At 45.8% G+C, this 72089-nt stretch overlaps 1 protein-coding gene across 2 annotated transcripts; it reads right to left on the bottom strand.

The window, feature by feature from the left end:
- Nucleotides 1-32742: 32742 nt before the first annotated feature.
- LOC142574037 (uncharacterized) lies at nucleotides 32743-67433 on the bottom strand. Of its 2 annotated transcripts, none has more exons than XM_075683215.1 (3): nucleotides 49850-50044; nucleotides 41475-41511; nucleotides 32743-33008 (listed from the first exon to the last, which is right to left on the bottom strand). In XM_075683215.1, the coding sequence occupies exons 1-3, from the start codon at nucleotides 49909-49911 to the stop codon at nucleotides 32886-32888; spliced, it is 222 nt and encodes a 73-aa protein (XP_075539330.1). In that variant the 5' UTR covers nucleotides 49912-50044; the 3' UTR covers nucleotides 32743-32885. The 2 variants fall into 2 exon arrangements, with proteins under 2 accessions (XP_075539330.1, XP_075539329.1); XM_075683214.1 differs by lacking the exon at nucleotides 49850-50044 and adding an exon at nucleotides 66908-67433 and having other exon boundaries at nucleotides 32745-33008.
- Nucleotides 67434-72089: the final 4656 nt, after the last annotated feature.

Genomic DNA, 72089 nt, shown 5'->3' with positions numbered 1-72089 from the left:
TCTTGGCATAAATATATCTCACGTTTTGTTTATTAAATTAGGGCCCATTATTTACTTTCGCATGAAGGACAAAACCAATTGTACTTGTGACCGACTTTAGATTTATTTTAAATAAATGTACTGCATGCTCGTCATTCTGCCTGCCTTGCAAATTAGGTGAGATAAGGCACACTTTAACTAAAAAATTGAGATAGGGTACACTACTGTTTAGGAGTTGCCCTATCTACTAATCCGTTAAGTTACCCCAACGACCGCGCACAAATCCTCAGGGCGCAAGTATGCACTTCGTATTAGCGCTGCTGGAAGAGTTGCTGGATCGGGAGCTGCGGGAATGTTGCTGGCCTTGTCGATGTAGGGGTATTGGTTTTTTAGGTGGGTGTTGCGTCACGCCATGCATGGGCTCCAGCAAGCTTCAATCCCACTTTGATGTAACTTGCCATAATGTTTGCGCCAAAACGTCTTGGCATCATATCATTATAACTTAGATACTTCGACTGCGAAGTATTCTTACAGAAGATTTATTTGCATCTTCCCTCTACTTAGTGCCTGTTGGCTGCTGCTGTGTGGCTCCTAGAATGCTGGGCAAGTATAAGTGGGAATGTGCCCGAATGTATAACTTGAGCCACTGGCTACCTTAAACTGGATATGTACCTCTTACTATGAGCCGGTTCTTCGCCTAAGCAACTGAATGAGTATTTGTAATTGAATACATGCCCTAATAAAGGGTAGGAAAAGAGGAAAGAATTTAAAGAAGTCGACGACGGTTGCATCGCAATGTGGAGCAAGAAGGGAAGCGTAAACGTTGCTTTGGTTCGTTCCACGTCTTTAAGAGGCACATGGGTATTCATATGCGGAACATATCGCCTTCGTCGCATCAAACATTGAAATTGACTCCCGGTACATCACTTTGAAAACAGCCTCTGCGATGAATAAATCTGTTCAGTTTCGTCTTATTGTACAATATTTGTATTTCTGCTCAATGATCGTTTTACCACATACGTCTGCTGCCATCTCGAGACAACACATCAAATGATGTTAGTGAAGTATTTGGGTGTTGTCTGCGACGGCTCTCTCACCTGGCTCGGACACATTAAACAGATGGCTAAAAAAATCCGAGGACACCGAAGCACTTTTTGAGTTGTGAGTGCGAAAGCATTTATGTCCAACCGAACGCCGCTGAGCGGACCTTTGAGTTTTTCGCTGCGAGTAATGTACCATAGCGGTACGCGCTGCCCGAGCCCGCCAGCAGCATCAGCCTGTGGTGCCAACGCGGCATGCCACCGACCCAACGTCCTGCACGACGAAAGACAGAGGAAACGCGCCACGTGACTGCCTCGCCCAAGATAAACCGCCTCGCCCTACGGTGTCGCGTCGCCATACCTGCTCCGTCGACGTGCGCTGGTGACATGGCGTCGCGGCGATGCCCTCTCCCCTCGCGCAACAACTGTCGCGCTGTCGAGACAGAGAGTGTTCCGATTCGCCCGCTCTGATCTTTCGAGGCGCGCTCGTGACATGGTGCCGCAACCGATGGTAACTTCGGTGCCGTTTCATCTGCTACATATGCCACCGGCTGCGTCGCTCAATGGGTAATTTGGTGCTTTTGCATCAGCATTAATAATGGCAGTGGGCATACGACGCAAGCTAAGCAACAGCTGCAAACAAGAACAGTTATTCGAAAAAGTATATATTGCAAACAGGAGAGACCCTCGTTTATGATCGACAAAATGTATGTGAATCCTTATTTAGAAGTCGAATGCATTAGTTTCTGCCTCGTGCCAGATGATAAATTACGCCCTATGCTTCAGCTACCGAAGCAGGCCTTGCTAATGTGGTGGGGATCACAAGAATTTGCGGCCACTAATGTAAGTAAGCAAGTAGGCCATCAATATTGTGCAGATATATTTAATTGAAGGTTGAAACATCATTGAATATTTATCATGCTACTATAAAGACATTGCAAACCAGTACCATTTCCCAGCCTGTGTTATATTTTGGTGTACACTGGCCTCGGTCTTGTACAGTCAGGCGGCATTTGTACAAATTATGCTTATTCAAGTAAGTGTACGCATCTTGGAGGTACCTTCCACTTGCGATACGCGAGAACGCCTAAATGTCATCCATGATGACATTTGTAATGCAAAACACGTCTCTTCCAATATACCAAGTGACATATTGCAATATGCATAATGAGTGTACCAGTAAACACGGCGCTTGTGTCAGACGCTTCACAGAGTTATACAGTTCTTATTTGCTGAATTTAGAGTAAACAAAAATTGCTGGTGGTAATTTGAACAACATATATTATTTTCACTCAGCAGAACTGATAGTTGGGCGAGTTGGTACGAATTTATAGTGAAATTCGAAGCGCTCGTGTGCCCCGCATCACTGTGTCCTTGTCGATTGTGCGCGCTAAATATTTCACTATGAATCATTTTCACTCGTTCAAAAACTATCTATCTTCCTCTAAAGTTTGAGGCATGTTAGCTGGGACGTCCTGTACAGAGAGACTGAGTCGAGCGGTAAGGATTATACAATGCTCATGATCACTATGAAGCATGCTCAATACATACTAAGAATTTACAGCTAAAGGAGAAGAATACAAAATTTTAACGAAAGCACTTGCGCACGATGGCTTCTGGAATAACTGAATTTTATGAATATATTGATTGCAACTGCGGCCTTATGTCTTACCAATTGTCTGTTGCAAAACACCGGCACACTCCATTGATGGGGGTATGCATTGGCCATATCGGATCTGGAAGAGAGAAACAAAAATATTGTCTGTGTTGCTCAAAGGGCGAAGCATTGACAGCGGTCGCAAGTTTACCCGTTGAACTGGAAATAATCGGAGGGTGTTGTAACCATACGGTGTGCCACATGTTAGCGTGACACAGCGCGCAAGGCAACCGCTGCCGGGAAAAGGTAACATCGCCCTGGCAGCTACCAGGCGCCTCAAAAAGCGGCAGTCATGAGGAGCAGTGCCAGGGGCGTGGCAGACGTCGAACCTCCGCTCCCTAAGTGAAATTAATGCACAGCTTGACGTTTACCGTGCGTTCGGTTCAGAGCAGCGCATGCACACGCCAGCTCAGGAGGACTGGTAGTGAGCTTGCATTGTATGTGCGCATAATGCTTACGCAAATTGCAGCATGCGGAACACTGGCCGGGTTGCACGACCGAGCCGATTGAGCGCAGCGTTCACGGTACGTTTCCTTCACCTTGTCGTTTTTGCACACAAACGTACTCCGGGTTTCTGACGACTCTCTAACCTTCAGCAGCAACGGCGAATGCACCACCGATTGCGGGGCAGCAAAAAGGCGGCTAAGGAAATGCACCTCGCGTAACCGTCTAATTGCTATCGCAATGAAAAATTGACCACATTAGCAAGGACGAAGCATAGCGAGCGCTGCAAGAGGGTCCTGGCTTTTAGCCGTGTTACGAGTGCTTGGACGCTTCGTATCATTCTACCGCCGTACTGTACCTTATCGAGGGCAGTGCAGGAGGCAGCTTAACGCCACCTGTGTAGCATCTTGGCAAGTGGGAGAGCGACGGCATCGAGCATGTTGTATGTTGTGCAGTCCTTCGGGTCGTTGCTGTGAATTATATGCCACTCCGTGCACCAATGGGCCACTCTGAAATTTATCAGTGTAAGGTTTGGAGCAGGCTACTGCTTATGTGTGGTAAAATCGTAATTCAACATCGGAGCAAGTTAGTGGGCCAGCTCACTGACCAGGACAAGGCGAATCGACACAAGAATACACGACACTCGCTGTTGTTGCACGAGTGTCGCGCAGAGTTGCGGGGAGTTTTTACTGTCAGGGTATGCGGTAGGTCCACGCATGAATCTGAGGATCGCGCAGTGACCTCTTGAAGGTAGCCGTGCAGGTTAATGACCGCGTGCTTGCTGATTCGTCCCTCCTGAATGGGAGGTGGGTGGGGTGGAGTGGTCATGAATGTGTATGAGGTAGTATTCCAAGCCCCATCAGTTACACTCCCTTCTCCATCCGGCGTCGATGCCTCGTAAAAGAGAGCGCCAGGACGATGGCGGTGGTGGCAGGGCCACGACGACTGTAGCTTTGCCCACTGGTGCTCATGATGAACAGACCAAGTGTTATTTATATGCGTAGAGCGCAGCGGTAGCTGGTGCAACAAAGTCCCAGGACTAACATTTTATATATATTTATAAAGTTTGTGAATACGTGTGGCGATGAAATGCTATATCTTGTATCTTGGTCCTAGCTTAACCACAGCGAAATTGGACATTCTGGTCTCTCATAAAGAGAGGAGTAATACATTTCTAATACCTAAATAGTAATTTGGGCAGATAGACGGGCATTTGTGTACGCATAAACGTAATAAAAGCCTATTTCTACACCCACCGAAATAATAAGCGTAGAATTATGGTGAACAGGAACTAGGTTACTGTGAACCAGAACACGTCTTAGGGTGCACTTTGGGGCCACAATAAATAAGAGGTGGTGTGCCGAATTGGGAAAAGAGTAATGCTGCCAGCACTGACGTTTACCAACGTTATTCTTTCCTTAAAATGATAAACATTATCGAACTCCAATTTAAGTAAACGGTGTGAGCTGATTTGTTTTGGACATTTATGTAGAGTCATAAATTACGCAGCACAAGGCCGGCGTTCTGGCTCAGAAGTCTATAGAAGTCAAAGAGGTAGAGAGCAAAATAATCAGGTTTGAGAAAAACTGAAGAACATGGGCTATTACAAATGAGTGCCTACGCAGTACTAACATCTCTAAATCAAAAGCGTCGAGAAAGAATAGAGAAAGCTATCTGTGGACTTCAATATACATGAATTAGAGAGCTAAAAAGGAACATACAATAGCGTTGTGCATGTGTTTGCTGTCGACGAAATTCAGCGACCGCTCTTTAACACACTTTTAACACAACACACTTTAACGTAATGTCAAGATATCCATCAAACCTACACCGTAAAGAAGACCTACCTTCCACCACCGTGGTTGCTCAGTGGCTATGGTGTTGGGCTACTGAGCACGAGGTCGCGGGATCGAATCCCGGCCATGGCGGCCGCATTTCGGTGGAGGCGAAATGCGAAAACCCCCGTTTGCTTAGATTTAGGTGCACGTTAAAGAACCCCAGGTGGTCGAAATTTCCGAGTCCTCCACTACGGCGTGCCTCATAATGAGAAAGTGGCTTTGGTCCATGAAACCCCATAATTTAATTTCTTTAATCTACCTTCCAGAAGCGCTGAGGTTTACGTCTCAATGTAGAAGAGGTAGTGATGTTTAGAGTAATTGTGGAAACAATATGGAAGTATATGATGGCGGGATCGTTACAGGAGTGGGTAAGCTTACAATATAAGTAGAGTGGGGCAAAATACTATTCTGCAATAGACATATTAAACTTGATTAGCTCACATGTGCTAGGTGACGTTTCTTGCATACCACCTAAAAGGGGCTGCCATTGCATTTCATCATCTTGATCTAGCACATTTTGTTGATCGAACCTTTTTGTTAAGGTTCCGGTTAACTTAACCTTTTGCCTATGGGTGTCTTCTCTATCGATGGAGCTCTATTTTATTTCCTTCACACTTTTTTTCATTTCAGCCCGCCTTATAAGGGCTTAAAAGTGAAGTAATTGCTTGGACGCCACTGAACTGCTTGTAGCATAAATTTATGTGTTGAGAAGTCATCACAACAGGCGAAGAGGCCTGATGTCCGACGCCACGCTGGGCTGCAACACATTCATAAAATACATTCGTAGAGTTTGGCGAACTTGTGAGATGGCGGCTTTTAAGCTGCTTGTGGACGTCATGGACGTTTTCGGAGAAACGTGCACGAGTGCTGAACCGGAGGCGATGAAGCCAGAGCTGATTTGTTAAAACCAAAGCCTCAATAAGGTGTTTTCGATATTTGCTGTTGACGGATTCCTTTTAACAGCTCTATATTAGATTAGATTATGGGGTTTTACGTGCCAAAACCACTTTCTGATTATGAGGCACGCCGTAGGGGAGGACTCCGGAAATTTCGACCACCTGGGGTTCTTTAACGTGTACCTAAATCTAAGTACACGGGTGTTTTCGCATTTCGCCCTTATCGAAATGTGGCCGCCGTGGCCGGGATTCGGTCCCGCGACCTGGTGCTCAGCAGCCGAACACCATAGCCACTAAGCAACCACGGTGGGCAGATCTATATTACCAAGGCATCAACCGAGATAAACAAAAATAATTTATGGTTGTAAGATACTAGGTAAATGTCAATCACAGTCAGTCATTTCAGGCAGACATGAGCGGATACCCCCATAGCGCTGACTTTGCTGCTCTGCGCGTCTGCCACCGTTCATCTCGAGTTCTCGTGGTGTATGTATCATTATTTGAGCCGCTAATAATGAAAACTTTGCACCCTGATATGAATGGAGTACCGACAATTTTACTGAGATTCAATATTCTCCGATTTAAACACATTATTCGCTATAAATACAGTAAAGAATACTTCTTAATACATGCTCACGGTTCTTCATGCGAAAGCAGTGACTAAACTGATGTATGGGCGCTCGTAAGTCAACCTAGTAGATAGATCGTCGGCGGAAGCTTAGCTTTGTTTGTAGATCAGAGCTTCGTCATTGACAAATTTTCGAACGTTTCGCGAGATCGTAAAAATTATTTCGAAATGCACCGTAATGTCCCTGTGATTATTGGGGGTGAGCTTTTGCAAGCAAACACAGTGCACCAACTCCCCGAGCAGAGAAAGAGAGCGGATTTATTTGAAGGAAGGCAGAGAGATCTGCCTGAGCTAGCGTTCTAGCGTGCTGCTTGACTCTTCGGTTGTACTGCCAACTGAATATATTCAGGGTGCTTTTCTTTGTGTCATGCAGATTTCCTTTAATAAAAAGAAATAAGAGCAGCGAACTTGACGCTCTTGGAACGAGTTCCTAGGCGTAGCGTACATACTTTGCCGCTAATAACATGAGATTGGTTGCTTTTTCCGCGCTCCGACGACACAGGGTTTCGATATTGCCTGAATTTACCGTTGAAATTCGATTATAATTATCTCGAATTAAGTGTGGCTTCAAATTTCCTTTTTGAGATGTACAGTGCATTAAGGTATGACTCCTGGAATTCGCCATTTAAACTGCCCCCAACGCACTAATAAAGAAAAGTAACATTTATTTTTGTTAATTAATCTACGGAAGCTCACGTTATTATCGGCAAAGTATGTCTGCATCGACTGGGAACTTGCCTGCAAGAACGTCATGTTGGCTGCGCTGATAGACTTTCTATATAAAAAAAACATGGATTGTATAAAAAAAAACCTGTATACAGTCTAGAACCACTGTGTCTAGACACAAAAGTGAGTAGTACTCACTACCATTATTTTTCTACAAGCTTACTTGCTAGACTGTAAACGGAAATAACTCCGAGGTGGGAGTATACTGCTTGTCCTATAGCGACCCCCCGGTTCGGAGTTTTTTTCGTTCCGTATGATCGGAGTAGAATTTTTACTCCGTACGAGCGGAATTTTCGCGTGGAATTATGGGAGTTCTTTTTGTATTTTCTTTATTTTTTGCTTTGCTGTTGACGGAGTTTTTTCGAGGTGCAACGGGAGTATAAAAAGAGCCATCGCGTGAGTTTGCGCGAACATGTTTACATGCAGAGGCTGCTGGTCAAATTTCGAAATATGCACACGAGACCGCGTCGAATTCGACGGAACAAGTCAATGAAAGCACATATATCATGACATACATAAACATTTCAGAAACGCCCAATGCAGAAATTTGAAAGACATCACACGTACACGCGATACTCAAGAAGCAACGGTGCCAGTATATATAGCCACGATATTGTGTGCCTCGAAACCGCCTAGGGAGCAGCTGTGCTGTTTTCAGAATTACGACTCACATGCTCGTTCATACGAGATCTCTCTCTCTGAAATTAACAGAATACCTTAAGCAACACAAAACTGTTAATTCAAGATAGTGAGAGAAAAAAAGTTAATGGCGTAATTTTTCAAAATTATCATGCCATTCTGTGAGTGCTGAAGCGACTTCGCACACTGCCGGCATTCGCGGCCAAAAAGTAGTGCGTTAGTTACAGTAAGCAAGAAAAATGTAAGTGCATGTGTTGCATAGCAAAATTAAATTTTTGCGATATAGTGGTAGCGTAGCAAGAAATTATTACGTTTGAGCATGACCCGCAGCAGCCGACATAACACCGAGAAATGCACAGTCATACATTTTATACACCGCACTACTTGCTCTGCGTCCGAGCAATCTGACTCGGTTGCGAAAAGGAGCTACATCGCTGATCTGTCGAGTGAATCCCTAAACTCGGAGCCAGCAGGCATGCGTCTAAATCAGTGTCTCGGATAGAGCGTAATGTTAATGCAATATAGGAAGCAATGACGTGACCAAAACATATATACGCGATAAAAATTCGATTCACATCGCTCAATAAGAAGCTTTATTTTCAGTACGCATACTTATGTCCTAACGTTTTTCTTCGGGCGAGGATATCCGTTCACAGATACATAAAAACAGTTGCTTGCACTCCGGTCTTTCTCACTGGCAACACAGCACCGCAACGAACTTGGGTTACGCCATTCAGGCGCGACTAGCACGGATGTCGTCGCTCGAACAGTATCTACTGTTGCCATTGCTACGCGGTCCTTTCAAACACTACACTGGACGTTGTCAGCATGTACTCAAAAGGACATAGAAGTCGCATTTCACGTACTGAAGAACACAAGACAGGGCGACGCAGCACGAAAACACAGCCAGAACGTGAGCCGACATCACGAGCCAGTGAGCAGCTTCGAGGTATACCTAAGCCTTTTTCCGCACTTGAAAACGTGGTTCTTGCAATCATCGTTGTCAGCAAAGCGATCACAGCTAATGTACTTGATGCTAAGATACAGTGAGCTTCAGGCATGCTTATAACACTTTCTCGAAGGAAATACGGGAAACAAATTGACGAAACGCTGTCACGGAACGACACTTCACAGACGTAAACAAACCGTCAGCCATGGGCACTGCCCGCTCCGCCGAACGCGCCCGGTCGCTGGCGAGGCGCACAGCCTCATGGGAAGCGCCACGTGACCAACCTGTATCGGCGGAGGGGAGTTTTTTAAAACTCCCTGTCGGAGTTTCACGGGAGAACAAGATTTTTAAGCGGAATAAAATCGCGTCATGTCGCCTTAATACTCCCGCAGCTAGCCAGCGGAGTGAAACGAGGGGATGGCGCTGTTTTGCTCCCATACATCGGAGTAAATATTTGAGAGGGGAGGTTTTAGGGCACATCACCTCTTAAAAACTCCCAGGTGGGTTTATTTTCGTTTACAGTGTATATAACGAGGAATATGCAGTGGCTCACACCCTGTTGCGCATTAGTAGGGTAACCCGAATATAAGAAATTAATTGATGTGAAAGAACCAGTAAAACAAAAACCATTATTCTGCGGTGCTATGGGCCAAAATTACGATATTATTAAGAGGCACGTCGCAGTGGCAGACTCAGAACTGTGCATCTCAGTCTAACTACACAAGCGTTCTTGCGTTTTGGCCTACTGAAATCAGACCGCCGCAGTCGGGATTGAACCCTCAACCTCGACCCCAGGACAGCAATGCCTTGGCCACTAAGTTACCGTAACCAGTTACCGTGGAATATTATCCTCTATTTTATTATTCCTGCTTTACTTTAAATTTACATATACGAGAACGCTAGAGGTTCTTCTTTCATGTCACGATTATTGTTTGACTACGCAGAATAGAGGTGCGCTCATTGGTACTGCTTGTAAGGTGAACGTGGTGTGCTATATAAGTTGTTTGTTTGGCAAAAATTATAAAACTTCCACGCTTAATTACTCCAGCGACACCCAGACGGTGGAGGTAGGCAAAGAAAGCTTAAAAAGCTGAACCGAGCATGCTTATATTTAGTATCTAGAATGAAAGCGACACTTAGGTGGTAATGGTAGCGGCGAAAACAGTGGCTGATTGTCAAATCGAAACCGAAATATAGCTGATTCCCACCGGCCGCTCTAAACAAATGACGCAGAAAGTCAGAGATAGAGCTCGTAACGATAGCTGAAGCTTCGGCAAGGAGCTGCAAGCGTCACTTTGAATGCAAACTCAGGTGGAGTGACAGGCTCAAGCAATGCCATAACACGAACTTGAAAACTTAAAGAATGACCGCACGTTAACGGAAATAAAAATGAGGAAACATATCAGTGGCGATGTAGCGGTAAATGCGAGATAAATGCGTTAACATTACGTCGCACCTGTTTGAGATCCTAGATCAAAATTTAAACAACGTTCACCTCATTACAAAGTACTGTTATGGAACTCATACCTGTCTCTTATCTATAATACTCATCTGTCTGACTTTTGTTATCGCGTCTGCGTCTGTGAGCTAAAAGTCGTGGCATGCTTCAGCCTGTGTTGTGGCGTGATTTAGCCGGCACTTCAATGCATGTAGAAATAGATTAACTATGCACTAGTAGCGGCTGAGGATGCCGCTCATGTAGCTTTCAAGATGCTTCAAGTAAATTTTATTTTTAGATGAAGCTATCTCTATGATCAATGCCATTCTGCATGGCTCTTTAAGCAGACATCCGCTTGAAGGTTGGTGCCCTGAGAAGGGAAAATTTCTGATCGCTTCTGTAGCAGCCAGATGACTCCCACACACAAGGCATTTTGTTTTGCTTTCTAATTATATCGGTTTGCTCCCCACAAGCACCACACCAAGGCAAATATGCCGCTACGGCTCCGCTCAGAGGGCACGCCGTTATGGCCTTTATCTCCGCTAGCAGAACTATGATGAGCTATTTCACCGACCAAATCCTTTTTCACTTCAAAAGTAGGCTGATCACTCTAAAAAGCGGCAGGAGTGGCAGTGAATAATGTCCCGCAATGCAAAGTTGCTTTAACCGGCGACGACTACAAAGAATAGCCCTTCCTCTGAGCATTAAATATTTTACTAGCTGAACACTTCTCGCAAACTTCGTTTCTTGGCATGACCGCACCGTGGTGCGCACATTTGGTGCATGGAACTAGGGAAAGAAGAAAGGGACCAGAGTGTCCTCTAAAGCGATGAAGAATAAAGGAAGTTAGTGGAGAGAGAGACCACCGTGGAAAGCTTGGTGCGTTCTAGTATCGCGACATTAGCTGCAAGATTGGAGTCCGTGCTTCTATCTTACTGCAAGACAACGCCATAACGTCCCGAAAACTCCCTTCGCGAAGGCTCTTGCTCGCCTGTGACATCGGCAGTATTCTCATTGTAGAAATATCATAGTTACGCTTCATAAATATTTCTTGACTAGAATGCAGGCAAGCAGAGGGCTGGCCGTAATCAAGCTTGCTGCATCAATGGTAAAATGTACTCAGGTAGCCTCAGCGCATGACGGCACAAGAATTGAAAATGGTAAGCTCAGCAAAATGCGGCGTAGTATCCTCCCCCTCCCCCCTCTCTCTCTCTCTCTCTCACACACACACACACACACACACACACACACACACACACACACACACACACACACACACACACACACACACACACACGCACGCACACGCACACACACGCACACACACACGCACACACACACACACACACACACACACACACACACACACACACACACACACACACACACACACACACACACACACACACACACACACACACACACACGCACGCACGCACGCACGCACGCACGCACACACACACACACACATGAATACATTAGTTCATTGCTGGTTATATAACTACAGGTATTATTTTTATCAATACTTACTTGTACATCAGCATGAAAATGATGCCAAGAAAGCAGGTCAGAATTTTGTACGAAGACATGGCAAGGTAGGATTGGCTTAGCTACTATTCAGGACAAGAAAAGGAGTCTGTAAAAGTCTAACGCTTTTATATTTTTGTAGGTGAATGCTTGGAGGCGCGTTTAAAGCTACGTCAGAACAACAGAATTTTCAAGCTATTGTTCTGCCTCGAAGCAAGGTCAGCAATACCTTTTTACGCAAGCTTCTCAGACAGAAAGTACGCCAGCATTTCACATGTGAACACTTGTAGTGCGCTCAAAAAACCGCATTGTGGGTGTAGAAACCAATATAGGACTACATATGCTCAGCACTCATATATCTAAAAGACACCTGCTATGCTTTCCAAATACAGCTGGAAGAGACGCATCAGGTCTTTTATATTCTAGGTGTTTAAGATTATTAGCTTATAGATTACATCGTCAATTGGGCTCTGGTAATTTTCCTTTAAATGGAATGTCATATATAGTTGCAGTCAAATGTAAAATGGACGCTGACCATAAACATAAAAAATAACAACAGGTTCTGGCACCCGTATGGGAGCTTACATTCGTTCAATTGGTTGTGAGCAAGCATACCGCATGCGTGCCGAAACTTCTTGTTACTATGCTCTTGGCTGCAGTCCATCTCACATTTTACTTTGAATAGCTCTTACCAGGCTAGTTTTCATCAAACACTTGTCTCCATTTGTTTTGTTGACATCGTTATGAACGTGGTGCTTAAATTGTACTATAATTTCAGTGTATTGGGAACGAATAGTTGCAGAACTTGTTAACTTTGCTTTTTATATATCACTACGTTCAAACGTCTCGCCGGTCACCTAACATTTGTTTTAATCTACCACGTTTCCATTTAATACGTATTTTGTAATTTCAATAGACCATTGACTGTCGGGCCTTTGCAATACATGACCTACTCAACTCTACTGCCTTTTATTCTCAACTGAAATATGAGCTACACTTGTTTTCTCTTCATCCAAATTCTTTGTCCCTTATTTTCCTTGGCATTGCAGCTAATATCTTGGTTCCATCGGTTATTTCCTTGCTCCTCAGCTTGTCGCCAGCCACGGGAGCATTCTCTCAGCCCTACGCAGATTCAATAATGCCCGTTCCTGCGACGAGCGTAGGCGTTGTCCTAAGGCGTAACCGATCGAACGAGTCCAGCGGAAGGTGAGAGGAAGCGCTGAGTGCAGCGAGCGAGGAGGAAATCGGCGAGAGCGAAGAGGCGCGAGGAGGAAAGTGGAGAGGACGGTGCTGCGGTACCAGGAAGCGGAAAGCGGAGCAGGGTATGGCGAAAGCGTGAGAAAACACGCGTAATGCCACGCAAGGCATGCTGCGAACGGTACGAGATGGTACTAGAGCAACGGGCTGTCGTATAGAGGAAGGAAACTCAGGAGAGGCTCTGACGTCACTCTTTGTGCAGCTAAAGTGAAGCCGGAAGTTGGCGTTGCTCATGGCGTTGCTCCGCCTTTCTGGCCAGCTCTCCTCTCTTGTTTACGTTTCTCGTGAAACCACGCAGCACGGCGCGTAACCGGGCTGCTCGGACGCGCGCGCTCCGCGGCAATGGTAAACAATCGCGATGACTCATTGCATAACTGTTGCTGAAGTCAGGTTAAAAGAAGTTCATAATGAACTTCGCAAATTGGGCCGTGAGGTCGAATCGGCAGCATTTACCGTCTTTTATTAAAATAAACATGCCTTTTAAGGCCAGCCCACTGAACTGTTCTCATCAACCGCCGGTACCAGCCGCTGCCCAGTTTTCGCCTCTTTTAAAAAAGATGTGACCTTAATCGCTGCCTTCTCTTCGCTTTTCCCTGCTTGGGCTATAGGTCTTGCGAGCTGGACGTCTGGTGATGCGACAAAAAAATGTGCGCATTCTCACTCCACTGCAAGAACGCAATGGAGACACGTACGACACACCGATCCATTTGGAGTTTGTGAGCACAAACATATTGTCGCTTGAGGAATCGTCGTGCTTTATTGAACAAGCTTGGGGTTGCCGCGCATCGCCCGCGACAGCGCGCCGACGAGGAGGCAGATTGTAATTTCTGACTCTGCGTTTAGATTCATTGACAGTGGCCTGATGTGCCTTCTTACCACGGTAAGTGAAGCTTCACGGAACTAAAGTTTTGGGATAGCCGGCGCACGGTGCAGAACAGTAGAACCGGCCTACATGCGACCACGGAACAGCCGTTTGATGTGTTCGCAGGCGTACGTTCTGTGGAGCCTTACCTACTCTTGCAGCGCATCCGCTTATAACCTTCAGTTCCCTGCGCTTCTGGCGCGTACAGATAAGGTACGCCTGCAGTAAGGAGGATTCGTTCCTTTAGTCAAAGCAGCCACTTCTTTCCCATCTTCCAGGATGAAGCGTCGCCTGGCAAGCGCACGGGACCGAGGGCCGCAAAATGCACATATTCGGCGTAACGTACCTTCTATCAGCACTTGTATAGAGGTACACCTGTGCAGGTGTGCATGAACCTCGAACGCGCTTTGCTTAAAAGACTTCGTGCTGTCGCGAGAACTGCGAGGAACAAGCAACAGTTAAGCACCATGTGTTTTAATATGCGCAAAAGCAAGTTTTTACTGAACACGAACTATGCATTCATAACGTACGTTCTACGGGCCGCACCAGATGCACCATGCGTCATGCATCATGCACCATGCGCCACCAATGCACCATATGCGCTGTCAAACGCAGGAATCACTAACCTGCAAGGCGTTCATTGTACAGATTCTGAAACGCATCAGTTTCGTTGCGACGGCACGTTAGCATGATTCCGCCAAAAGAGCAAAATTTCCCGCGGATATTCCTTCGTCCGTTGCCAGTGCCGTGGCGCGATACATTTCGTACGGCGTTGCATGCGCGTTCATTTCACGAAATTTAGTTCCTCCTGTCCCACCTGGCCACAGCAACATCCGGGAGAGCACGGTCCAGATAACGCAGCGCAACAAAACACGGAGACCAACGCAAACCTGCCCGCACGGCGTCTTTGCCATAATACCAAACCTGCGGAGCAACACGTGTGAGCGCAGACAACCATAACAAAGCCGCCATTGTGGCCCGAAACGCGTGGCCACTACAGCAAATAAATAGAAAAAAGAACAGCAAGAAAAAGGAGAACCTATTACGTCATTTTGTCCACACTTTTCTCTTAGCGCGCGGAGGGGGTAGGGCCTCTCCCCAGTTTCCTTCTTCCATGGGCTGTCGTCTTTTCTCCGATAGGATGCGGCGAGCGCGTCGCACGATCTTTCGCTCATGCATCACGCTGCATGAGCGAAGATCTCTCGGCGGCTGCTGCTGTGCTGGGAATAACGCCCACGCGTCATTCGCGCGCTTCCTGTCGTTATTTCCTGATTAGCGTGGCAGTGGCGTCGCACTTGGCTCTGTTTGCAGCGTGCCGCACAAGACAGATTGTTCGTACCCGCCAGTATATTGCGAAATAAAACACGCATGGAGCTGCGGCAAATTTCGCATAAAGGCGTATCGCAATCATCAATGAGTTTTTTTATTTCTATGTCTGTAATTATTCGACTTGTTAATTATTGCGCAATAAGCTTATATGCAATTTTCTGAGCTGGTTACTATCATAGTTATTTTCCTCATGTGAAAGCCAACGCAAAAATGGCCCGATGCGCAAATTTGTTTGTACCGATTAGTTAAAAATGGTAACGCATGACTAGGCCAACCCCGCAAACTTCATTAGAGCTTAGGCACAAAGCCGGAAGACAGCGACGCTACACTCAATTGACGTTGAAAAATGAGGCTTCGCGAGGAATACCAGCGAGTAACTCGTGCGTTATCTAATCGTCGGCACTTCCTCAAAAATATATCTCCACCAATCCGGCAAATCTCCAATATGTCAAAGGCCGACGGTGATAAAGAAAGCCAAAGTACAAACGGCGTACTAAAGACAAAATACTCGTAATTATTCTTGAAGAAAGATTAGTTTTCTTGAGTGAGGCCTCCCACTTTCGAAATGTCTGTCGTTTTTCATTATTTGAAACATCATTTACTGCGCGTACATAGACAGGGAACAAAAGAATGACGAATACAAGCGCTGTTAGCGATAGCCGACGAACTAGAAAGATACTGAAGCAGGGTTTGGGTGCGCAATGGTTGGTATTCCATTGTGTCGAACATCACTTACAGCGCGCACATAGACAGGTACCAAAAGAACGACGAAGCGCTTGTCTCCGTCGATTTTCATTATACTGTTGATCAATAGAAAATGGTATTTAGATATCGACAGCAATTCTTGAATGAGTTTGACCTGCCTAATCTTTATTAAATGTCATCAGCGGGATCATTACCCCATGTAGGGTCGGATATCCCTAGATATTAGGTAGATAAGATAATTAAAAAACTAAGCATGAAAATGCAACACGCAGTTAGAATACTAAGACAAATTCTAAAACGCTAACTGAAAACGCCCGTGTATTACGAAGAAGTAACGCAAGAAAAAATTTTATTATACTTTAAGAATGCCACAAGGATGTACGGGCAATATGAACATGGAGAAAATTAAACCGCATATGTTATTCCGTGTACGTAGAATTGAACGATTTTCTGTGTAATAAAAATCGCGTACAGCCTCAAAGCCAATTTTTGTTTGGTGGGGCACGACGAGGGTCTAAGCACTTTGTGTGCACAAAGTGAGTCGCTGTCTCAGTTGTTCAGACGTCTCCAAATGAGCTCTCGCTGCTTGTCAGATAGCCTTATAGGTCTAGTGTTATGTGCCATCTGACTCAAATTGCAAACACTGGCCTATTGGCTGCAAAAAAAGGAGGTAGAGCTAATTCTGCTTGTGATTTCACTGCAGATCAGAGTGGTATAGGTGCATTCGAAATAAGCAAACGGTTTCGTTAAGAATGGCAAAAAGTAAAAACGCAATTTCACGAAGAGCGATGTTCACACATTTCTATATGCATATTGGAATACAAATTTATTAACAAGCGCATAGTTAAGAAACTGCGACCTAAAGGCGGACTGGAAGGAAATTTTTGACCACCTAGAAAGCGAAGGTTTACGGTAGGGTAGATATAAAGGAGCTTCCGTGCAATATTGAACACTTGAAATACGTGAGAAACCATTACCACTCGCCGGAACTGACACATCAACTAGATTTCGTGATTTCCCACATGAGCTCCGGGACAAGCCGGCGCCCGCATCTGCCCACGGAAGGCTGAAATATCCCGGAAATGACAATCTAGGAGTTACGTCATAGCGACAGCCACCAGGTGTGCGCGTTGTCTCCTTTGGTGCTGTCTCATCATCGTCGTCGTCGTCGTCGTCATCGTCGTCGTCGTCATCAGCCTCATCATCATCATCAGTCTGGTTACGCCCACTGCAGGGCAAAGGCCTCTCCCATACTTCTCCAACTACCCCATCATGTGGGGTAGTTGGACAGTTGGGTAGTTGGGCCATTGGATAGTTGGATAGTGGCGCTAACAGCGGTTAAAATTATGAACGCTATAGACAATCTCCTGGCTACATTGCAGTAACTTCTATCTCTGCTCGCTAAGATGACTGTGCTGAGGTGTGAAGTGTACACGTACACAATGCACAGACACAGTATGATGTGCAGCCCTCATCGCATTTGCAGTAACACCACCCTATTTCCTCTTGTCATCCCACCTCTGTTATTCCCCAAACCCCTACCCCAGCGTGGAGTAGTAGGCTAGAGGCACTCCACTGAGGCCGACCTATCCCCTTTTCTGTCATTAAACATTATCTCTCTCTCTCCCCCGGTCATGTAATAATTGTGGCCATGTCGTCCCTGCAAACTTCTTAATCTCATCCGCCCACCTAACTTTCTGCCGTCGCCTGCTACGCTTCCCTTCCCTTGGAATCCCGTCCGTAACCCTTAATAACCATCGGTTATCTTCCCTCCTCATTACATGTCCTTCCCATGCCCCCCCCCCCCCCCCATTTCTTTTTCTTGATTTCAACTAAGATGTCATTAACTCGCGTTTGTTCCCTCACACAATCTGCTCTTTCCTTATCCCTTAACGTTGCACCCATCATTCTTCTTTCCATAGCTCGATGCGTCGTCGTCAATTTAAGTAGAACCCCTGTCGTAAGCCTCCAGGTTTCTGCCCCGTACGTGAGTACTGGTAAGACACAGCTGTTATACACTTTTCTCTTGAGCGATAATGGCAACCTGCTGTTCATGGTCTGAGAATGCCTTCCAAACGCACCCCAGCCCATTCTTATTCTTCTGAATATTTCAGTCTCATGATTTGGATCCACGGTCACTAACTGCCCTAAGTAGATGTATTCCTTTACCACTTCCAGTGACTCGCTACCTATCGTAAACTGCTGTTCTCTTTCGAGACTGTTAAACAGTACTTTAGTTTTCTGCAGATTAATTTTTTAGAACCACCCTTCTGCTTTGCCTCTCCAAGTCAGTGAGCATGCATTCCAATTGGTCTCCTGAGTTACTAAGCATGGCAATATCATCAGCGAATCGCAAGTTACTAAGGTATTCTCCATTAACTCCTATCCCCAATTCTTCCCAATCCAGGTCTCTGAATACCTCTTGTAAACATGCTGTGAATAGCATTGGAGAGATTGCATCTCCTTGCCTGACGCCTTTCATTATTGGGATTTTGTTGCTTTCTTTATGGAGGACTACGGTGGCTGTGGAGCCACTATAGATATCTTTCAGTATGTTTACATACGGCTCGTCTACACTCGGATTCCGTAATGGCTCCATGACTGTTGAGGTTTCGACTGAATCAAACGCTTTCTCGTAATCAACGAAAGCTATGTATAAGGGCTGGTTATATTCCGCACATTTCTCTATCACCTGATTGATAATGTGAATATGGTCTATTGTTGAGTAGCCCTTACGGAATCTTGCCTGGTCCTTTGTTTGACAGAAGACTACGGTTTTCCGAATTCTATTTGTGATTATTTGTGCTATTTGTGCTGTCTAAGAGGTCTTAACACGAAATCTCTACTAATACAAACCATGTTGCTTTGACAATATGGCTCCAAGGGGGTACACAACTAATTCAAACAAATTTAGACAAAGTTAACTTGCGTTGCAGTTGGTCTTTAACGACTGAAAAAGCAAACCTTAATCTCAGGAGTATGGTGAGCCCGCAATCACTCAACAAAGAACACGTCCTACACTATACACAAAACCGGTATATTGCAGTAATTGAATAATATGTCAAGGAAGGAGAATGCTATCGCGCTCTCAGACCGGCAACTGTTCTAGGTATCCACAAGCCAGCTAAACGTTTCGGGCGATGCGAGCAAAGAACGACAGTTTAAGCACGTGTGGCGCAATTGCAAGTCCACATCGCTCAAGAACAAACGGTCATTAGTTGTCAGAAGTTTGCAAAGAACCAGGTAGCGGACGTCCGTCTGTACGTTGTGCCCGCTCCGCGGAAGGCTAGTTTGCCTCGTATGCCGTGCCTTGAACACGTGGGGGTCATTGGCCCCTACTCACCTGACGGGGGCGCCACTAAAGCCACTCGGGAAACCAGCGTTTACTTTTGAATAATCGCAGTCGAATCTCCGTTCTCAACCTCTCAAAACGTGTATTACTTGTCTCCGCTAAACCGACCTCCCTAAAAATGGGGACCCAGGAAATATTTTTTTACGAACACTAGCCATGGAGGGCGCTGCTCCTATTTCTGCTGACAGAGACGTTGACATGGTTACGTTACCTGTCACCGCTGCAGAGCTTCAGCTCCCCAGCTTTCGGCCCAAGAATCATCGAGTTTGGTTTGCGCAAGTCGAGCCCCGTTTTCAACTCCGGCGCATCCCACCGCAGACAGGAACGTACCACCTGCACGTGGCCACCGCGCTACTCTCCGACATCGCTGATGCCATAGACGACTTGCTAGCGGGTACGGTATTACTTGCTAGGTGACTTGCAGCGCCTCGAATTCTTGGAAAAATGTAGGCATCAACAGCTGCTCTCCAAGGAACTCTGTGATCAACGACCACCACATTTCCTGCACTGGTTGTGTCCGTTGCTGGGTGGCTACTCAGCAAACGAAAGCCACATTCCAATTTAGCGTGAGAAGTTCTTGCGGGGCCTCCCACATTCCGCACGGGTGCTCGTTGTTTCCAACAAGGCGAGTCTCCATCGGCTAGCTGCACTCACTGACCGCATATGCGACTACTCTTCTTCGGCATAGCTACCTATCGTGGCTGCGAGATTCTCAGAGCCAGGAGACCGACTCTCACTCCTGGAGGAAACAGTCGACCGGCTTACCTGTGCAGTCGAGGAGCTGACGACGGCTTGAAACATTGGTGACCAACTTCGGCGCAACCAATCTCCTTAAAGTCTCACAGCGCACCTACGAACCCTCTGCGCCAATTATGTTGGTACTCCCGTCATTTTCGCGAACAAGGAAGTCGCTGCACCCAGCCCTGTTCGTGGACGGGAAACACAGCGGCCTGTCGATAATGGCGGCGTGCAACATCAGCCCTGCTCAAGCGGCCTATTCTTCGTGGTCGACTGCACCACCGGCGCCCACTTCCTTGTCGACATTGAAGCCGAGCTGGCTATCGTTCCCGCCACGGCCGCAGATCGCCGACGCGGCAAGTTCACACCCATGATTCACGCAGTGAGAAATTCTGCCATCGCGTCATTATGCGCTCCGGCCAATAACGCTAGATATCGGACTCCGGCGCTTGCAGAGATCTTTATGATCTGTTTGTTATTTTGGATCTTTGTGATCTCCGATGTCAGCTTTGCCACAGTGGGAGCGAACTTCCTCAGCCATTTCAACCTAAATGTGAGTGTTCACGGTCGGTGCCTAAAGGATATGGTCATATCCATCAATGTACGCGTTCTGCAGCCCAACCTTACCTCATCTGGCATCCAGACGTTTCGGCTGGCCTCAATTTACCACAAGATACTTGCTGTGTACCCGCCACTCACGAAACCCCGAAACGATGCGCTGCCTGTGAAACACAAGGTGACGCATCATACCACCATTACCGGCCCACCTCTAGCCGCCCAGACACGGAGGATCGCTGGGCGGAGGTTGGAATTACTGGAATTAAGCTAACTGGCCTATCATTTTTCAATTCTCTAACGCCTCCCTTTTTGTGGGATAGTATAACGGTGGATTCTTTCTGTTCTGTGGATCCCTTGAAGTAATAAGGCATTTCGTATAAAGGGCCACAAGCTTTTCAAATATATCTCCTCCATCTTTGACTAAATCGGCTTTAATTACATCTTCTCCTGCCATTTTTCTCCGGTTCATGTCTTGTAAGGCCTTTATAACTTCATCGTTATAGAAAGAGCCTCTGTAAGGCGTCCATTACTACTTCAAATGGAGGTAGCGTGGCTTTTCTGCGTACTGTACAGGTCAGTATAAAATTTTGCCGGTACGTTTACTGTCACCCTGGTTATCTTTCAGAGAATAGACGTTGTCTTGGACTATGCTATTCTTTGTTCTCACTAATTTCTTGCCATGTCCATATCTTACCTGCTTCCTCAGTCTTTCTCAGGTTATAATTTGGAATATCCCTTCCCTCCTACTTGTTGATTGCTTTTGACATTTCCGCGAATTCTATCTGATTCTCTTACTGGGACACTTTCATTTTCATTGCGTTTCTTTATTACGTCCTTCTTTACTTGAGAGAGCTTACCTACTGGTTTGCCTTGGTGCCTTATTTCCAACTTAAGTGGCTGCTTTTGAGCCGGCCTAGTTACGGTTTCATTCATTACCTCTATGTCATCTTTGGCTGCATATATGTTTGCAAGCACCTGCCTGATTTGGTCTGCTTTTACCCTTATTGCGTCTAGGTTGGCCTCCTTCTTCTTGACTAGTGTTACTCTATCTCTTGTCATATTTAGGTAAATCCAAAACGTCACTAACCCACGATCAATGCACTTTATCCTACCCAGAACTTCTACATCCTACACTATGTTGGGATTGGCAGAAAGTATAAAGGCTATCTCATTCCTTTATTCTCCATTAGTGCTTTTCCTGGTCCACATTCTGTTGCTATGCTTCCTGAAAAAGGCATTCATTGTTCGAACTTTATTCCTTTCCCCGAATTATACAAACATCTCTTTTCTCAAGAATAAAGGGAAAATGGGACATCCACCCGTTCGTAGCAATCGCTACAAAGGAAACCCATACGGGTTCCTCGAAAGAACAGCCTCATAGTTGAAGAAAAATTCGTCCTGGTCCGGGACTCGAACCCGGGACAACCGCCTTTCCGAGGCAGCCGCTCTACCATCTGAGCTAACCAGGCGGCTAGCAGATGGCAGGGCGAAGTCGAATTTGTCGACAACACGAAGCAAAGGCAAGAGTTTGACGTAGTAGTTCAGCGGAAACCCGCAAGGCGGAGAGAAGCAATGAATAAATGGAAAATGAGACATCCACCCGATTGTAGCAATTGCTACAAAGGAAACCCATACGGGTTCCTCGAAAGAAAAGCCACATAGTTGAACTACTACGCAGAACATCATCATCATCATCATCATCATCATCATCAGCCTCGTTACAACCACTGGAAGGCAAAGGCCTCTCCCATACTTCTCCAACAACCCCGGTCATGTAATAATTGTGGCCATGCCATGGCTGCAAACTTCTTAATCTCATCCGCCCACCTAACTTTCTGCCGCCCCCTGCTACGCTTCCCTTCCCTTGGGATCCAGTCCGTAACCCTTAATGACCATCGGTTATCTTCCCTCCTCATTACATGTCCTGCCCATGCCCATTTCTTTTTCTTGATTTCAACTAAGATGTCATTAACTCGCATTTGTTCCCTCACCCAATCTGCTCTTTTCTTATCCCTTAACGTTACACCTATCATTATTCTTTCCAGAGCTGGTTGCGTCGTCCTCAATTTGAATAGAACCCTTTTCGTAAGCCTCCAGGTTCCTGCCCCGTAGGTGAGTACTGGTAAGACACAGCTATTATATACTTTTCTCTTGAGGGATAATGGCAACCGGCTGTTCATGATCTGAGAATGCCTGCCGAACGCACCCCAGCTCATTCTTATTCTTCCGATTATTTCCGTCTGATGATCCGGATCCGCCGTCACTACCTGACCTAAATAGATGTATTACCTTACGACTTCCAGTGCCTCGCTGCCTATTGTAAATTGCTGTTCTCTTCCGAGACTGTTAAGCATTACTTTAGTTTTCTGCAGATTAATTTTTAGACCCACTCTTCTGCTTTGCCTCTCCAGGTCAGTGAGCATGCATTGCAACTGGTCCCCTGGGTTACTAAGCAAGTCAATATCATCAGCGAATCGCAAGTTACTAAGGTATTCTCCATTAACTTTTATCCCCATTCTTCCCAATCCAGGTTTCTGAATACCTCGTGTAAACAAGCTGTGAATAGCATTGGAGATATCGTATCTCCCTGCCTGACGCCTTTCTTTATTGGGATTTTGTTGCTTGCTTTATGGAGGACTACGGTGGCTGTGGAGCCGCTATACATATCTTTCAGTATTTTTACATACGGCTTGTCTACACCCTGATTCCGTAATGCCTCTATGACTGCTGAGGTTTCGACAGAATCAAACGCTTTCTCGTAATCAATGAAAGCTATATATAAGGGTTGGTTATATTCCGCACATTTCTCTATCACCTAATTGATAGTGTGAATATGATCTATTGTTGAGTAGCCTTTACGGAATCCTGCCTGGTCCTTTGCTTGACAGAAGTCTAAGGTGTTCCTGATTCTATTTGCGATTACCTTAGTAAATAGTTTGTAGGCAACGGACAGTAAGCTGATCAGTCTATAATTTTTCAAGTCTTTGGCGTCCCCTTTCTTATGGATTAGGATTATGTTAGCGTTCTTCCAAGATTCCGGTACGCTGGAGGTCATGAGGCATTGCGTATACAGGGTGGCCAGTTTCTCTAGAACAATCTGTCCACCATCCTTCAACAAATCTGTTGTTACCTGATCCTCCCCAGCTGCCTTCCCCCTTTGCATATCTCCCAAGGCTTTCTTTACTTCTTCCGGCGTTACCTTTGGGATTTCGAATTCCTCTGGACTAATTTCTCTTCCATTATCGTCGAGGGTGGCACTGGTAATGTATAAATCTCTATAGAAATCCTCAGCCACTTGAACTATCTCATCCATATTAGTAATGCTATTGCCGGCTTTGTCTCTTAACGCATACATTTGATTCTTGCCAATTCCTAGTTTCTTCTTTACTGTTTTTAGGCTTCCTCCGTTCCTGAGAGCATGTTCAATTCTATCCATATTATACTTCCTTATGTCAGATGTCTTACGCTTGTTGATTAACTTCGAAAGTTCTGCCAGTTCTATTCTAGCTGTAGGGTTAGATGCTTTCATACATTGGCGTTTCTTGATCAGATCTTTCGTCTCCTGCGATAGTTTGCTGGTATCCTGCCTAACGGAGTTACCACCGACTTCCATTGCACAATCCTTAATGATGCCCACAAGATTGTCGTTCATTGCTTCAACACTAAGGTCCTCTTCCGGAGTTAAGGCCGAATACCTGTTCTGTAGCTTGATCTGAAATTCGTTTATTTTCCCTCTTACCGCTAACTCATTAATCGGCTTCTTATGTACCAGTTTCTTCCGTTGTCTCCTCAGGTCTAGGCTAATTCGAGTTCTTACCATCCTGTGGTAACCGCAGCGCACCTTGCCGAGCACGTCAACATCTTGTATGATGCCAGGGTTAGCGCAGAATATGAAGTCTATTTCATTTCTAGTCTCGCCGTTCGGGCTCCTCCAGGTCCACTTTCGGCTGTCCCGCTTGCGGAAGAAGGTATTCATTATCCTTATATTATTCTGACGCAGAACTACTACGTCAAACTCTTGCCTTTGCTTCGTGTTGCGGACAAATTCGACTTCGCCCTGCTATCTGCTAGCCGCCCCTGAAAGGCGGTGGTCCCGGGTTCGAGTCCTGGAGCAGGACGAATTTTTCTTCAACTATGAGGCTTTTCTTTCGAGGAACCTGTATGGGTTTCCTTTATAGCAATTGCTACGAACGGGTGGATGTCTCATTTTCCCTTTATTCATTGCTTCTCTCCACCTTGCGGGTTTCCGCAGAACTACTACGTCAAACTCTTGCCTTTGCTTCGTGTTGTCGACAAATTCGACTTCGCCCTGCCATCTGCTAGCCGCCTGGTTAGCTCAGATGGTAGAACGGCTGCCCCGGAAAGGCGGTGGTCCCGGGTTCGAGTCCCGGACCAGGACGAATTTTTCTCCAGCTATGAGGCTTTTCTTTCGAGGAACCCGTATGGGTTTCCTTTGTAGCAATTGCTACGAACGGGTGGATGTCTGATTTTCCCTTTATTTATTGCTTCTCTCCACCTTGCGGGTTTCCGCAGAACTACTACATCTCTTTTCTAGTCTTTCTAGTATTGATGCAGAAGTTGCCAATTTCTTGTTCACCATCCTGCTTTCCCCCCATTTTCGCATTGAAATCACCCATGATTACAGCATACTGAGTGGCCCATTCCTCATAGTTAATTCCAGATCTTCATAAAACTTCAATTTTTGACCATCGCGACTGGTGGTTGGAGGGTAGGTTTTTATTACCGTTATTCCATACCTCCTATGTAGTTTTATTACAACTACTGCTACTCTATCAATTATTTTGTAGAATTCGGTAATGTTGCCCGCTATGTCCGTATGGATTAGGAATCTTACCCCGTATTGTTTCTTTTCTGAGAGTCCTCTATACTTGAGGACGTGGCCATTAGTTAGCACTGTACAGGCCTCACCAGTTCTAACCTCACGAAGGCCAGCAATGTCACACATTATGCATGATAGTTTCTCAAAGAAGCCTGCTAAGCTAGCTTCACTCGAAAGGGTTCATGGGTATGCCGTTGCCATGGGCTAAGTTTCCAGTGGCGGCCCGCGCTGCGTGGAAGGTCTCATCACCATCATAGTGAGTTTCTGCGCAGCTGCTTTTGAATAAGGTCCATGGGTCGAATGAAGGAGTCATGAGGGAGGTAGTGGCCGAAAACTGCACTATGGAGGCCAATTCTTGCTCTTGTCTTTTGTTAAAGCTTACTGGGCCTTCCTTATTTGGTTGTGCCTGGATTAGGGTAGCTCCACTGAATTATATATATATATATATATATATATATATATATATATATATATATATATATATTGAAGAGGTCTGCGCTGGACGAATGACAGAAGACGAAGAAATGGGCTAGGAGAGAAGTGAGAAGGAGGAACTTGGAATAAAATAGCGGACGACACCCGTCTCACTTAGATTATGTCATTTCTGTTGCCGTTCTAGTTTGGAACGCTACCTTTTGGCGCAGCCGACACTTTTCGAAGACTTGCCATGCGGGTGACGTTTTTCGTCGACCAGGCGTCATCGGAGTCTGTTGTGTTCACCCGATACCAAGTGCACGGTGAGCCAGCGACGGACCTTCCTCTTGAAGTTAGTTCTACCGCGCTGATCAACGTGGCGCTGCAACAAGCTGCAATCAGCCGCCAAGCCCTTGTGCAAATAGGATCGGTGACAGTGAATCTACAACTGTACACGCTGAGCGAACTCGATCTGGAATCCATACGACGTGGCACCCTCAAAGAGGAAACGCCTGCCGGGAAGGTGAGCCTAGACTTGAGTGTTATGGAACTGCAAAGGAACATTATACAACAGATCGAAATAATGAGAACTTTCGTCCAAGCGCTTAGTCGAGAGCAGTCAGCACGAAGCATTGTTGAACCAGATGTTTTTGAAGGAAACTCGCAAAGTGCACACTACTGGCTGTGGTTTTTCGAGTACGCCTGTGACAAGAATATGTGACACTCCGACAACACAAAGATTTAGAACATGCGCCGCTATTTGGGCGGTATAGCCAGAAAACGCTATGACGTGAAACTCATGGATCATGGAACAACATGTTGGGGACTGTGGAAAAGCAACTTTTTAGCCGCTTTCGAAGGCAACGCAGTAGACAGATGGGATGCGGCACTACGGTTCAGTTATACAGGTGGCTCTCTGCTTGAGTACTGTCTTGAGAAGCGTCGCCTATTGTATTCTGCAGAACCGAAGCTGTCGTCTTCTGCTGTTGTAGCTTTGATAACGCAAGGGTTGTGTATCGAGATCCGTAGTCATGTCCAGCTCAAAGGTCCGAGAACGTTTGATGACGTTCTGAACTTTCTACAGATCTCGATGCCAAGAATTACATCGAGAAGACAGCAAGATGGTAGAACAGAGCAACTTGATTCTCGTAAGCTGAGTGAGCACCTAGAGTCATTGCCGTCAACTGAATGTGAACACAGCTTCACAAACAAATGTCTGGGAAGCGTAAATCATAACTGGGAGGATGGTGAAGAACCAATTACCGCAGTTCATGGCAAGCTACTTCCACATAATCTGTCTACCGTGCACCACAAGCGCCAGAAAAAGAGCTTCTGTGAGACAGTGTATTTGGTGTCGTCAAGCTTATTGTACGCCCCCATTAAGGTAGATGGCATTGAAGTGAAAGCTCTCGGTGACAGTGGAGCTTCGGTATCAATTATCAACAAGACTCGAGTGGATGCCAGTCGTCTGCACGCTAGTAGAACATTGCGTGTCCAAGCCTACTATGGGTCAGTGACCATGCATAGCGAATGGGTAACCCTGGCTATTGAATTTCAAGGAAATGCTATTACCAGTGACCTATTGGCAATTCCCAACGTCACCTACGATTTTCTTTTGTCCCGTCCAGACATGAAAAAACTTAAGGTAAACCTCTATTGGGATGACAAGGCAATGGCAGAAGACACGATAAGAACAGAAGATCCTGGTGGTGAACCTAGTCTATCAAGGCTAATTTTTCACCAGGAAGACATCAAGACTAAGTACCCAGAGCTTATGCGCATGGGAAGCTACCCTCCAGCAATGAAATCACATATCATTCCTTTCGAGGTCGCAGATAAAACAGTGGTTCGTAGAACCCCCTATAATATGTCCAGAGATAAAAAGGTGTTGTTGAAAAAGGAGTTACAAGAAATGTTAGACGCAGGTATCATCCGGCCTTCTGTATCCCTATTTGCTTCTCCTATAACTATTGCACCTAAAGAAGACGGGACATTCCGCCTCTGCACAGACTACCGGGCTCTCAATCGTCAAACTGAATTGATACCTTATCCAATGTCGAGAATCGACGACATTGGATAAGGTGTAAGGTATTGTTTTTCCCGAATAGATCTCTGCAAGGGCTTTTGGCAGAATCCACTAAGTGAAGAAACGAAAAAAGTACACCGCGTTCATAACCCCATTTGACTCGTTTGAGTACAACCGCCTACCATTTGGTTGGAAAAACTCCCCTGCGTGGTTCACAAGATTATGACGGACATTCTGAAACATTACCTGGGCATATTTTGTGTACGTCGACGACATCATCATCTACTCAAAGACAAAGCAAGAACACCGTAGTCATCTTTCAAAAGTTCTTCATGCCCTCAGACTTGCCCAACTCAAAGTCAACTTCAAGAAAGTGCGTTCTTTCAAGATACCATAGTATTTCTTGGCAGGGTGTTTGATGGACAGACTAAAAGCACTAAGCAAGAATCGGTAGAGAGAATCTCGAAGCTGGTAAAGCCTTATGATGTGCACTCCCTGCGCGTCTTTCTTGGCCTTGCAGGACACTTCCGGGCGTTTATCGAAGACTATGCACTGAAAACAAGGTGCCTCACGCGTTTAACTCAGAAAGACGTGCCTTTTCATTGGGACGAGAAGTGCGAAGCTGTCCATTGTGAGTTGTAAAACTAATATCGTCGGACCCCATCTTGCGAATACCGTATTTTTCTCTGCCTCTCGTGCTGAACACGGACGCATCACATTATGCTACCGGTGCAGTTCTATGCAAGAAGCCATCCAAACAAGCTGATCAGACCAAACACTACGTTGTGGAGTACTACAGCTATACCTTGAAACCCGCCGAAATCAATTACTCTACCACAGAAAAGGAAGCTCTGGCCGTCCTAAAAGCTGTGCAGTACTTTGTTACTTACCTGGAAGGGGCCAAATTCATACTTTTCGCGGACAATCAAGCAGTGACTCAACTTCTGAGCATGGCACAGCCAAGAGGCCGCATTGCTAGATGTGTGAACTATCTGCAACAATTTGATTTCGTAATTTCGCACCGTCCTGGCCCACTCCTCACTGACGCTGACGCACTATCAAGATTACTTGTACAGGAATCAAGCAATAATCCAGAGACAATCAATCATATTAAGCTATGGGAAGGTACAGAAGCACTCCAGTTTATCAATGGAGGGTATCACGTACCACTAACTATGATTCCAAGTATTCTTCATCTATACCACGACACCCCTGGATCGCGTGGACATGATGGCTTCTGGCGCATTTATGAGAAATTGCTCATGAGATTCACATGGCCGGGCATGAAAAACCACATCAGCCATTACATCCGCACATGCCACCTCTGCCAGGTGAACAAAGTTAAATTCAAGCAATCGACAGACGTTATGACAAACCCTGAATATTCAAGCGTCCCGCTCGAAGTAATTCATTTGGACTTCGCGGAGCTCAAAAAGAAGGGGGAAGGAGTCAAGCGAACGCAAGCTTTCTTACTCTCCATAGATGAGTGCACAAGGACGACTGCGGCTAAAGCTGGCAAAGAAGACGCAAACAGCGTAATAGATCTCCTCAACGCTGAATGTTTTAAACACACAAAGACGCTCGTCTGCGACAACGGGCAGGCTTTCTGGAGTGCCAAATTATCAAAGTGGGCACAGGAGCACAGTATAATGATAAAGTATTCTTCTCCATACCACCCGGCAGCAAACGGCCTAGCGGAACGTGCCGTACAAGACATCAAACAGTATCTGAAGATGTATCCAGACTTTGCCGGTGGCTGGAAGTGCTGTCTCGAGGCCGCTGTGAAACATCACAACAGATCATACACCACGGCTTTAGGCTGCAGCGCTCATTTTGTAACTTCGGTTACAGCGCCCATATTTCCTGCAGATCGTGAGCTAGGTCTCCTAGAGAACCTCGAACTCGCCCAAGTAAGGAAAACTGTAAAAGAACAGGAGGTCTACAAGCGCCGCATGAAGCGAAACTTTGATAAACGGCACAGTAGCGAAATACCGGACATACAGCCTGGAGACTATGTCCTTGTAAGGAAAGGAGCTGTGCCTTCAAATTCAAAATTTTGCGGACCATTTCAAGTTATTAACACTGCATGCCAGCATGGAATATTTTAGAATGTCTGGTACGCCGGAGCCTCGGACCAAACGGAGTGCGCCGCTATTGGAAACATATTCAAGTATTACCCCAGGCGGTGTAATTAAAAGAAATCCGGAAGAGCGAAGCGGTGTGCACTGGACGCATGACAGAAGACGCAGAAAGAGGCTAGGAGAGAAGTGACAAGGAAGAAGTTGGAATAAAATGGCGGACGATACCCTTCCCACTTAGATTATGTCATTTCTGTTGCCATTCTAGTTAGGAACGCTATATCTATATATATATATATATATATATATATATATATATATATATATATATATATATATATATATATATATATATATATATATATATATATATATATATATCAATGAAACGAAACCGAGGAGGTGCCTGATTTTGGAGCGTCGCTCTTAGGCGCCGGTTCCTTGGTTGAGCGTCACGGTCCCTCAGCGTAAGCATGCGAACGCGCTCGTGCAACTCCTCGTGCGTTCGTCGTCGCTTTCGTGCACAGCTGGCTCCGCTGCCGCTCGTCATGCCAGCGTTCCCATACTGTCCATCCCTCTGCGAAGGCGCTGTCCGAACTCGCACCCTTCCAGTCGGTGTATATATTTTGCGTCTATATTAAAATTTGCCTCTATATACCACGTAATGAAAACATGTATATACCTACGCTCAAATTTCGCATTAAAAAGTATTAGAATCGTCGGACATTTCTTCATTGAGGCGAAAGCTTTATATCTCTGTGTTTCAAGGCCATGCTTGAGGTAGAGAAAAACGGAGCGCGCCGGGAAGGAAAAAAGAATAAATGAATAAAACTTCATTTGAAGAAGAGAAACAGCAGCGCCGTAGGAGCGTTCTGAGAAAGCGCGACAGAGCGCAGTTGGAGAGTTTTAAGGAAATATCAGGATCGCTGCAGGAAAGATTTGAGGGAAAAAGCAATGGCGGCACTGGGGAGGAGGAGGGAAATGTAAGCAGCATCCGAATACGGGCGTTGAGGGAAAGCGCGGTGGCGCCGCGGGGCAAAAGGAGGGAAATGTCAGCGGCGGCGCCGGCAGAACTTTCTGGAAATGGCGGTAGCACGCTCGCAGCCCGCTCACCCGCTTTGCGTACGCCGCCGCGCGGCTCAGAGATTCATTCCACATATCTGTGGGTAACGACGCGTCAGGCCCTAGTCGTGGGCGGGGAAGAACGAGAAACTACGCTAAGGCAGAAGAAGGTGGAAGTGCTTGAAATGCCGCTCATCGTAACCGCCGCGGAGGAAACGGCTATGGAACAAGCTGTGGTAACGGCCCGGCGAGAGCAACATGCGGCTCTAGTGTGACGCAGGCGCTCAGCGAATACATCATTGGTGGAGTAAGACGCCACTGCGACACGTGCAAGACGAGCCGCTTTGACAGGTGAAGATACAGACGGGAGCGAACAGGTGGCTTCAGGCGATGGCTACGAATGGCTTTCGCCTGCACATTCTTAGAAATTTCTAAGCATGCCCCGTATTTCTGAGTCATGTGATAAGCTATCATTAATATGTATGTGTTTTATATATATACATATATATATATATATATATATATATATATATATATATATATATATATATATATATATATATATATATATATATGCGCTTAAAGTATTTAAGAGTACATTGTAGTGGTTCAGTTAGCGCATCTTGGTTTCTACGTCTCTGTAGAAGCCTTGCATCGTTGACGTCAGCTGTGGTGCCTCCCGAAAGTCCACATATTCACGGCCCAGGTGGCAAATGTTCAGGCCCGTTGTAATGGCTATGCGGCAGAGCCAGCTGTAAAACGTCGAGCGAGCTGCTCGCAACTAAGTTAATTGGCACGGTGCTGTAAATTTTGCTTTCACAGTGCGACTGTAGCATAGATAAAGGCAGTTAGCACACGAAGTCGCTGTCCGGTTAGAGAAGTGTCATAATCAGAAAGTGTTGCAGCCTCAACTTGAAAGCGCTACCACAGAAGCAGCTGTCTCTTTGGAGGTTTCGTCCAGGAGCCTCGAAAATATTGGTTTATGGAACAGGCATCCAAGCGCAATATAATATACGTTGGTGGCCAATTAAAAAAATAGCGGTTCACCGAGAAAGGAGACTTCAGATTTCATTCAGAGGCAGGAAATTGCGTCTCCTTCAGAGCAAGGAGAGCAAGCAGATTTTCTGCCAATCCCGTCCTTATAGAAAAAAAAAAAAACATCTGATATGAGTGGGTCTGATTTCAACTGAAAGTAGTGTTCGAGAGAAGTTCAGCGCTGGCATGAGATTTCCACGTACTTGGTGACGAGAAGGTTGCTCCAAGTCGACGCATTGAATGGGCAGCCTGAAATGCATTGTAGCAGCCACAAAACGGCATCTGTGGAAATTAAGCCAGTGTGGATTCAGAAGCTGGGTGGACATATTAACTGAGGTGCTAACCGGAATTGTTTTCTAGTTCCAGAGTGTTCAGTCCACCATAGCCTTGAGAACCATGAATTAGGCGCGAGCAATATTCTATGACTGATGCGCTGGCTTGGAAGTTTTAAGGAATGATGTATATGGTCGCTGTGCAAGAAAAATATGCTCGTTATCATGTTAGAAATGTGCGCCTGATTTTAGAAGATAAGGACTGTCTTATTACACTGGAAACAATAGCTAAAATTTTAACTCCAGTGATTTTATGTAAACGTAACTGTTCGAAGGAGACAACTCAATCTATTTACTTCCAGCTAGAATTCCTGAAAGTTGGAAGGCCTCGTATAATTAAATCACACATCTTTATCTTTTATATATCGCTCGATAAGACAAACCAAGCTTGCCACCAGTGACGAAAATTGACTCTAGCCTATTTCTTCGCTGTTTATTGATATTTCTGTGAAAAATTCAACAGCGAGCCGTGGGGAAAATACGATGACACATCATACTTGAACGATGGACCACCTTGTTCCACGAGTATGATAACATTATTTGGTTCGAAGGCTTGTATCTGAGCACCGATATTGAATGATGTTGGTGGAGCTCCCGTCGATGATCAGGGCACATTGGCAGCCTGGCCCACATTCGTCTGTTTTATTGTGGTTGCAGAGCTGAAAAGATGCCAAATATAGATAAGAAAATTGTTCTGGAATCAAGATCGTCTACGAGGGTAATTTTTGGCTCTTCAACCGATGCAGTGAAACAGTTAACCCTTAAGTCAACCAATTTACATTTTCAAGAGTAATCGACTATGGTAATGCTCATAATGACAATTTTAAAATTGTTTAACTTATTTGTCTTGCACATAAAATATTGTTGTTTTTTGGAATTTGCACACTCGCTTTATGGTATCTGTGCTTAAATGGGAAAGATAACTAATCCTTAGAGGTTTGTATAACCATACGCCTAAGTCACAGGTGCACGTAGTCCCTTCATTCTAGACAATACGCCAACTGAAATCGACAAAGATGGTGCATGAAATCACACCTTGTCACGTACTACACATAACCACTACATACACAGGCATGCAAATTAACAAGTTACAAAAGTGCCTTGTCTAGGTCAGCTTCTCGCAGAAAGGCTAAAGGTACCTTCGCTGAGCGCCCTTCAATATCGGCGTTGCTCTGAGAAAGAAGTACATTGGCACAGCTCATAGGAAGGAGGAGCCACTTAAATTTTCATTTCAGCCTCCGGTCATCATCTCCGCCTTTTTCTTTCACTTAACATTGTTTCCTCCCTCTCGTCTCTAGGGAATTAAAGTAGCTCTCGAGGCCGGGAAGTGCTTAACGACATAAAAAAATGCGACTCAGGACATCGCACGTATTGTACACACTGCATTGTGGCGAACGCGCAAATTACAGTTTGGACAAGACTAGCTCGGATAGGCGTCAGTTAGCCGAATACGGTGCACTTCCGTACGTTCATGCCTTGCAAGTTCATTAAGCACGCGAACACGTTAATGTCGCGTTTGAGACCGATACTACGCATGAGTTTGTGCTGTCGCTCCACATCACACTAGAGTGCACGCTTAGGGCGTGACGTCATCATACGCCAGAGAGTTTACCCGCCCCTTCAAGAATATGGCGAGGAAGCCAGCTGTTGCGAGCAAGGTTTTTGACAAACTCAGCAATTAACGAACATGTCTCCTCTCTGTCTTTGCAAAGATAGCCGAACGCATTATAATTAAGACGATTGCACGTAGTTTAACGAGAAACAGCGTAATCGCTATGGAGCAGTAGATTCCGCAAAAGTAAGTCTGCACGGACCACTTTCCTTAGCGTAAAAGAATAAAGTATAGACGACATTCAAAACAAGATATACACACTACGAATATTTCTGGCTTTCAGCAAGGCACTTGACTGCATAGACGATCTGCTTTTATGGAAATTTCAGTAAAATGGTTATCGGGGTACCACATGGCAACTAACACAATGTTATGTAGCATCAAGAAAGAAATATAGTACATTAAATAATATGCAATCTCAAGTAGAATTTCTCAGGTATAGTGTTTCTCATGAATGTATTCTAAGACCTGACTTATTCTCGCTATTCATTAACAATAGTGCAAATATTGAGGGACATGAGGAAATAATAATATATGGTAATGACAAACGCATTTCTCTCTGGGTCGGACGTACGTCAACTGCATGAAGAAGGTACAGCATGAATGACTAATTTATATGTACGATTAGATGCAAATGAGCTTTTTTAAAGATTGGTAAAACTAAGTACATGCTTTTCAAGACTTAAAGAGCAGCAGTCATTGCATACAGACCAATTTACACCCAGGGTAGCGTTATTTAGCAGTCGACACCAATAAAATTCTTAGGAGTTAACTTTTAAAAACACCTTTATTGGTCCCCCCCCCACACACATTGAATCGGCAAAATAAATATACCTTTCCAGAAAAATTTGCATTTGAAGTAGACTAAGGTACTACATTGCATAGAAAGTTAATCTTCAAATTTATTATGCTCCAGCGCACTTGTGCCTAACCCATTAGTGCCCAGCGCACTATTAAAAGTACAATACTATTTTCATTTGTAAATTATTAAAGACAAATCACACAGTGCTCCTTGGTACGCCATTTTACTAAGAAGGTTTCTACGAAGACCACCACAATGTAGGTTTTTTTTGTGAGAGGCATGATGTGTTTGATCTATTCACCGCCGAACTTGTAAATGTGCGGAACATAGCAAGTGCTGCTCTACATACAGCTTCTTTTTTTTGTCAAGCATAGCATACGCTTTCGAAGCTGAATATTTCGGCAAGTTTTAGATAAGCAGGGTGTAAAATATGAGCGCATGCCATTCTATATACAATACATATGTATAACATCACAATAAAATTAATGCAGGTGTACTTTTTAAAGTACGCTGGGCATATGCGTATGCTAGAGGGGTGTGCTTGATCTCGAAGCACACACGATGTTTTTCCTTACCTAAATATCTAGAAAATATTTTTTTTCTGGCTACAAGAACTTCAGAGACTGTTTCCGGAGAGAAAGACATTTAAAATACAACCAGATTTCTAATATTCCTTCCATTTCCTTTCTTGCCGCCGACAAAGATGACGGTGCTCATGTTTTCCCAGTCAATAAAATACCGAGCAGTGTTCTTTACGAAAATAGGAACTATTTAGATTTCATATGAAAAATATTAAAAAAAAGATAATTCATGCATTCTTTATCTCAAACTGGAAAATGATTGGGAGGGAACATAAAACAACAAAGACTGTGTATATTTCCATGGCAATCGAGATGAGTTATAGAATAAAAGTAGGGCAACCCAGATTTGTGAACCCGACGCCGGCCCAACCTCTTGAAATGACAGGAAATTCTAAGGAAAATGACACCTACCAATCATACAACAGTATTGTAATGCAAGAACCGACTGTCATAGTGGAGATGTCAGCAGTCTCTTGAATATTTCAATTACCACTGAACAAAATCCTTAATGCTTCAGTTTTGAATACATGTATTCATCGCACATTATAGCGTCTAGATCTGCGCCAATAATATATTTGCGCTGCGCGCGCCCCTGAAAGCAATAGCAAAGCCCTTCCTTGTTACTTGATAAAGTCAGGTTACACACTTGATAAGTAAAAACACCTCCATAACAAACAACATTTCCCACTAAAATGCTAATTTTGCTACAATAAAGTTATCCGTGCTTGCGCAAAGTTTCGTTTGACTCTTCGCTGCAAGCCTTTTTTGCTTTTGGAATCCCCAAGATATAGCGTATACATTTCGTGACTTATATCATGTTCTGTTCCCATAATCATTGCTCCCATGATAGCGTTTCAAAGAATAAAGCGCCACTCGCAAAAGTTTCACAATGTAGTTAAAGTGTGAAACGATCATCTGACACGAAAAATCAACAAAATGTAACTAGTAGATTTTTCTTGCACCTTAAAGGGCTAAAATTGCTTGGTATAGCTAACATTGAGTGAAAAAAACCTTAATTCCGTTCTAATTTTATAAGAGGGCGAAATAAGTGCAATTTCAAACACTTGAGAGCACGCTCAATATATTGCCCCTGAAGCAGTTATACGGGCACAAACTATCTTCGGAGATACTATGCCAGTATCTGACCTAATACACCAATTCAATTTATTACAAATTTGTGAAACAAATTGTGTATGAACTAAAGTTGGTCCCAATTTACAAATCTCGAAGCCGCATCAACTGTAGAGACCATCGATCAGCGTTAGAAATACCAGAGGTGCTAAATCAATACCCATCCATACTAAATTTTGCGGTGTGGAACTTCATCTAAAGCATTTAAAAAAGTAATAAGAGGGCAGCTAGCTCAAGAATATAAACGTTTTCATGATGTGCAAAATTCTTAACAGCGTATTTGTATTGGTGTGTAGTAGTGCCAATAGTTAATGGCTTTCACAATTATATTTATTACTTCCACTTCTACAATGTGGACGTCGATTAAATGTACGTGCAATAAACTCGCTTTGTATTTCGAATTTTATAACCGGCAACCCTAAGTAGGCGTTTTTATGCGTTTCTGTTTCTTTGTGCTACTATACGCCTCGTGCACCGCCTATAGAGGCGCTGCTGATAGCCACCTAGCGGGCGCTTCCAACGATACGCGCGGGAGCAGTAGCAGACGACAACCCTTTGCAGCAAGGATGGCTGCAGTTCGAGGCTGCGGTTTCTCCTTAGTTCGGGTGCCACACTGCTTATTCTGCGGTGACAGCTGTAAGGAAGACACTGACCTCTATGGGAACGGGTATGAACACGACGTTACCGGTGTTTGGACAACATGGTGCACATACGTGCCAGGTGTGTCCCGCAGACAAACGCCATGAGCCCCATTTACATGAAGTGGAGCTCATGTTAACTAGACGATAAATTTTGTTGAATACTGTGATGTCGTGATCGTTTTTGAAAATTCTGCCTTTGCCGTAATGCTGCTTCTGTACCTCAATAATAAGCACCCGTCATTAGTGCAGACTTATATCAAACAAATTCGCACGGTGCGATGTCTGCATATGCCGTTGTGATTTTTCTGCCGATGAATACATGTGATATCGCCGAATAAGTGCAGTCAAAGTCGCCTCAAGAACAGTAATGGCGCATTTATTGATGGCAACGCGTACACTAGTCAAATGAGTCACCAAACGCACGCGTTAATAAAAGCGCGCGCTAGCGCTGTACCGCCGATTGAATTCTTCATACGCTGGTGAACAGCCGTTCCCGCTGCAGTTCTTGCAATTTTAAATTCCCCAAGGGAACTGTTTGGAAACGTACAAAGCTAAAGTCTGAGAAATTTTTCAGTAGTTTTTTTAAATGTTACTGTAGATAGGTGCCACATGATATATTTAAAGGCAGAGCAGCGCCAGCCAAATAAATGAGCGCTGGCGGCAAGGCCAGGTTTAGTCCTCTGCGGCGTAAGCATAATAAGAAAGAATTCAGTTGAGTACAAAATTCCCATGCGAGAAGGGACTACGCTGTGAAACAAACAAATCACTCGGCGTGTTAAGTCTGCTCAGACAGCATCGAGGTGTAATGACTTCTCAAACGTGACGCGAACTTGTCAGCGAAAAATGGAACAAAATACCATATGCAGCAACTATTAGGAATTCTCGCCCTGAACTACCTATTTTATAAACACATTTCCCGAAAAACTACGGTATCTAAGATGACCTCCAGCGAAAAGAATAAAGCTGTTAAAGAAGCACTTCCTTGATATCATCCCGATAAGACACAGCGTGATTTATAACCTTTACAAACGAGGCAGGCTGAAAACTTCGCAGCTCAAAAGAATCAGCAAGAGTTATGCGTGAAGCAACTAGCAACAGTTAAACATGTGCGAAGCCAGGCATAAAATAGATGTAAAAACATGAAGTGCGGGACCGCTGGTGCGAGGATTTACCGGGCCACATAAAACCAACAATTTCAGTTCTTGGAAACTTCAGTAGCTGTAACTTACAACACAATGCGCTCGTGCAGTCGTGTTGCCTAGCTAGCCAACCGCGGTAAAGAAGCAGAAAACAATATAAGCGGCAAACGGCATTCCGAACTTTAGCGAAATGCCTTTAAACCGCATGCTGCACTGCAGACTAACTTCGTCGCTTACGCGTCTAACTATGATCGAGTGAAAAAAAAAAAACACCGAAGCGACAAAGGAAAGTAGGACAACAAGATATTTCCCGCCGAAGCAACGTTCCATTGCTACCGTTGCTCCCACGATGAGGCTTTGCGGGGAATGATTAGAACCGTATCGCCGGCACGTTTTTTGCCGGTATTTGAGCCCCCCACCGTGCAACAATTCTTCTTCGACATTCCTTGAACTTTGGCCACCCCACACATGCGAAGGGTGTTGTCTGTTTTGCTCTGAAAACGTGAATAAGGCAAAGAAACCCTATCAACGACACAGCAAACTACGGCACGCGGCTGGCTCCTCTTCCGTGTTTTCTGCGCAAGGCCGCCATCAGTGGCGCGTCCATAGGCATGCACTAATAATAATATTTGGGATTTTACCTGCCAAAACCACTTTCTGATTATGAGGCACGCCGTAGTGGAGGACTCCGGAAATTTTGACCACCTGGGGTTCTTTAACGTGGGACGCCCAAGTGACGCATTTTCCGACCATTTAGCCATGTCGCCCACGTCAATTCCGTATCAAATTTGTCTTGCGTAAACCAAGAACGAAAGAAATAAAGTGTTGCTATGAGCCACTACACCTGCCGTTGCCCGCCACGTCGCAGTAGACGGGAAACCACTGGAGTACGTGTAGTACAGAATACACCTCTTGAGAGGTAGCGAGTTTCTCTTCGCAATGATCTGATCTTTTTCAGATTAGAATATTAAGGAGGAATAAAAGAAAGAGAGACAAACTTGAATATGCATGACCTGGCTTTTTATGTAGTGCTCAGTGGCATTGCAATTATTTGTTATAATAGCAAGAATGTTGTGCCGCCTGTTTGGTCTAACTTGATGAACATCAAATATGTTACATCGAAGAACATAAAGAACAGTGAATCGCTCGAAACTAAACGTTTCCTAGACAACTAGGATGGAGACAGGTAAGACTTCTCGCTGCACAATTCGGAGTTTTAACACTTTCAATGTTATAGATTTTATATTTGCAGGTTTTTTATACCCCTACTCATATTTATAGAAATGTATCAAACTGTAAATTAGAGTGACATCTCTGTGCTCAACAGATCGGTGAGGCGAGGCATCGGCGCATCGTTCAGAAGACTACACATGAGGGTTACAATTGCACCTGAGTCATGAAATATGGAAAAACATATTCCGAACTAGCGATATTGCATATCACAAGACTAGATTCTCAGGACATACTTATACATTTTCCACAATGAGTGAAGTGTGACCACCGCCGTTACTTACCTACCCCAGTAAAATGAAACAAAGGCATGTATTACGATGCCCAAAGTTCCATATGCATGTATGAACCAGTCATTGCACTTTGCACGGCAGTTTGTTCTGTCTCGGTTATATGTAAGCTTACGCCATCACATGTGGTTCGCCGCATTTGCTCATTTATAGTTAACATGAGAGAGAGAGAGAGAGAGAGAGAGAGAGAGAGAGAGCGTGCTAATAAAATTGATTCTCAAGAGCACGCAAGTGAAGCCGCCGAGGGATTAGTTACTATTAAGAAACGAACAGCTGTCGTGCTGAAATACGTGAACCTTTCTGCTCACACAGCTTGGTGAAGGCCTGCGTGAGGGAGCCCGTTTTAACTATGTCACTGTATGAAGATGCAATTTTGTATTTTTTTGGTGTGACAGATTTTCATTACCTGATAATGATTCTCTCCGTTTTACCTGCTCTTTTCTTCCTTGTTAGGGCTTCGTTGTTTTGTAAGCTATATCGAGTTCCGTTTTTTTATATTGTCGTTACTGAAATAAGCGCAACAGTTGGCAGTCAGCACGGCTTCCGTGCCCTGTCCTGCAGCTTCCAACGCTGTTTTTTTCATGATGCTAGCTAACCGCTGCTGCTGACCTGTTTAAAATCGGGTAGTTTTTACCTATGCTAGCATAGCTGATCGGGAGACAAATCACTTATTCAGGGCACACGTTAATAAAAGGGCTGGTTGGTCACAAGCACCACCATCCCGAAGAGCCATGCTACATTTGAATACCATTGTTCGATGCGACAGCCATTTAAATGAGCTGTGTACGCCATGATGTGTGAGTCTACATAAGTCGTCTGTACCTTACATCTTGCTGTTTGTACAGCGCCGTCATCTCTTCAAGTGACAGGTAGCACAAAGGCAGACAGGCTAACGTCCACACCTTTTACAGCGAAGCTTTATATGGTTAGCCGATTCATTCGTCTGTCGGTCGCCTGTACGCCAAAAACTCCTCTGGCGCCACCCCATGTACATGCGCGAAAGAAAAAATTACTAAGGGGGGCGCGCGATTAGCCAATACCACCTAGATTGAACAAGGCCGGTTCAGTGCGATTCGTGACCTCACGCTACCTGGCCCGAAATTTCCATTGACAAGGTTGACGTGCTTAAAGCGATGACGTCAAAATCCGTGTGGCCTACTCAGCTGCATTCCCGTTAATATCAATGGCAGTCGAGACAGGTAACATGGCGTCAAGGATCGGAGTGAAAAGGACTTGTGCTATGCAGGTGGAGGTGGATTAGCTGCGCCAGTACTGACGGCATTGCTCTCCGTCGTAGACAAGCGCGCGCGCGCAGCAGTTTCTCTCCGGCTCCGAAATGTTTCGGCCATGCGTCATACGTACTTGCAGCTTTCAATCAGGAACGCAGCGAGCAGAACCGGGAACGAACTCGTCAACGCCGTGCCGATGCTGCAGCTTGGATACAAGATGTTCGTGCAGCTGAGCGCAAGGACCAACTGTGTACCGATGACCCGGCCGCCTACGAAGCTGCGATTTAATTAACTGTTGCTATTAACCCTGTAATAAGCACCATGACCGTACGTTTAAGCTTCGCTAGTTAAACATCTGTACTTGCGCGGTGATTATTTTATGTTTTGTTCTTTCCCACTCTCCTTCTTGTGAGTGATTTACCGAAAACGTTTATTGAAGAGAGGTTAATACCAAGAATATTGGATTTTACCTTGCTGGTATCACATGCCGCACTTGACAAATCGGGTCTGAAAAAGACGAGCCATGTAGGGTGACTTCTTATAGTTTCAATAGCACCAGTCCATATGCCAATAATATCAAGCAAATAGTGTGCGTGTCTGAACATAGAATTGAGGAAGGATATTACCTGGTGCATCTGTCACAAATTTCATATTAAATTACGTTTAACATGCTTTCTTATTTATTTATTTATTTATTTATTTATTTTACAATAGTGCAGACCAACGTGGCCAAAGCAGGAGTGGAATTACAATGAAATGGGAAAAGAGAACAGCACAGAAATAATTTCCAACAATACTCGTACAACAGAATAATTCTTTGGTTTCACTCATACTTATCACTTTGTACCTGCGCTGAGGCGCTAGGCGCTACCTTCGCTATGTGGTTATGGCGTTAACACCGAACAATAAAGAAAAGCCACACGAAGTTGTTAATTCCACTTCGCACATAACATTGCAGTAAGCAGGCTAATATGTAACGTTGTTGGCATCTGCTTAACAGACACACTTTCGTTCCGGTTTTAGCAAGGTAATGCTAATATTATAGCGTTAGCGTTCTTATGGTTTTTCACGCGCACTATAGGAGCCATCTTTCTATCGATGCGGCCAACCGCACTTCCAGCTGCCTGGTTCATAAGCTACTCCATTGTAGATAGGGTAGCGCATCGGGCTGCTGGACTGAGGGTGTATACATACATACATACATACATACATACATACATACATACATACATACATACATACATACATACATACATACATACATACATACATACATACATACATACATACATACATACATACATACATACATACATACATACATACATACATACATACATACAACCCGCCGTGGTTGCTCAGTGGCTATGGTGTTGGGCTGCTGAGCACGAGGTCGCGGGATCGAATCCCGGCCACGGCGGCCGCATTTCGATGGGGGCGAAATGCGAAAACACCCGTGTGCTTAGATTTAGGTGCACGTTAAAGAACCCCAGGTGGTCAAAATTTCCGGAGTCCTCCACTACGGCGTGCCTCATAATGAGAAAGTGGTTCTGGCACGTAAAACCCCAAACATTATTATTATACATACATACATACATACATACATACATACGTTAAGAAAAAAAGAGGAAAGAGGAATGACCGCGAGTGGTCGAAGGTATCCAGAGCCAGATTAAATTGTCCGGCTGATATGCACTAGTGGGCTGGACGACATCATGACAAAACTTTTGCTGCCTTTGGTCTTGAGTCGCAAAAGAGCGGCGGAGCTGGAGGCCTTCCTCGGCGTACGTGGAAACCTCATACAGCGGCGTGCACTCAGATGGGTCAGGCCGGTAACGGAGAATTGTGTCTAGCGTACGGGAAAGTTCACGGCCGTATACGAGAAAGAATTACATCGTGGCCTGTGAGGCGGTGAGGAAGGCGGAAGTTACATGTGGTAAAACGAGATCCCAGGTGGTGTGGTTGGACGTAATGTACGTAAATAGCACTTCAGCGAAAGTGTCAATAAATTGCTACGTCATGCCATTAATCTGCGGGTGATAGGCAGTGGTGGTGCGATGGCCACTGCGGCATGCAGTAAGGAGCACGTTGACTAGCTCGGAAAGAAAGACACGTCCTCTGTGCCTCAGAAGACCCCGGAGTCCCATGGCGAAATACTCAGTTTTGCAAAAGCAAGGACGCAACGTCGCTGGTTATGACGGTTCGTAGGGTAGCTGTTTCTGAATATATCATTCGTTCTCCACGAATGGTTCTCCACGAAGACAACAATCCAGCGATTCTCGGCAAGGTGTGCAGGGTAAACGGTTGTAGAGGTTAATTCCGACGCGCTGAAATGGCCGAGTAGCACGGAATCGGCCGCAAGGGACTACAAAGACGGCGAGGAGGAGACTTGCAGCGTTGGCAAGCTCAGCATCAGCGGATGTCCTTCTAGAGAAAAGTATGCATCCCATACCAGTAAAAACGCAAGCTTGGCCTGGTGTAAGTTTTGAAAAGGCCAGCGTGGGCCCATTGTCGGCCGCATGGAAAGCGGAGCATACATCGGTGAGAAGGTGGCGAGGAACGACAGACAATCACTTGCGACCGCTGGAACGATAGTTGTCACGACAGAGCAGTCCAACCCGTACTTCAAGATGAGAAGCTTGACGGCGGAGAGCGCGGTAAGGTGGAGTCACCGGGGAGTCAGAAAAGCAGTCCGAAAGATCACCAATCAAGAGATCATAGCGCTGCTGCGCAGCACTATTGGTGGGCTCTGGTGACAAAAAATTGAGTCGATGGCGTAAAGGCCATTCGTGTCACTTGATATGCGCTAGCGAAGGAGAGCATCCATATTGGTGTGTTTACGACCAGACCGATAGACAACGTGCGTGTCGAAGTCCTGAAACCGGATGGGAAGGCGGCCTGATGGGTATTCCGATGTCAGCAGCCAACATAGGACGTAGTTGCCGGTAACGACATCGAAGGGCGGCTGACAGGTATGACAGAAATTTTCCAAGAGCCTAAACGATAGCTAAACACTTCTTTTTGTGACGAAGTAATTCGATTCAGCCTTCGCTCGTGTCCTGTTGTAGGCTACTACGTATTCGCCGTATCCGCTTTTGCACCGAGCGAGCGCAGCGCCGAGTTCACGCTGTTGGTGTCCGTGTGGACTTGTGTGGGAGCCATGGAGTCAAAAGGACGCAGTACAGGCGGCGATGTGACTACATGACGCTGTGTTGCAAGGGCGTCGTCGCATACTAAAGACAAGGTAGAAAGGCCAGTATCGCCTCGCAGGAGTTCGTTAAACAGAGCAATGATTGTAGTAGAATTCTTGACAAACGAAACTGTGAGCAGAGCGCGATGAATCTTTGCAGTTCCTTTAAAGACGCGGGTTTCGGAAAATTGGTGACGGTGCGAAATTTCGAAGCGTCGGGTAAAATGTCGCTTTTAGGAACCACGAGTCTGAGTATCATTAGTTGCTTGGATGCAAGGCGACATTTCTTCATGTTTAGTTAGAGGCCTGTGTTAGTTTGCAACATAAAGCATTGAAATACCTGTTCGAGACAGCGCAGATTAGTGGCTCAGAAAAGAGAAAAGACAACAGAGTCATCAAGGTAACATAAGCACGTGTTCCATTTTAGCCCACGGAGGAGATTGTCCATCACCCGTCTAAGAGTAGCGGGGACGTTGCAAAGGCCCAACGTCATGTCGTTACATTCATAAAGGTGGTCGGGTGTCACGAAAGCTGCTTGTGGGTGGTCGGCTGGAGCTATGAGCACTTACCAATAGAGGGAACTCGTTAACTCTAGTGAACAAAAGCAGTGGACGCCTTGCAAAGAGGCCAGAGCGTCGTCGATGCGCGGCAAAGAATATATGCCTCTAAGTGTCACCTTTTTCGGACGCTGGTAGTCCACGCGAAAGTGGATGGATCCATTCTTTCTTCTTTACAAGGACTACAGGGGCGCCCAGAGGCTGTTAGAAGATTGAAGAACTCCGCGCTGAAGGATATTTCGGACTTGGTGCTCAATAACATGGTGATCCGTTGGTAAAACGCGATAAGGTCGCTGGTGCCCGTATGGATTTCGTGACAGGTCGTCAATATGCGGGCCAAAGTCGCTTGTTGACAATCGAATGTTTGAGCAGTACTTGCGAAGCAGGCTTAGGAGCTGGGGACCTTGAGTAGGGCTTAGGAGCATGTCAATAGAGCTGTCGAAGACGTCTGGCGAAGACGGAGCAAGTAGGGAAACAAGCAAATGTGCTGATCTCTGATCAGGTGTCATCGATACGGGCATCGAAGATAGTCGCCGAAGCGATAAGCTCAAGTCGTCCAAAACATTACCCGACTCAAAGTGTGACTGAATTCAGAGCGCGAACTGCTGGGACAGAAGGTAAGGCACAAGAAATGAGAGGACGCGGTGCTGTCTTTTGCTACCAACTCGCCCATTTTTCACTTTTGATGGACTCAAAGTGTAGAGCGAGGCCAAATCATTCGAGACGAGCATGTGTGTGAAACCCGGTTGACATTGATGACAGCGAAGGGAACAAAACATCGTTGCTGAACAAAAATATGTGACGGTGTAAAAAGGGAAATGGGACCTGTAACATAGTTAGAGCAGGCAGTCGCAATCGCAGATGATTGTGGAGGTGTCGTAATGTCATCAGCAAAGAGCAGCTTTTGACGGAATCATCAGCATCATCTAATTGGGCGCCAAGAAAAGGCGAAAGTTTGGCTTCGGCGTGAGAAGAGTGGATAAGAGCCCTGTGTTCGGAAAGGAAGTCCCACCCCGAGATGTTTGAGCAAGAAGGCCGAAAAACAAACTTGACTGTGTACGTGAGTCCTCGAATGTTGATGCGATTAGTGCATGCGACGTCAGGGGTAATGCGCCGTGCGCTTGAACGGAGCGACAGTGCAGACAAGGGTGTCATTACTTTTCTGAGCAAGCGACACAGTTCTTCGGTGATTAGATAAACGGCAGCTGCTGTTGCAACTAGACGCGTCGACCACGTCCACCGGGGAAGATCGAGGCCTTGTACTGTTAGACACAGACACCAGTTCTTGCCTCGGGAACTGCGGCGAGTAGCTTTTCTGTTTCGTAGGCTTCTTTTGTAGGAGTGACGACACATTGGGGAAAGCAAACGGCTTCGTGGAGGTGACGAGCGGCGATCATGGGAAGGAGGATTGGCAGTGTGTGGAGAAGTTGGATGTGATTCAGGAGGTGACAAGAAGGGAACTGGAGTGGCGTAGTAGTGTGCAAGTTGGTTAGCACGGGGAGCCATGAGCGACGTCTACAGAAGCAAGGCACATGACCAGGGATACTAGAATAAAAGCATAGTGGGTGATGGTGCAGTATTGGCTGGTAATCTGGTGGAACACGCGGGATGAAGTGGACGTGGTGGTTCAGCGGGCAGTGGTGGTGAGAACATATGCGGAAGGTCCGTGCTACAACTTCGGGTTAAGTTACAGGGGCAGGCACCGGCGGCGGAGAATTCGGGATGGAAAAAGCTGAGATACTTGCTCTTGCATCATCTGTCGCAGGCTGCGAGGTAAAGTTTGGCATAGTGCATGGAATGGCAGTGATAGGGCCAGCTTCCCACCGACTGCGGCACGAATGAACTCCTTGATCTCGTAGAGCAGGAGTCCGTGGCTGAGAACTGCTGTTAAGCTCGAAACCGAGGCATCCTGTGTGGAAGCACGCGTTATCAGGGGACATTGCTCGCGGAGTTTATCATAACTTTCACAAAGTTCAGCGACTTCGACGAAGGTTTAAGGGTTTTTCGATAGTAGCATTCAGAAGGTACCGACTTCGATGCCCTTCATCGTTTGACAGACACACGAAGTGAGCATGGCCAGAATATTTTAGCCAATCGTGGAGAACCCTCCATGATTGGTAGAAATGGAATAGGAACAGGTTAAAAGAGCTTGACGTTATTGCGCCTCTGAAGGTATCCACAGAGGGGGTGGCATTTTATTTGCGATCTACGTGCTGCGTTATTCCACATTGCCCAGACATTTGATAGGCCATGGTAGCAGCGACCTACTACAAGGAAGTGTGATAGCTCACAAGATAATTGACAAGACGGTAAAATAAAATGCGACATATCAGGGAGGATACCGAGGGCTGGAACGAAGTGCCCATCTTCTGCTGTATCTCTTATTCCACAAGAGTTCACATTGCTGAGCATTAGTTAAAGGCTCCGAATTGGGTTTGTCATGTCTGACCTTCCCCGTCCATTTATGCTGTTACTCTGACGATGATCCTTCTCATCGACGACATGCAACAATGATTTTTGTCGCTGTCAAGGTACCTCGTCATCCCCTTTACGACAGCATAAAGAAAAATAAAACTACTAAACAGCCGGAATGGGAAGTCAAATTCATGAGATGTGCATTTAGGAGTGGAGAATGCTAACTACTGGGCAAAAGAACTACCGCTCATCCACAGTGCTGGGTAATTAGTAAAAGGCTGCACGCATTATATGGACTTGGCAAGCGGAGACATCTGGGAATGTATTTCGGAGGGCAGAACGAATAATACATAAAGAAGGACTACATTATAAGCATGACACACAAATTTGTCTTACCATAATGGCCGTGTGCTCACGCGTAAATTTTTGTTATCATGCCCGTGAAAACAGCGTCGATGGTGCAAAGGAGTCGTATACAGCAATAATAATTACAAGGTTCAAACATGGCAAATACGCAATATATGGGATACAACGACGACAAGGTTGGTGTTTGGAAAAGAACGTTCAAAGCATCGACAGCATCAATGCCGACATCGATGACGCAACTACAACGCCATGTAGTTTACACAGTAGGTCAGACGATTCACAGCTGTCAAGGGCTCTATATAGTAGCAATGCTATTGTACACAGAAAATAATATCGCTAGAATCTCGCAGATGGGTCTGCATCAGCACGTTTGTGACATCAGTTGAAGTAGAAGTTTCGGTCTTAGCCTTGACCAGTGACAAGGTGCTACCTTCAAAACGAGTGATCGAACCCGACAAGCATGAAGGCAGTGGCGTTGGGAAGGTAGGTGTTTGTTCGTTATTCCCACTTGGCACCAAAACAAATAAATGTGAATGTTTTGCACAAAACTAGCAAAAACAAACAGGATATACCCAGGTTATTTGAATCAGATATCTTTAAGGACTAAAATGTTGAAGCGCCTCGACCGAAAAAGAAATTGCGTAAGCCTTTAGTCAAACAGCTGTGAATTAAAAGCTTCCGTAACGCTAGCCATTTTACCTACATAAATCAGGCTCACTTTGGAGCGGGGATTCTAAGAGTGCTAAAATCTGTGTATTTGCGTAGTTGGAATTACATATCATGCAGTCCTAAGCCACACGAAACGGAAATAACGCACATCACAAAGAAGCAAATGTCAGATCTTTTATATCTAATGCGCACAATTATTTGTGTACTGTCACAAAAATATGTTTAGGTTGGAATATCGTAATAACATTTTTATTTTCCACTTTATTAATTTCAACTAATAAGTTCTTATAAGACACACCGTTATCCCTTAAAACCTCCCTATAAGTGCTGCATTCTTATCCAGTTTGCCGTATTTGAGGAAGAAGCAGATAAAAGAGTGAGTATTGTTACCATAATTATTCAAGATTTATCTAATCCTAAATTCTGCTAGGGATCTTCGGTTTCCTTCGTTTATATATAACTGTTTATTCATCTGGTTTCTCCGCTCATATACAAAATACTATTTCGTTCGAAGCACGACCTTTTCATGTTCTTTTTTTGAAAACTAATAATTTGGAGTACAACTACCCATTTTGTGGCCCATACCCCACTGCGAGCGCGAGCTGTCTTTCAAAGGAGCATTGTCATCATCACAATTAAAACAGTATGGTGATCTTTACTGCGTAAGGATGGTGTTGGCCCAGTAAATGACTTCAGAGTCAACGAAATCACTGAAGTCTGCTCTCTTTTCACACCTTGTGACTCTACGAAATGTTAATTCGTCATTGTGCCTGACATATATTGTGCCTGCGAGCAAGCGCTTTATGGTGGGTCTAGTGCTTGTTTTCTGGGCCCAAGATGTTCTCAAGTTATTTTTTGTAATTTTTTGTCAGGGGTTCATTTATTTATAAATGGGAACAAATAAAGCGCTCAGTCATTTATTCATTGAATCATTCATTATACTTAAAGAGCTGTGCAGGGAATTACGGCTTCTGAATAGTGCTGGCTACCGAGTGCACGTCAGAGAGTTAAGGCTCACATTGCAAGACAACATCAAACGTTAAGCGTAACTTATAGCTGTCGAGGAGGTCGCCACAATGCCGAGCACGCGGTAACCGAATTTGCTAATTGAAATCAATAGTCAGGCAGCAGGCACAGTACTTGTAGCCGAAACCATTCCCGCGGTATGATGCTCAGCACTTGCAACACACGTCAACGCTGTTTCCAACAATACAGTATGAATTTAGCTTGTTCCGAATCAGACGGGGATCAGAGGGAACGCAGTGCCGCATGCCATATAACCCCGCTGATCGCCAGTGGGGTGTGGACCCATGATTTTTTAGTTGACAGAATGCCCTCGTTGTTGCGGAAATACATGAGAAACTTGATAAATTCCGTACTGACTGCTAGGAACATTCACTACTATACCGCACGAAAAAAAAATGGAGGCGGTATCGTGTAGACGTGCGCAGACGCATCCCGTCCTATCCCCAAAGTTCATGCAGAGTTTGCCTGACTAAAACTGCTTGCGTGATATATGGCGGATTTCAGTGCAATGCTGATATTCGGCGAGACGCTATATCAGAATCAGGTACTACGGACAAGGACACAGCGAAAGGCAAATTACCACTTTCTTAGACCGTGTTTGGTTATTTAAAGCAATACTTACTGGTAGACGATGACAACAGAAGCAGCAAAAATGATGGCACAAAGAGTCTTGATATTCGGCATGATAATAAGGAATTACCAATATCCCTGCCCCAGAATAACAGCTTTCGATGAAATCTCACGGCTTTTATACAACTGGGTTCTGCAACGTTGGCGTCATTGCAGGCATCACTAGGCTCAAAGCCCAACACGAACAATATTACTGGGAGCCTGTACAGCTTCAGACACGAACGAAGACCAACAATAGACATTGCTGCAAAAGTTCCAGAAATAGTGTACATGGGCTTGTCCTCATAGAAAAGTTGCGCCATAATCTTGGAAAATAGCTGTAACCAATGCCGCTTAAAATCTCGTAGCGAAATACGCACAAAAATGGCCTGACTTAAGACAAATAAAAATAAATAAATAATGAGATCTTACGTACCAAAACCACATTATGATTATGAGGCACGCGTAGTGGGCCACTCCAGAAATTTTGACCACGTGGGACTCTCTCACGTGTACCTAAATCTAAACATACCCAGGAATTCTGGACAAGCGTTTGGTTTCCTTTTTCGCCACCACGTGGCGTATCCACCTTAATGATTTGAAATTCGCGCCGTGACGTATGCCATGACGCACAACAAAAGAAAACATAATAAAAAGAAGCGCACCCTGAGACTGTTGCTTCACCTCGGTACTTGAAAACGAGCGCGCTCATGTATCGGCCTTATCTGCTACTTGCCAGACTGGCAATGAATCGACGATTTTGCTAGACACCTTGCCAGACAGCTCGTCGGCATTCCGTGTGAGATGTCTGGCCGAGATAACGGCTCCCGCAAAGCTTCCCTTTGGTTTCTATTATTTGTTCACCACTGCAGCCGTGAGCTTCCATATAGTCAGCTTTGTGCTTCGTGGGTTTCCGATAGAACTGGAATGATTGAATAAGAGGAAGCTTTAGCTAGGGCCTATCTTCGATGCCGGCCGCTCAAATACATGTAAAAGGCATGATTTTGTAAAAAACAGCTCAACGACCTGAATGAAAATTGCTGCATTGAAGAGAGAACGTGTAGCATTTAAGTGAGAACGTTAAATCGCAGTAATTGCAGCAAAAATAATTTTGATTTAGGCCATAGAAGTATTGACAAGACGTCGGAAATCAGTAAATCTGAAAAAAGAATAGAAGTACGAAGTTTACAAATCCGCTCGTTAGCATCAAAATCTAATATCACATCTCTATATTGTAGCATCTCAATCGGGCAAGTCTGACGTATGAATTTATGACGTGTGTGAAGTTGTTACAATGCTTGTCAAGGTTTTGCGAATGCCACATTCAGGAGTTAGTGATGTGTTTTAGGGTGGCATATGTTATATCATTTTCGTCCGCAATAAATGAAATATTAAATGCAGCTTAGAGAATTGCGACATTATTTTTAGTTGGTGAGGTGCGGGGTTGTATACTTCAGGTAGCGTTTCTTTAAATTTCACATATTTTCAGAATTATAAAAAAAGTGGAAGTTAAATAAAAATTCGTGGTTTCTGAAATCTCATTTTAACGGTTTCTTTTGAGTTCAACATAACTAATTAATTTCGGTGCAGTGATTGTCAGAAGAAACCATCGCTCATTTCCCATGTAGGAGCTAAAGCTTCCGGTTAGGTTCGATTTAGAATATTATTGCTGAAAGAAGAAGCAAGACGGGTAGCGTATTTACAGTATGGGGGCCGCAATTCGAAGGGGGCAAAAATGCGAAAACACTCTTGTACTTAGATTTAGGTGTACGTTAAGGATGCCCAGGTGGTCTAAATTTTCCAGATTCCCCAACTACGCCATGCCTCACAATCAGATCATGGTCTTGTCACGTAATACCGCATATTTTTTTATTTACAGAATGTACAGTTTTTTACAGTAATTGACAAAGCAGGCTAGTCATTAAACCGTTCACTTCTTCAGACCTAAGCTCGTGCTCATGTTCCTCAGCTTTGTGCAGAGCTGCGCAACATATTTCCACTTGGCGTAGAAGCGCCGTCCCGCTGCTTTTTAGGCAGAAAAAGACTGGTAGCGTTTTAGGCGGCTGACCTGAACAACGTCATTGGAAGTCTGGATGAAGCGAGTAGTAGGTGTGACCGGAGACATATCGTAGGTTACGTAGGTTACCTGACAGAGGAGCCGGTAAGCGCCGGAATAGCGGGATATAAGTTTTTTCGAGAGGCCGAAACGGCGGGTGGGAGATCGAAGAGGGACAAGATCCCAGAGAATATAATCGGCGTCCCGGGGACTACTGTCGCAAATGCTTTTACTCTTGTTCTGAGAACCACAAAGGCGACGGTGAGCAACTTGGCGTGTTTCTTGGGCTCGAGCAATGACATTGCTTGTATACTAAGACACGGACTCTTGAGGGGTAGACAGTATTGTATTAAAAAGCAATACTGAATCTCGGCCGCACAACAAATAAAACGGCGAGTAACGTGCAGTGTCGTGGCGTGATGAATTGTACGCTAATATGACAAACGGGCGAGCAGTATCCCAGTCACGATGGTCATCAGAAACATATATGAAGAGCATGTCTGTTATTATTCGATGAAGCCGCTCCTTAAGACCATTGGTCTGCGGATGACATGCATTAGTAAATTTGTGCTTGGTAGAATAAGGACGTAATAAGGAATGTGACTCGAGCAGCTGGTCGCGCAGCAATATTGCCGCTAGGTGTCACGAGCCAGCGCTGAAAAAGAAGTTGGGACTGGAACGCGCGCTCAGCAAGAGACGGGCGCTGGGGTAGAAGAAGTAGAAGCTGAGGACGCCGGCTTGAATTTATTGTACGCCATCTTGTACAACCGTCTGCCTCGCCTACGCCAGGCACATCTTATATTGTCTTTTCGTGACAATATGTATATATATATATATATATATATATATATATATATATATATATATATATATATATATATATATATATATATATATATATATGTGTGTCTGTGTATGTGTGTGTATGTGTATGTATGTATGTGTGTATGTGTGTGTTTGTATGTATGTATGTATGTGTGTGTGTGTGTGTGTGTGTGTGCATGTGCATGTTTGAAGAACTACGTAGAGTGGGAATAGACACGAAGAAATATACACCTTATTGACTCTCGTCTATAGACAGTCTAAAGACGAAGAATGAACAACAATAAAGAGAGACTGTATCGACTTTTTTCTATAGACTGTCTATAGACTGCGAGTAGACAAAAAGAAATAGAATTATTATCGACATTCGTCTATAGAAAGTCTATAGACAAATAACAGAGAAAAATAAATAGAGGCTGTATAGACTTTCGTGTATATGTAGTGTATAGAGAGGAAGTAGACAAAAAAGGAAGGAACACCGTGTCAACTTTTTTCTATAGACTGTCTATAGACTGCGAATAGACAAAACGAAATAAAAATCTTATCGACTTTTGTCTATAGAAACTCTATAGACAAATGATAGAGAAAAATAAATAGAGGCAGTATCGACTTTTGTCTATAGGTGTCTGTTGTGGGAAAGCAGACAAAAAAGAAACGAACACCATATCGAGTTTTTTCTATACACTGTCTATAGACTGCGCATAGACAAAAAGAAATAGAAACTTTATCGACTTTTGTCTATAGACAGTCTGTAGACTTTGTATCAACAAAAGTTCAAATCTATAGATTCTATAGGATCTATAGAAAGGCAAGGTCGTCTATAAAAAGTCTATAGACTTTCTATAGACAGTCTAAAGTCATTTTTGTAAGGGTTAGCAGCCCAACACCACACACACTAAGCAAGCACGGCGCGGATATAGAGTTTACTTGAATCTTATTTATATCCACAGAGACAAGATTGAATGGCACTGCCTTTATACCATTATCACTTTCTGAAAGCGAAACCATCGCACAAAGAAAAAAATAGATATTAGGAGCCATTCCACTCTGTGGAGATGGATGACCAGTTAAGCTGTAGCACATCAGATAGGATTAGACAAGGGGCCATATATTTATTTTCGCCATTTGGTAATGGTAGTGACGATAGCCTTGTGGTTACTGTGATATATGCGGGTTGGCCCGTTTACAACCTTAGACAGAATCTTGGCCAAAGTAGAATCTATGCACGACCGTTGCTACTTAATTGAGTTACTTCGATTGGTCTAGCACTTCAAACCAAATTCTTGTTGCACAAGCTCAGTGAACCATTTCTTTTCTGGTTTTGAAATGCCCACATTGAAGCCTCCAATGGTGATCACAAGGGTAGTGTCATCGCGGCTAACCAATGCAAAGTGCGTGGTCATGAACTTCTTAATACCACAGTTGGGTGTGCCTGAATATATATAGACAGTGGATATCATAATTCCGTCTTTCGTTTGTACAGCACACACAACTCCACAGTCGGTGCCCCTCTCCTCTTACGAGTTAAGGTTGTATGGAAGTATTCATACATTTCCTCCTCTGCATATATGGCAATGCCTTCTGCGCGTGAAGCCATGTGCGATTCCAGCATACCCATCGACGGAAAACAATGAAGCTTCATTATTGTTATTATTATTATTATTATTATTATTATTATTATTATTATTATTATTATTATTATTATTATTATTATTATTATTATTATTATTATTATTATTATTATTATTATTATTATTATTATTATTATTATTGGCGGAGCACTCGAAGCCTGCTTCACCTCCGCCGCATGACAGTCCGATACTCCGATACCTCCGGGATCGGCCGGCATTTTTGCTCCCTGACACGACAAATGCATTTCGGGCCAAAGGTACATAGCTCCGCTGTGAACGCGCCTGTGCAGTTAGTACTGCCGCCCTGTATTTTGTCTCGACGGCACTATCACCATCGGCACGGTCTCGCGAGGAGCTGCTAGCGGTTCGCGTTCGTTATCTCCCTTGCCTCTTGACGGCGATGACGCGCTAAATCTGCACCATCATTGCGTCGTGCATTCCTCCTTCGACTAAGCAAGTTTTCGGCGGCACACGTTCGCTTTTGTATTGACATTAAAGCTTTAAACTGCTCGATTTCGAGAGAAAAAACGAATGTACATCGAAAGCGGACGGGCCGCAAGGAATGTAGTACAGTACTCACGGACGGAGCGATGCCATTGATCAGATTATCACAAAAGACTGGGCTCGGTCAGGTCGCCCTTATAAACGTTCTTTTTCAGCATCAGTTTTGCTTTCAAATAGATTACTTCTAAAACATTTGTGCAATACAGACGCACGTTTAATAATTATTCGCTCAGCTAGATAATCTCGAAGACTGGCTCCAAGCTAATCATGTCCGTTAGCTGCCTAAGATCAATTATTGACAATTTAATTATCGTACCTTCGTTTATTACGCAAACAACTAATCAACTTACACCGTATCTAGAGGCTAGCAATTTCAACACTCGAATGATAACAATAATGTCAGCAAGATTTATATTGCTCTATTAAAGTTTGGCGCCGTTAAAAAATAACTGCCTTGATATTCATGGTGCAGTAGGCTTCTCAAAAACCAGGTGCGATTGCTTCGATGGGTCTTCTTGGCGCAATTCAACTTCATCAACTTAAGCACCTGTGCCCAACAGTGCACTTCTGCTTCTGCTCCTACGCTATACAGGAAACACTTCAGCGCTACGGTATATCACACAAGGTGTGCGAGAACATTGTGCGTGCTCCCGATTACTATATAAGCGTTGGTGGCATCAGGGTCGGTTTTCTGGCGTCATTAAGCTGCCGGGTGGAGAGCAACGGATAACTTTTAGTACATTGTATCAAATAGAGTAGCGCGCACATGTGTGTTAGAACAAAAAGTACTGAAGTATTGGGGTGAGTTCCTTGCCGCATATATTTTAAGTGTCTATTGTGAACACATAAAGAAAGAAAATACCGGATTTTTTTAGAATTAATGTTGACATAAGTATGCTAGTCAAGGGAAACATGAGTTCCGACCCTAGTGCCCGAGGTGGAAGCAGTCCCAAACCACACGGCTACATTGGCACACGGTTTATTAAGGCGAAGGGCTCAAGTGGCTCGTAGCAATTGCTCATACACCCCCCTCCCCCAATAAGCGGTGTCTAGTCCAGTGATACAAAGTAGAAGAGTGATACAAGATAAGTAGAGGAATGGTACAAAAAATACCAGCAGCTCCTTCCCGAAAAAAGAACGACATAATCAGGAATGGCTAATACCGTCGTAAGGAAGCAAAGATGCAGTGGCTGAATATGAATGAAGAAACCAAAGGAAAAAAAGAACGAAGGAAAGAAAGATGGAACAGAAGAATGAAAGAGAGAACAAAGAAAGAAACGAAAAAAGAAAGACAAAGAGAAAGTAAAAAAAAATCATGAGCCATTCCACTCCGTGAAGGTGGTTGACGAGCGAAGCTATTTAGCACATGACTCGGAGGTGACACATAGTTTTGAACAAAAGGTACAAACTCATTTATTGTCCTGAGGGTCGTCATTATTTCACTCGCAATTGCAATCACATTCTTTGAGAATGTCAAATCGGTGCACGTACGCCGCTGGATGGACGGTTGGGCCAGATCAGTGTGGCATCGCAAGGGGTATGTCTGCAACACGGAACGCGTAAACCGCTCCCTTTTCGATGCCCACACATACACATTGAAATCACAGACAACAACAACAGAGATAGTGTCATCGCATCTAATTCACGCAAAGTGAGTAGCCATGAAACTTACGGGACTATGAGTCATTGCATTTTTTGCTTGCTTACTGGGGTATGAGCCATTGATGATGACATTCTTCGACATGCTGCTTTGTATGTTGTATGCGTGATTAGAAAGAATTTAAGTACTGTTCGCTTTACTTTACTGAGGGCTCGTAGCCTCTGTCTTAGGGGGCTATGAGGCATTGCATTTTTTGTTTGATTGGGAGTATTCGTGTTGCTATACAGTTTTTTCATTGACACTTTTAACCGAATTATAATATTTGAGAAGTTGAATAATTATATAGGGCTAGTTATTTAATTAGGCCAAATAAAAAACTTAATCTGAGTATCTCCAAGCGATGGCAAACAACATTACCTTGAGTCTGTTCAGCTACGTTGTATTTGCATATTTTTAATGTTTCTCTCAAGTTACAGGGGACACCCTGCATATACGCATAGGTATATACAGTGCTTGACTATGCGTATGGCTTGCAGTTGAATTGACACCATGTAATTATTCGTCCTTTCATTACAGATTATAAGTCCCGATTTTTCTGTGTAAACTTAAGGTCTAGGTTTGTCGCTGCCTTGCCACAAATATTCGCAAGTGTCTAAATCACATGCGTTGTCCGTTAGTGGCAGAATGTCGTCATCCTACATCAATCCGGGGACCTTCTGTTGCGCGATTTGTCTATTACTCATGCAAGATAAATCAGACCCTAATTAACTGTTTTCCAGTCGCCCCCCCCCCCTCCCCCCCCCCCCGCCCCCGACAACAGTGCCACATTGAAGTGATCGCGCATCGCAACCAGCTTGGAGAGGTCGGTTTTCACGCCTCCCATTTCCAGCCACCCTAAAGCTGTGACTTCGGCGTGGCGCCGCTAAGTTAGAGGGTGTGGGTTGGAATGCCAGCCTAGGCGAGCGCATTTCCACGGCAACGAAATGCAAGAAGTGTAGCGTACCGTGCATTGTGTGGAAGTTGAAAGAACGCCCAGGTAGGCAAAATTAATCGGGAGTCTGCGACTACGATGTGTCTGATAATTATATCGTCGTCTTTGCTCGTAAAACCGAAGCATTTATTATAATTCACTTTAAACAATCAATCTATTCGCGGCAAAGCACTCAACTTAAAATTCCGATATTTTCCGTCCCAACCCAGATCTAATCGGGTCCGCACTGCCCCATCTGTTACGAATTACGGAAAAACATTATCCAATGCTTTCCCCCAGAGAGTTGCTATTAAGGTAAATAGCATTATTTGCCTTTATTCAGCCATTTCGAACATATCTGTCCGTCCGTCCGTCCGTCCATCCGTCCGTCCATCCATCTGTCCGTCTGTCTGTAATCTTACGCCGACCCAGTGGCGGAAGTAGTCTACCTGCTTGGGCCCCTAGCTATGTGATCCTTTCATTCCTGATGACGCAAGGAAACCAAGCCTGATGCCACCAATGCTCAGAAATCTATTAGCGCAGATAATGCTCCCGCACACCTTTTTTGATTTATCATGGCGCGGAGGCGTTTCTTGTACAATGTAGGAGAAAACATTGTAAAGACAGAGGTGCACGGTTGGGTGCATCTGTTCTAAGTTCAACTTGAATTGCGTCAAGAAAACCTGTCCGAGTATTCGCACCTGCTTTATTAGGTGCCTACTGCACCAACAATATACAGGCGGTCTTCTTTAACGGCACCGAATATTAAGGAATAGATCAATGTAAATCTTCCTGACATTATTGTTATCATTCGAGTGTTCAGATAGTAACCTCGGGATACGGATCAAGTTGAGCAGTTGTGTGTGCAATTTACGAATGTATGTTAATTGCCATTTAAATAATTGTTTTGGGTGGCTAAAGCAAATTAGCAGTCTGGAGCCTGTCTTCGACATATTGTAGTTGAGCGAATATACGCTTAATAATCATGCTTCTGTAAGAGCTAAGAACAAATATTTTGTAATTAAGCGTTCTCTGAAAGCCTAACTTACGCGGAAAACGATCGTGGGTAGCATCGACCTGACCGCTTCCAGCCTTTCGAGATATTGCGATGAATGGCACGGCTCCGTGAGCATGTTCCTTGCGGCCAGGCGACTGTCTATATTTATTCACATCGTTTTTCCGAAGGCAAGCCGTTGAGAGTTGAAATGTCAATGTAGCAATGAACGTGCACTGCCGAAAGCGTGCTTGTTCGCAGAAACGATGCACGATTGAATGATAGTGCAGATTTAGCGCGTCATTGCTCTCAAGGCATTGCGCGCTGCCGCCAACGGAAGCAAGATAACGAAGTTGAACTGCTTGGCTGCTTCTTACGGGGCCGCGCCAGCCAAGGGCGGCAATACTGACGTCACAGGCGCATTTTTTGTCGGTTTCGCTTTAACAAAGAGATAATGCTACAAATGCAGTGTCATTCGTTCTTGTCTCGAGGATTTAAACACGGGTTTTAATGCTCTCCACACCGCGTTTGTTTCCAAGAGTAGGTGTAAGCAGGAAAATGTTCACTCACACCCGAAAACACACAAACACCCTCGCACGCACACATACGCACTCTCTCTCCCTCGCACAAGCACACACTCTCTTCCTCACAAGCACTCGCACGCTCTCTCCATCGCACGCACATATATCCATGCGCGCACAAACACGCACTTTTGTCCGCAGGCATGCATGCTGAAAGACGAATACGCACGGTCGCACACGTGCACATTCACACGCCGCCATGCATGCGCCGCAAGCACGCAAGCGCACGCACACATGCACTAACACGCAGATCCAGGCATGCACACACACCGCGAACACTCCCACACGCATACACGTACTCGCGTGCATGCATTTGCAAATATGGAGGCACTAGCACGCACACACACTCTCCCCTTGCACGCACACACACGCAGTCTCTCTCTCCCTCGCGCATACACACGCTCTTTCTCCCTCGCACACAAACACACTTTCTGTCTCCCCCGCACACAAACGCACTCTCCCTCGCATGCACGTACTCTCTCTCCATCCGTCATACACACACACACACACACACACACACACACACACACACACACACACACACACACACACACACACACACACACACACACACACACACTACGCGCACGCACAGGCATCCACGCAAACACGCACACATTTCTTCGCAATCGTGCATGCTGAAATTCGAAAACCCGTTGGCACGCGTACACGTTCACACGCGGCCACGCATGCACCGTAAGCGCGTGCACATGCGCACGCACACACGCCGCGAACGCTGACACATGCATACACGCACTCGCGCGCATGCAAACGCAAATACGGAGGCACACGCGCGCACACTCATGCACAGAGCGAACATGCGCATAGAACCATACCCAGGCACGCTCAAGACATGCACATGCATAACCACTCTGTACCATCTCGGCTGCTTCTCAAAAGCCTGCACGTGCCAACAGGCTGCATAACAGTCCCTCTACCAATACCTTTTCAATGTCAGCTGTAATAAATCGCTTTAAGGTTTAAATTTGGCGCTTTTTTAAGCCAATGTGCCCTCTGGCGGGAGGGTGCAAAACGATTTTCTCCTGTCGTTGGACTTCACCGCCCCTGTCTGACTTTCTTTAACTGCTTTAACGTACCACCAATGTTCCGACTAAGTGCCAAAATGCATATGTTGCTAGAAGGGACTACCCTCTTGTTGTCGTCATTTGAAACTTTTTGACCCTCGCCCTATATTCTGAAATATAAATTCGAAAAAAAATTTTCCCATTGAGGTACACTTTTGCGTTGCTGTGAAGTTCCGAAGGAGAATGTCCAGAATTCCTGGACATGAGATAGTTATAGTAGGCTTTCCATGAATAGCTGGGAAGATATTGTTTAAAGAATTTATACGTTTTCTTGTTGAAATAAATTTTCTGACAACTTTCAATACCAGCGACACAAAGTGTGCGCAATGAAGTGCACGCAATTAATTACTTGCGATCAAGTAAATATGTAACTATTCCATTAATTCTTTGACTAAGTGACGTACACGGTATTTACAATACTTTATTCAGCTATTAGTTAAGATAATCACTTCATTCACGAGGCAAGCTAGAACAGAGGACACAGCTTTGGAAACTAATATGGTGAGAATTAGAATAAGATCCCCGGGGCCGTGACACGCTGCACTCTTGTCAATGTGCAGGTTCACCCAGGCAAAGCCAGATGCTGAGTCTTTGTTTTCTCATTTTAACGCTCCACAAGATTTTCTCTAAAAGATTGATCTTGCACTCCTATATGGCTTCATAATGACAGCCACTTGGGACATGGATGCCAGGAGATCAGCAACGCATTATTTTACCATTGCCCCTACCTGGAGTGCCTTCTCCAAGCCCAAGCAACAGTGAAAAGCTGCGCTTCATGGAGAGTAGAGAATAGAAGCTTGCGTCATTCAAGGGACGAAACTTGTGCACAATGGGTTCATAGCTTGCGACATAGTCTTTCTTTGCAGCGCGCGAACATGGGGCAAGTTTTTTCTTGTGCTGCGGATGTATTCACAAGATAACGAAGGTGGATGACCTACGACATTTTCTAAAACCAATCGTTAGCGAAGCGAAACGTCATGTGAAGGAGGGAAAGAGATAAGTAGAAGGCAGGGAGGTTAACGAGAATAACCTCCGGTTCGCTACCCGACACCGGAGGAATGGGTAGCGAATATAATGAAAACAAAGGTAACAGGGAGAGGAGGGAAGGAAAGAAGGAAATTGTGGGGAGTTCGCTGACGTGTGTGGTCTTACAGAAATTGCATTAATAGTCACAGATGGTCGCACAAGCCCGTCGTCCTTAAGAAGCACGAAAGCGCCTTCACCACTTTATGGGCCGACGGGCGATGGGGGAAGTGTTCCAAGCACCTGCACAGAAAGCGGCTGATTGTCCAGTTTTTGGAAAGCTTTGGCAAGTTCTTGTCTCTCTGTGGTGTATCGTCGCCAGTGGCATAGCCGGTGGTCGATGTTTTCTTCGGTGCCACAGACCTCGGATGCTGCACTGTCAGTCACTCCAATTAATGTAGAGTATGCCTTTGTGAAGGCAACTCCAAACCAAAGGCGACAGAGAAGCGTAGCTTCACGTCGAGGAAGTCCGAGTGGAGGTCGGAGTTGCAGGGAAGGGTTTAGTAGATCCAGTCGTATAAGTCGTAAGTTTGGCGAGTTCCACTCGGGCAGTGTGAGACTGTTTGCCAGGTGTCGAAGCTGCCTTGCGGCGTGTCCTCCAAAGCGGAATTGGAACGCTGTGCTCTTCTTGATGTGCTGTGCGAGCAGCGTTATCGGCGGAATCATTGATACTGATTCCACAATGGCCACGTACCCATTGAAAGGCGACCTCGCGACCATTTTGTTGGACGTGATGGTAAAGTTTCGCGTCTTCGTATGTCAATTGGTCGTGGCATCCGCGTCGGAGAACTCACTGCGTGCACTGTAATGCCGGTTTTGAATCACAGAACACAGCCCATTTTCTAGGCCTTTCAGAATCAATGAATTCCAGTGCTCGACGCAGGGCCGTTAGTTGTGCCGCCGTTGAGGTCCCGACATGCGATGTCTTGAACCTCAGTATCATTCCTCGCGTTGGTATAACCACGGCACCACCAGAACTGCACGACGTAGTCGATGCATCGGTATAGATGTGCACGTGGTGGCTGTACTTTTCATGCAAAAGAAGTAAGCTCAGGTGTTTCAGAGCAGGGGCCGGTAGATCTGCCTTCTTCTGCAGTCCTGGAATCATTATATTGTTACGTGTGGAAAGACACAGACGAGGGATGCTATTTACACGCTATTTACACTGGAGCCAGGCAGCCAGGTTGACACTCGCTCGTGCCACAGGCACCGACCAACTTCTTCGTCGTTCTCGCGGCGGCTCGTCTCCTGAGCATCCCTCAATTATATCGTAATATTACCCCATGGCGGCAAAAGCCCCGCCACGGTGCTGCTAAATATCCAAGGTGCATGGAGAGTTTTAGGGCTTGAGTCGGGCAACGTGGACGGTGTCACTGGTTGTCACAGCGGAGGACGTAGTGGGCGTGGCTAGAATGATTTCATAGGTGACATCGGTCACTTTGCGTATCACGCGATATGGGCCTGTGTAAGAGGAAAGCTGTTTTTCACAAAGGCCGACTTTACGCGATGGTGACCAAAGCAACACGAGGGCGCCGGCTAAAATGGACATCACGGTGACGGAGGTCGTGGCATTGTTTCTGCTTGTCTTGAGACACTTGTAGGCGAGCGCGTGCAAGCTGGCAAGCATATTCAGCATGGGCAATTGCGTCAGGGGCATAGTCGCTAGTTGAAGCTGTGGCGGACGGAAGCACAGTGTCCAGTGGTAGCGTCGGTTCGCGGCAATACAAGAGGTAAAATGGGGAAAAGCCAGCAGTTTGGAGACGGGAAGAGTTGTATGCAAAGGTAATGTAAGGTAGAGCCAGGTCCCAGTCACGGTGGTCGTTTGAAATGTATTAGGATAGCATGTCTGTAAGGGTGCGGTTCGAACGCTCAGTGAGGCCGTTCGTTTGGAGGTGTTAGGAGGTGGTAAATTTATGCTGTATTGAGCAGGCACGCATGATGTCGTCAATGACTTTGGCGAAAAAGGTCCGGCCGTGGTCTGTAAGCAATTGACGCGGAGCACCATGCATCAAAATGATGTCATGTAGCAGGAAGTCGCACAACTGGTCGGAAAAGCACGGGTTACGGCGCAGCGGGTCGCGTAGGCCGCCGCGACTGCAACCCTCTTGTTTCCTGGTGAAGATTCCGGAAATGGGCCGAGAAGGTCCAAGCCGACGTGATGGAAGGGCTCGGCAGGGCTGTCGAGCGGCTGCAGGTAACCAGCGGGGAGCTAGGAAGGCTTCTTGCGTCGTTGGCAAAGTTCACAAGCTGGGACGTAACGTCGTACGGAACGGGCAAGGCCCGGTTAGAAAAAACGTCGACGTACACGGGCATAGGTTCGAGATACGACGGGGTGTCCTGCCGTTGGTGCGTCGTGACGCTCTTCTAGAAAGGTGGAGCGGAGGTGTTTAGGTACTACAAGCAGGAACGCAGAGTCGTCTGGATGAAGGTTACGACGGTACAGAGTACCGTTGCGGAGGAAGAAGAGGCGTAGAGTAGCATCGGTCGGAGAGTGTTCAAAACGGTCGATGAGTGCTCTGATGTAGGCGTCACGGCGTTGCTGGTCGGGATACAGAGAATACGCAAGAAGCACTGGAAATATTGGAGGAGTCAGAGTCGTCAACCGGTTAACGCGACAAACTGTCAGCGTCTTGGTGCAGGGGGCCAGACTTGTACACCACGGAATATGAAAATTCCTGTAGCCTCAAAGCCCATCGACCAAGCCGGCCTATAGGATATTTTAGCGATGAGAGCCAGCAAAGAGCCTGATGGTCAGTGACTACGGAAAAAGGGCGACCGTAAAGGTAAGGACGGAACTTCGCAACCGCCCAGACAACAAGGCATTCGCGTTCCGTAATGGAATAGTTACGCTCCGATGGTGCTAGGGGGCGGCTCGCATAAGCAATAACGCGATCCTTGCCGCGCTGACGCTGGGCTAAGACGGCACCTACGAAATGACCGCTGGCATCTGTACGTAATTCTGTAGGGCATCAGGGTCCAAGTGGGCGAGAATAGGTGGTGAGTTTAGAAGAGTGACGAGACGAGAGAAGGTGGCGGCTTCTGCAGTACCCCACGAGAATTGTACGCCTTTCTTCAAAAGATTAGTTAGGGGCCTAGCAATTGTCGCAAAATCTGGAACAACACGACGAAAGTACGAGCACAGCCCTACAAAACTACGAACGTCTGCGGCTGTCTTCGGAACCGGAAACTCTCGGACAGCGGGAGTTTTGTCGTGATCAGGCTGTACTCCGGAAGCGTGAACGAGATGGCCCAGAAGAGTAATTTGTCGGTGGCCAAAACGACATTTGGATGAGTTAAGTTGCACCTTCGCCTTTCGAAATACATGAAGTATAGTTGCGAGACGCTCAAGGGGAGTGTCGAACGTTGGCGAGAAGACGATGACGTCATCGAGATAGCAGAGGCATGTGGACCATTTGAAACCTTGGAGCCAGGAGTCCATCATATGCGCAAAGGTGGCAGGGGCGTTGCATAATCCAAACGGCATTACTTTAAATTGGTATAGGCCATCAGGTGTGATGAACGCGGTTTTTTCTTTGTCCATATCGTGAACAGCAATGTGCCAATATCCCGAACGATGATGAATAGACCAGAAATATCTGGGACCGTGCTGGCAGTCAAGGGCGTCGTTTATACGCGGGAGCGGGTAGACGTCCATTTTTGAAATGCTGTTCAGGTGACGGTAATCTACACAGAAGCGCCACGTGCCCTCCTTCTTCTTAACCAACACCACAGGTGACACCCAGGGACTCGATGAAGGCTCAATGATGTTTTTAACGAGCATTTTGTTCACTTCATCTTGAATAACTCAGCGTTCCGATACATAAACTCGATACGGTCGTCGGTGAATAGGCGCAGCATTGCCAGTAAGCATGCGATGTTTGACCGCGAGCGTCTGGCCTAAAGGGCGATCGTCGAAGTCGAAAATATCGCGGTAGGACGATAATACTTCGCAAAGGTCTTTAGCCTGCGTAGAGGACAGGTCCGTCGCAACCATTTTTTTATGTTGGGATCGACGCCCGAGGCTGGCGAGAGGGGCATGCTAAGGTCGGGAGAACCGTCGGTCGATAACGCTGCCACGTATTGGTCGCCGAGACAATCAGTGGTGGCAAGACAAATACCTTGCGGTAGAATTTGCTTTGCCAATCCTAAGTTACTGACATGCATGCGAGTGTGGTTCGCAGTAATAGTAACTATACTGTGAGGCACGGTGACGTCATACTGTATTGGGATGTCGGGCTGAGGAGTGACGAGGTACTCGCCATCAGGAACTGGTGGGAAAGACAACAGTTCAATGTAGGCTATGGACTTTGGCGGCAGGCGAAGAAAGCCGTTGTAGCGTAAGCGGCAGTGGGGTGCGTCAGAAGGTTCTGCGAGCATCGGCAACTCAAGGCGAAGGCTACTGGAAGAGCAGTCAAGGAGGGCAGAATGGGCGAAGAGAAAATCGAGGGCGAGAATAAGGTTGTGGGGGCAATGAGCAATTACGGTGAAGAGGACAGGAGTGTGGTGGCCGGCGATGCTGACACGTGCCGTTCACATGCCGATGATAGGCACAGTACCGCTATCCGCAACGCGGACGACGCGTGCCGACGCTGGGCAGAGGAGCGTGTTCATTCGTCGTCGGAAGGCAGCACTCATAATAGAAAGATGTGCTCCTGTATCGATGAGTGCCGTGACAGGATAGCCGTCAACGTCAACGTCAAGAAGGTTTCGGTTAGTACGTAACGTGAGCAGAGGATTTGAGGGCAGGGTCGACAACGCAGCTTCACCTCCAGAAGCTTCAGTGCCTAGTTTTCCGACTGGGTGCGGGAGGCGATAGGCGGCGAAGAAAAGCGGCGGGGTTGGGGCGAACGAGACTCGTGGGGTCGAGGTGAGGGCGAGTTGCTGTAGCGAAGGTTCGGAGCAGGGACATCAGCGGTAGTGAGTTCTTGGCGGGTGGCACAGGGTACAGAAAGTCCAAAGGTGCGGGAATAAGTGGGGGCGTAAGTTCGAGGAGGTGGTGGCCATCGGTTGCGGCAGTGACGGGCAACGTGGTCAATGCGACAGCAGTGGAAGCAGATCCGCCTGTCATCAGGGGTGCGCCATTCGGACGGGTTGCGGCGAGATGTGGCAGAAAACGACTGCCGGGGACGAGGAGGGCCGCTAGATAACTGGGGAACGCTGGGTCGAGACGTGGAACACACGGTGTTCAGACCCATGTTTTCAAATTCCTGTCTGACGGCGGCCTGAATCATCGCAATGGCGGTTGCTGGCGGATCGGGAGGCGTCGTGGAGAAGGCTGGCGAACAGGCGGCCTCGAGTTCACGGCGAGGAATACGGGTGACGTCGTCACAGGTGGTGGTCTGACGCGGTCGACCCTCACATGTCGACGTAGCAGCAGTGTTGGGTAGGCGCGCAATGTGGTGTGAGATATGGCGGCTCTTAGCCTGTTCAAGGCGACGGCATTCTTTTATAATGGCGTCGATAGTCGAGACGTTGCCGAAAACAAGCAAATTGAAAGCGTCGCCGGCGATGCCTTTTAGCAAATGTGCCACTTTATCTGCTTCCGACATATGATCATCAGCTTTACGGCATAGAGCCAAGACGTCGAGGATGTAGGAAACGTATGGCTCTGTAGATGACTGAATACGAGACGCAAGAGCCTTTCTCGCCGCAGCCTTGCGCCCAATGGGGCCGCCGAACAGTTCCTGTAGCTTTTCTTTGAAACTGTCCCAACTGGTTATTTCGTCATCATGTGTTTGGTGCCACACGCGTGGGGTGCCGCTGAGATAAAAGCTGACATTGGCGAGCATAATCGTTGGGTCCCACCTGTTATTAGCGCTGGCATGTTCATAGAGCTTGGTCCAGACGTCGACATTCTGTCCCTCCAGGCCAGAGAACACACCTGGGTCATCATATGGGGCAACCGTGACGATTGGAGCAGTCGGACAAGCCGAAGCCGTTGCAGAGGCGGGTTCGTCACCGGGAGGCATGGTGACAAGCTCGGTGTGCCGACCACTTTGGAGTTCCGTGGTGAGGACGGGGATCGCGGACCTCCACCGGAAATGTTACGTGTGGAAAGACACGGATGAGAGATGCTATATACACGCTATTTACACTGGAGCCAGGCAGCTAGGCTGACACTCGCTCGTGCCAAGGGCACCGACCAACTTCGTCGTTCTCGCAGTGGCTCGTCTCTTGAGCATCGCTAAATCATATCGTGATAATAAGTACTGCGGACGGCTCAAACAACACGTAGGAAACGCTGGCTTGGCCACAGGTGCGTACCCTGAAGTAAACGACGCACAATGTGCACTGACAATACCGCTAAATGTAGAGCAGGGCCTTGCAGCAGTGAGGTTTCCCAAATGGTGGGAAAGGTTGCTAGCACAATGCCTGAGATGCATACGCATTGTCTAAACGGTAATGTGCGTCGTGATTGGGTAATCCTGCGCAAGGGCAATTGTTTCAGCCGTTGATGCACTGCGTGGTAAGCCAAGACATATCTTAAGGCTTGGGCTTGAATACTCTGAATCATACGCAGGTTAGTCTTGCAGGTGTTGGATATTGCAAGCAGGCTGTATCGCAGGAATCCAAGGAACAACGCTATATGCAGCTGTAGCATAGCTTGTATAGATACTCCCCAACTTTTTCCTGCCAGGAACCTTAATAAGTGACAGATAGCAGTCAGCCGCTCTTTCACGTAAATCACGTGCGGAGTCCAAGATAGTTCTGTCAATTACGACTCCGAAGAACCTGTGACTTCTGCTGTATGGTATAAGTTGCCGTTAATAGATACGCCGTAAGCAGACATTCGGTTCCTCGTGAATACCACCACTGTGCACTTTCCGCATGAAATTTCAAGTCCTTGTTCACGAAGGTAGCAAGATGTCATTGTGGCTGACTTCTGAAGCTTCTGAAATCGTGTCACACCTGATGCCCAAATGCAGATGTCGTCCGCATAGTTTAAAAGTCGTACGGTGCTTCTCAGGTCGTCTACTAATCCACGGAGAGTGAGATTGAAAAGAGTCGGGCTAAGCACTCCGCCTTGAGGGACACCTCAGCTACCCTAATGCTCGAATGTCGGGCCATTTTCTGTGTGCACGTAGAATGGTCTCCTCTGTAAGTAGCTGCACACCCGCATACAGATCTTATCACTAAGTCCGACGGCTTCTAACGTGCTAAGGATGGCTTCATGGATGACATTATCATAGCCCTTTAACGTCTAGAAACCGAGCAGCAGATAGTCGCTCACAGGACTTTAGGTATTGCACAAACGTTATCAAGTCAACAACGTTGTCTGTTGACGAACGGACACGTCTGAATCCAGCCATAGCATCTGGGTAGATTTCATAGTTCTCTAAGTACCATTCCAGATGTGATAAAATCATTCTTTCCATTGTTTTTTCGACACAGCTGATAAGTGCGATCGGACGGTATGAGGAAATGTCCAAAGGCGACTTGCCAGCTTTGAGGATTGGAATGAGTCGAGTTGACTTCTATTCTTGCAGAACCGCACCCATCTACCAGGTGTCGTTGTACAGGAGCAAGAGTGCTTTCCGAGCTTGGTCTCCTAGGTTACACAGGGCACGGTATGTAATGCCGTCAAGTCCTGGCACTGAAGAACGCCGGCACAAAGCCAGTGCAGCTTCTAGTTCTTCCATAGAAAAAGGGTATTCTATGCAGGGATCGCGTGAGAACAGTGGGCGGTCGAGCGTTCCCGTACCCGTTCAATCGGAATATGCTTCGCCAGCAATCTTTCTGCAGAAAGATTCAGCGACATCAATATCTCTACATTGTTGATGGAGTGCTAGAGATTTACACGGGTGGCGCTGACCAAAGGTTATGCGAAGGCCACGAACAGTCCTCCATATAAGCGACACACGTTTTCGCGGATCCAGGGACTCGCAAAAGGATACCCATTGTCGCGAAGCCAGCTTGTTTATGTGACGCTGTTTTTTCTTTTGTGTTCGTCTAGCAAATCTCAAATCATAATTCGACTTCGTGCGTCTATATCTTCGGTCCGCACGACGGCGAATTGCTTGAAGTTTTGCTAGATCGATGTCGAAATCGGTGCGGGAAGAACTCTTCGAAAGCAAATGCGTGGTTGTTTGTATGGCATCCTTTATCGCGCCCTGTAGGTTATAGGAGGTGCCGTCACGACAGCAGTCTTCCATTATTATTTTGTATTTAGGCCAATCGGTGCACTGGACGGTTCTGGAGGACTTGGAGCTACTGAAACCTTCGATCTTCAAATAGGTTGGGATGTGGTCGCTACCCCGCGTTTCTAAATCCGAAAGCCAGTGCACTCTTCTAGAAAGCGAACGTGAAACGAAGGTAAGGTACAAGCAGCTACTATACGCTGATCCCCGCAGATAAGTAGGGCTTCCATCATTTGACAGGCAAAATTCGAGTTCATAGGCAAAGGACCACCAACGTTCTGCCTCTACAGTTCACTTTGGAGCTTCCCCATAGGTAATGGTGGGCGCTAAAGTCACCAGTGAGCACACACAGCTGTGGAGTCGATGTCAAAATTCTCCGTAAGCGCTCACAATCTAGACAGCTTGTTGGAGATGAACAGGCTCCAAGAATTGTCAGCGTGAGCTGTTTCTTCTTCACTGTTAAGCAAACGTACTGGTTTGCTTCGTCAGGAGGCACTGGGTGATGTACATAAGTGAAGTCACGGCGTATAAACACAACGACCTTGATGGGAGCTCACAGGTTGGGCTCGCAAATCACGATAATGGGGAATAGGTGCGTAAAGACAATCTCTAAAGTAGGACATGCATGACTTAAGCCCTCTGGCGTTCCACTGAACGACAGATGCATTCTTGACCTCCTCTTGAAACGACGGCAATTCTCGGGCCGTGGTTTTACCCTAGAGCCGCAAGCTCCGGACTCAAGCTGTCCAGCACCTGCAGTGCGCTCTGTGCCGACGGGGTTTTCATGCTGCTCAGTAGAATGCGCATGGCGTCCATAAGTGACTTCAGTATCACCATGACTTGGCGATCAGTCGTCGTCACATGCGTGGTTCGTGAGGTCATTGAGGGCGGCGCAATTTGATGCGAGTCTGATGCAGGTTGTGATCGTGGAAGTGTAGGCCACTCTTCAGGAGGTGCGAGTCTTGCCCCTTTCTTCGTTTTCGCAGTGTCTGTCTTTGCGGAAGTCGGTGTTGATACGGTAGTCGCTTTGCCGGAAGATAGTGTATATCTTTCAGTAGATGTAACTCTTCGTGATGCTCTTCGGTGGCGATGTTGTTGTCGCCTTAGAGTAGCGGCAGCCTCTCTGTTCGTTGACTGGTCCCGTACCGTACGTTTGAGTACTGCTCGCTCGTTCCTCACCCGCGGTTGATCATTGGATGAGGCCTCGTGAATACCATGGCAGTTAGGGCACTTCAACACAGTTGCACGGCAGGCATCTGCTGAATGAGATTCAGCGCAAATGTGGACACACGAGGTTATTCCTACAGACACCTTTTACGTGCCCCATCTAGCAGCATTTGTAGGATTGCAGGGGCTTCGGTACGTATAGGCGGACTGGAAGGCGGACGTGGCCAACTTTGACGTGTGAGGGAAGGCTGTCTCCCTCAAACCACAGCTTCATGCAACGTGCGTTGCCAAGCCTTGCCATTTGCGTGATAAGAGTGCCTTCTGTAGTTGGTTTTATTAATATCGGTAAGTCGTCGGTTGGTATAAAAATATAGACATCATAAATGTCAACGACAGTGCCATTGCAGTCTGTATGTATCATAGATCGTACTTGAACTTTGTCGATCTCCGTTACCTGCCGCAGGCTTGACAGTGCACTACGGTGTAGAACATCTGCTGCAAGAACATTCTTCCGTGTGTTTAGTCTCTCGTCCTTTATCTCGTTTGGCGCGATTCCCTCAAGAAACGCAGAAAGGACTTGCCTGTTTAGGAGTAGCACATTGGACACTGGGTCCACAGGCATGAAGAGCATATTGTACGGCCAGGGCTGTGGTGTTGTCTTCACGGTGGAGGCACTTGACGACGATGACCTCTGTAGCAGTCTTCTTTTTGTGGTTCGGCTCATGACAAGTGTGAAATCGTCGTCCAATGAGTCGGCGCTGTCCGAGTACAACTCGGTTGCCTGGCTGTCCGTGTCACTTGACGCATGTCCACGTTTCCTGGACGCGACCCCGCGTGATGGTTTGGCTCCAGGAAGGTCTTTTAGTGCTTGTTCATCCAAGATAGCGGCAGCTCCCAGAGTTTGGAAAGAAACAAAGCGAGACAAAGGTACAAGCGTTCTATGATAGGAACACTTCGTCGTTGTCCCCCGTCATGTGAAGGGCTGTAGATGACGCATTCGGAGCTAGGCCAGCTCGTTCTATTTGCTGTATTTGTGCAAAATTAATAAAGGTTCGGAGGAAAGTAATGTGCCGTAATCGATTATTCTTTAGTAATTGCTCAATTAATTTCACCTGGCCGTATTTGACACTACATGTAACTGTGTTTCGTTATGAAGAAATTGTAATTGTGGTCGGCCACTTCTTTAACGTTTACAAATGTGTACAGAACGCTTTTACTCAGCTTCAGGAGCATTGTGTTTGATTACATTAATGAGCTTAAACGTTCAAGTGATGGTGCATACGTTATTTGGTGATGGGAAATGGTACATTACTAGAGATCCTAATTAGCTAACTGAGCCTTCATTCGAGTGCGCACCAGAGGAGGGAAGGCGTGAATTCACGACGAAGCACCTAGACACAACGCGATCGGCTGTGAGGAGGAGCCAATACCGGATGACGACACAAAATAGCTGTAACAGTAGCTAAGTACTTTGAAGACATTACCTAAACAACGCACACTGCAGCAAAGCATAAAATATTAGGAGAATGTTTGCTATTGTTACAGGATAGCGGGGCAGAAATTTTAAGAGAAAGAACGTGATCACAGAAAAAGGGACACAGCACCGCATAGTTATCTCGTATACGACACATCGTTCAAACAGTGTGCAGCGCTATCCGCGCTTGGTTATTGCGTTCGACCCT

The sequence above is a fragment of the Dermacentor variabilis genome, chromosome 3 (genome assembly GCF_050947875.1).
Source record: "Dermacentor variabilis isolate Ectoservices chromosome 3, ASM5094787v1, whole genome shotgun sequence".
Classification (NCBI taxonomy): Eukaryota; Metazoa; Arthropoda; class Arachnida; order Ixodida; family Ixodidae; genus Dermacentor; species Dermacentor variabilis.
The sequence above is the reverse complement of the archived record's forward strand: the minus strand, read 5'-3'. Positions and strand labels throughout refer to the sequence as shown.

Coding starts and splice junctions, on each gene's coding strand:
- LOC142574037 (XM_075683214.1), bottom strand. CDS start 67,071: ATGCCTCCCGGTGACGAACCCGCCTCTGCAACGGCTTCGGCTTGTCCG. Junction 41,512..66,907: donor CATGCCAGCGCTAATAACAG/GTGGGACCCAAC, acceptor CGTCTTTTTCAG/ACCCGATTTGTCAAGTGCGG. Junction 33,009..41,474: donor CGGCATGTGATACCAGCAAG/GTAAAATCCAAT, acceptor GCATCTTTTCAG/CTCTGCAACCACAATAAAAC.